Here is a 71,223-nt window from a genome sequence, read left to right on the forward strand (position 1 = left end):
TGCATCCCCAGTGGTGCTAGTGCACTCTCTGGACTCACTGCACTGCATCCCCAGTGGTACCAGTGCACTCTCTGGACTCACTGAAGTGCATTCTCAGTGGTGCCAGTGCACTCTCTGGACTCACTGCACCGCATCCCCAGTGGTGCCAGTGCACTCTCTGGACTCCCGGCACCGCATCCCCAGTGGTGCCAGTGCACTCTCTGGGCTCACTGCTGTGCATCCCCACTGGTGCCAGTGCACTCTCTTGACTCACTGCACTGCATCCCCAGTGGTGCCAGTGCACTCTCTGGACTCACTGCACTGCATCCCCAGTGGTGCCAGTGCACTCTCTGGACTCCTGGCAACACATCCCCGGTGGTGCCAGTGCACTCTCTGGACTCACTGCACTGCATCCCCAGTGGTGCCAGAGCACTCTCTGGACTCACTGCAGTGCATCCCCAGTGGTGCTAGTGCACTCTCTGGACTCACTGCACTGCATCCCCAGTGGTGCCAGTGCACTCTCTGGACTCACTGCACTGCATCCCCAGTGGTGCCAGTGCACTCTCTGGACTCCCGGCACCGCATCCCCAGTGGTGCCAGTGCACTCTCTGGGCTCACTGCAGTGCATCCCCAGTGGTGCCAGTGCACTCTCTTGACTCACTGCACTGCATCCCCATTGGTGCCAGTGTACTCACTGGACTCACTGCACTGCATTCCCCAGTGGTGCTAGTGCACTCTGTGGACTCACTGCAGTGCATCCCCAGTGGTGCCAGTGCACTCTCTGGACTCACTGAAGTGCATTCTCAGTGGTTCCAGTGCAGTCTGTGGACTCACTGCACTGCATCCCCAGTGGTGCCAGTGCACTCTCTGGACTCCCGGCAACACATCCCCGGTGGTGCCAGTGCACTCTCTGGACTCACTGCACTGCATCCCCAGTGGTGCCAGAGCACTCTCTGGACTCACTGCAGTGCATCCCCAGTGGTGCTAGTGCACTCTCTGGACTCACTGCACTGCATCCCCAGTGGTGCCAGTGCACTCTCTGGACTCACTGCACTGCATCCCCAGTGGTGCCAGTGCACTCTCTGGACTCCCGGCACCGCATCCCCAGTGGTGCCAGTGCACTCTCTGGGCTCACTGCAGTGCATCCCCAGTGGTGCCAGTGCACTCTCTTGACTCACTGCACTGCATCCCCATTGGTGCCAGTGTACTCACTGGACTCACTGCACTGCATTCCCCAGTGGTGCTAGTGCACTCTCTGGACTTGTTGTCGACGGAGGGAAGACACAAACGCTCAATATGAGTGTTAAGTATGCTTCAGCTTTAATGGATAGCTCAATTGTCTTTTATCGTGTACAGGATAATTAGCTCATACATATTGCAAAAGCCAAGCTCCTTATTGGTAAGCGTCATCTACTGCCCTATCTGTTAGTTCCGCATTCTTCTATCCGCTAGTTCCCCTTTCTAATCTAACTATAACTCCCAGGGCAGTATGCCCTCTACTATCATTGTTTCTAATTGCCTGGGATTTCTCACAAGAGTTCCCAGACAAGCTGCCTGGGATTTCTCACAAGAGTTCCCAGACAAGCCTTGCGTACGTGCCTTTGCTCTTGTTTTTCTAGACCAGCTGGGTGCGGTAATCCGCCATTTCCTTATCTTGCAGCTGCATGATATCAATGTGATTACGCGCAGCGAGCCAGTCCTCAACAATTCCCCCGTTTTTATTTTGAACCAAAAGCTTTCTATAGATTTTTCTATCAATCACCGCACACACTGCAATAAGCAAGGTACAATAAGCAACAGGGTCAAAAATCTCATGCAGAACTACGATTGTAAAGTAGTGTGCCTACTAGAATCTACATCAGTCAACAAGCCACTAAGCGCTAGGAATGTTGCTTCGCAGCGATACTGCTTCTTACTCGCACAGCACAATCACACAATCACACAATCACGCAGAGAGGCCTCTTGCACTTCTCATTCATACCACAAGACAATATCACTGAAAATAATTTGTGTGCAGCTTCAGGAGGTCCTTGTCTGCTCCCGTGGTGAGCGGCTGAGAGTGGAGACCCCTCCGAGGAAAAAATGCTCGGGGTGCACCTAGGGGCGTCCGTTCCACAGTCGATCCCACAGCCGAGCAGAGCGGCTCCTGGCGCAAGGAAGGATGCTATTATAGTTTGTATAATGACAGCAAAGAGATGCATTGCAATAAGGAGCACGTGTGGCATTGACCCCTTTTTTTTTTTTTTTTTTTTTTTTTTTTTTTTTTTTTTTTTTCTTTTTCGAGCAATTACACCTTACACATGCTATTACTGTTGCTAGAAAAACCCTACTAGTTAACTGCTCGAGCCTTTTTATTAGGCAACTAAATACTACTCGCGCCGCTACTATAATTAGGACAATTATTAGCAGTAAGCGTAGCCCTTCTTTTATCAGACCCAATATCCAACCCCCCATGTTCCCAAACCAATTTGCAAACAGTCTATCAAGCCAATTATCTTGGACCACTATCTTCTTGGTGTGGTCTCTCAGCCATTTCAGTTGCTCGTGGATTGACTCGCCATGGTCCGAGAGATTAAAACAGCACATTCCTTCGAGCTCTTCACACCCGTGGCCCTGTGCCAGCAGTAGAAAATCAATCGCCGCTCTGTTCTGTAACACAGCGTGTCGCAAGCTGTCCAGGTCCTGGGCCATTTCTGTGAGCATCTGCGTAGTCACATTTAATGTTTTCACCACTGTACTTCAAATCTACATTTTACAAAGTGACCAGCAAGTGTGCCACATTAACTGACCAACCTCTGAGATTTTACCTTTCATACCAGTGTCTTCTTGGGCTCTTTTAATTAAACACGTTTCTCATTCAAGTGAATTGAAATGCTTCAGTTGGTTTTATTCTCAGGAGCCTCATAAAAAACAAAGATATTGCACCCTCTTTGTTCAGTCATTCAATGTTCGTCTCTTTCACAGCAAATAATTACTTCATTGAAGTTAAAACTTCCAAACATAACTTACTAATAGTCTCCAATTTCAGCTCAGATCACTCGTTGAAAATACTCTGCTAAATACAGATAACTTACAATAACTTTAACAGTTAATTGTCCATAACAAACACCATGGTTTTTCTCCAGACCAATGTTCAAATTTTAAGACCACCCTTTAATATTTCTATGTACAGGTGAAAAACAGTCTTCAATTTTCTAGTCTTGTTTTAAATATAAAAGTTGGAAGGGACATTCAAGTTTCAAGTCTCCACACTGAACTTAAAAAAAAAAAAAAATCATGTGGAGGTAAACAAACCAAGTTGTATACTCCAGGAGGTAGAGGCCTTCAATTTGTGTTCATATATACATATGCACAGAATTCAGTGTTCCAACAGAAAAAGAATTAGCCAAAAAGTAATAAAAGTTATTTACTACTGTGACATTTCAAGACTTCCACAGCTTTGCCTAAAGACACAAACACAATTAACATAATTCCCTATGTGCTTTTTTTTTTTTTTTTTTTTTTTTTTTTTTTTTCTTTCCTTTTTTTTTTTTTTCTCTCAACTGTCCAGTGCAGGAAAAAATTCTCACAAAATTTCACAGACCTAAAATGTGCAAGCTAGTTTCTCTCTCTCCCTTTTTTTTTTTTTTTTTTTTTTTTTTTTTTTTTTTTTTCAAATGTCACATTTGCTTGTTTTACAGCCCAACAAGCTAGTTTCCCTAGACTAGCCATAGCATGAGCCACAGCCACTCCAGGCACAAGTGCCGCTGAAAAGAACCTTTCAGCAGGACCCCAGAGTTCGACCTGGTTATCGCAGTCACTCCCCAAAGTTTTTGAGACTGCGTCTCGTCCGTCGTTTCCATTGTTGAGTAATGTTTCGCAATTCTTGACTGTGTAGGTCAGGGGCAAACAAAGTCAAGCGTCCCAAATAGCATGGCCCCCCGTGCGCATTTGCTGGGATTCCCTGCCAGGCTCGATCTCCACAGATCAGGAATATACCAGGTGGTAAGGCCTTAGCAGTTTGCCTTGGCCATGTGCTTGACTTGTTCCCGTATGCCCCCATGGTGGTGTTGGTGGTGTCGTTGTACCCGCAATAGCTGCTATTAGCTTCGAACCCCCTTGTGTGAGAGGTCACATTAGTCCATTGAGTCATATTTTGTTTTCCTTTATTCCACATAAAGCACGTCTGTGTCCAGTTATTACTGGTGTTCCCTACCGCCACTGATCCCAACAAATCCAGTTCCTGGGGATCCCATGGCAAGCTCGTGTTCAGAGCCACTAGCGCCGCCACAACGGCGTCGGAGAGGTTGGACGAAAGATCGAACAAATCAGTACTTGCGGAATATGGTGCTAACAGTTGTTTCAGCTCCTCCTTGTTCCCTATTGGGACCCCGAACAAACAGGTGCGGAAGGGATCAGTCGCTTTGGCAAGAGACAGGCAGAATTGAGCCAATCGAGTTCCCTTCGGTATATGTAGCGGAGGGAACATGGCTGATACCATAATTTGTATCTCCCCAGTAAAGTCCTTATCAATAAGTCCTGTTAACACTAAAGCCCCATTTAATGTCGCCGATGACCTTCCAATCAGAAGTGCTCCAACAGGCTCATTATTAATTTTTACAGGTCCCATAACGCCTGTTTTCACCCCAACAGGCTTATTGTCCATCAAAGTCACATTTACTGCGGTTGCCAAGTCCAATCCCCAGGCTCCCTCTGGTGGCTGGTTGGAGGTGAAAGGATTCGTCTCGGTTGGAGTCTCCGCAGCTGCCGCCGCTGTTGAGGGGAAAGCCGCTTTTTGTGTCATCGCGGGGCGGCGGTTCCCGCTGGTCTTCCCGTTTCCCTGGGTCTTCCGCCGGCAAGCGGTTTCATTATGCGTATCAGATCGGCAAGAGGGACACCACACATTAGCCGTCCCACATTGCCTCTTTATATGACCCGCGATGCCACACCGATAGCAGCGTAGTGCAGGTCTTCTCGACGAGTGAGGTCCTTTTCCACTTTGCAGGGGGGCAAGGGCGGCGAATACCTGCGACTGACTAGCCTGCAGTCCCTGAGTAATACTTTCCCCTACCTTTCGAATAGCGTCAACCAATAGCGCTTGCGAGCCTATCGGTATCCGCGACAATCGATCAAGAGCCTCTTCTATAGTCCAGGTACTGGGCAGCGTATTTAGAACATTTCGAGAGGTTTGATTACAATTTTGAAGGGCGCATTGTTTAAGAATAGGGCCTTTGAGATATTCGGGTAACCCAGCTACCTGTATAGCTGCGGCAACCCTATCAATAAATGTTCCAAACGCTTCGTCTCGCCCTTGCTTGATGGACATATAGGAGGGCATTCCTCCAGGCTCCCTAATTTGGTCCAGTGCTCTCCTAGCTAGCGTCATGGTCGCTTTTGCCTTATCCGGCCCCATTAGGGCCTGGGCCTCCAAGCGATTGTATGCACCGACCCCCAAAAGCTCCTCCAGCGTGACCCCGTATAATGGATCTCCGGGCTGACGCTGCACCGCGACTGCCTCCTGACAAGCTGAATGCCAATGGGCATTAAACAGCAGGATCTGATGCTGCGTCAGTATTAGTTTCATGATATTACGAATATCGCCGGGGAGCAACACGTTAGTGGACCACAGATAGTCTAACATCTGTTTCGTTGGCTCCCCACGTATTCCTGACTCATTTACCGTGGCACGCAATTGGGTCAGTATTTTCCAGTCCAGATTTGTCATAGTAACAGTTATCTGGCCCTGGGCGTCTGGTGGAGAGTACACCACGGGGAAGGCGCCTACAAGCTCTGTCGCTGCCCCCACATCACCTTCACGTAACGCCTCCCCTGCTATTTTCGCCCAGAGTCCTGCTCTCTCCGACCCCCCTGATTCGAGTCGCATATCTTTCAAAAATGGATTCTTATTTCTCCCCTCGCCTGCCGCCTCTCCCTCGGGAGTTTCCAGGGGTAGAGGAGGTGCACTGGGTCGTGCCCCCTCTCCCCATCCCCCGGGTGCCTTCATGGTGAATTGTTGGACCGACGGAGGGAGGGGGTACGGATTGGCCTCTTCATCCGCCCTCAACGTTTTGCCCAGCCGCTCTGTTGCAGCGGCTGCTACTTTCTGTTCTACCCGATGTATTGTTAAAGCATTCGTAACAGCCCGCCACGGTTTTGCCAGCTTCTTAGCCGTCTTATTCTCACTAATCATTTCCTCAAACAATATATCACCAAACTTACGCCACTCATCCTCCTCAAACAATGTGTCAGGGTTAATAAAGCAGCCCTTCGCCACCCCATAGGCCACTAACCCCTGTAATTCTTTATGACAATCTATATCTGGCGTCTTACGCTTTTCTAAAAAGCACTTAAGTAAATTAATTGCCGCTTGTTTCTCCATGCTTACTCACGGTGCCGTTGCCCCCGTGCAAAGCGTGTCTTACGCTTTTCTAAAAAGCACTTAAGTAAATCTATTGCCGCTTGTTTCTCCATGCTTACTCACGGTGCCGTTGCCCCCGTACAAAGCTTCCGTTCGCGGCGTTCCGGCGGGACCCGCTATGGGTTCGTCCCGGGCGCTCTTCCCGAGTCGTCTTCTGCTCGCCCCAATCTTATGTTCCGCGGATTCCGGGTTACGTAGTCAGAACCGGCTTTCCCCTTGTACTCCGTCGCCTAATACCGGCTTACTCGTTTCGGGTCCTCGTCCAGCAAGGGTCCCTGTTCGGGCGCCATTTGTTGTCGACGGAGGGAAGACACAAACGCTCAATATGAGTGTTAAGTATGCTTCAGCTTTAATGGATAGCTCAATTGTCTTTTATCGTGTACAGGATAATTAGCTCATACATATTGCAAAAGCCAAGCTCCTTATTGGTAAGCGTCATCTACTGCCCTATCTGTTAGTTCCGCATTCTTCTATCCGCTAGTTCCCCTTTCTAATCTAACTATAACTCCCAGGGCAGTATGCCCTCTACTATCATTGTTTCTAATTGCCTGGGATTTCTCACAAGAGTTCCCAGACAAGCTGCCTGGGATTTCTCACAAGAGTTCCCAGACAAGCCTTGCGTACGTGCCTTTGCTCTTGTTTTTCTAGACCAGCTGGGTGCGGTAATCCGCCATTTCCTTATCTTGCAGCTGCATGATATCAATGTGATTACGCGCAGCGAGCCAGTCCTCAACATGGACTCACTGCAGTGCATCCCCAGTGGTGCCAGTGCACTCTCTGGACTCACTGAAGTGCATTCTCAGTGGTTCCAGTGCACTCTGTGGACTCACTGCAGTGCATCCCCAGTGGTGCCAGTGCGCTCTCTGGACTCACTGCAGTGCATCCCCAGTGGTGCCAGTGCACTCTCTCGAGTCACTGCACTGCATCCCCAGTGCTGCCAGTGCACTCTCTGGACTCACTGCACTGCATCCCCAGTGGTGCCAGTGCACTCTCTGGACTCACAGCAGTGCATCCCCAGTGGTGCCAGTGCACTCTCTGGACTCACTGCACTGCATCCCCAGTGGTGCCACTGCACTCTCTGGACTCACTGCAGTGCATCCCCAGTGGTGCCAGTGCACTCTCTGGACTCACTGCAGTGCATCTCCACTGCTGCCAGTGCACTCTCTGGACTCACAGCAGTGCATCCCCAGTGGTGCCAGTGCACTCTCTGGACTCACTGCACTGCATCCCCAGTGGTGCCAATGCACTCTCTGGACTCACTGCACTGCATCCCCAGTGGTGCCAGTGCACTCTCTGGACTCACTGCACTGCATCCCAAGTGGTGCCAGTGCACTCTCTGGACTCACTGCAGTGCATCCCCAGTGGTGCCAGTGCACTCTCTCGAATCACTGCACTACATCCCCAGTGGTGCCAGTGCGCTCACTGGACTCACTGTACTGCATCATCAGTGGTGCCAGTGCACTCTCTGGAGTGACTGCAGTGCATCCCCAGTGGTGCCAGTGCACTCTCTGGACTCACTGTACTGCATTCCCAGTGGTGCTAGTGCACTCTCTGGACTCACTGCAGTGCATCCCCAGTGGTGCCAGTGCACTCTTTGGACTCACTGAAGTGCATTCTCAGTGGTGCCAGTGCACTCTCTGGACTCACTGCACTGCATCCCCAGTGGTGGCAGTGCACTCTCTGGACTCACTGAAGTGCATTCTCAGTGGTGCCAGTGCACTCTCTGGACTCACTGCACTGCATCCCCAGTGGTGCCAGTACACTCACTGGACTCACTGCACTGCATCCCCAGTGGTGCCAGTGCACTCTCTGGACTCACTGCACTGCATCCCCAGTGGTGCCAGTGCACTCTCTGGACTCACTGCAGTGCATCCCCAGTGGTGCCAGTGCAATCTCTGGACTCACTGCACTGCATCCCCAGTGGTGCCAGTGCAATCTCTGGACTCACTGCACTGCATCCCCAGTGGTGCCAGTGCACACTCTGGACTCACTGCACTGCATCCCCAGTGGTGCCAGTTCACTCTCTGGACTCACTGCACTGCAACCCCAGTGTTGCCAGTGCACTCTCTGGACTCACTGCACTGCATCCCCAGTATTGCCAGTGCACTCTCTGGACTCACTGCACTGCATCCCCAGTGGTGCCAGTGCACTCTCTGGACTCACTTCAGTGCATCCCCAGTGGTGCCAGAGCACTCTCTGGACTCACTGCACTGCATCCCCAGTGGTGCCAGTGCACTCTCTGGACTCACTGCACTGCAGCCCCAGTGGTGCCAGTGCACTCTCTGGACTCACTGCACTGCATCCCCAGTATTGCCAGTGCACTCTCTGGACTCACTGCACTGCATCCCCAGTGCTGCCAGTGCACTCTCTGGACTCACTGCACTGCATCCCCAGTGGTGCCACTGCACTCTCTGGACTCACTGAACTGCATGTCCAGTGCTGCCAGTGCACTCTCTGGACTCACTGCACTGCATCCCCAGTGGTGCCAATGCACTCACTGGACTCACTGCAGTGCATTCCCTCTGGTGCCAGTGCACTCTCTGGACTCACTGCACTGCATCCCCAGTGGTGCCAGTGCACTCTCTGGACTCACTGCAGTGCATCCCCAGTGGTGCCAGTGCACTCTCTGGACTCACTGCAGTGCATCACCAGTGGTGCCAGTGCACTCTCTGGACTCACTGCAGTGCATCCCCAGTGGTGCCAGTGCACTCTCTGGACTCACTGCACTGCATCCCCAGTGGTGCCAGTGCACTCTCTGGACTCACTGCACTGCATCCCCAGTGGTGCCAGAGCACTCTCTGGACTCACTGCACTGCATCCTCTGTGCTGCCAGTGCACTCTCTGGACTCACTGCACTGCATCCCCAGTGGTGCCAATGCACTCTCTGGACTCACTGTACTGCATCCCCAGTGGAGCGCGTGCACTCTCTGGACTCACTGAAGTGCATCCCCAGTGGTGCCAGTGCACTCTCTGGACTCACTGCACTGCATCCCCAGTGGTGCTAGTGCACTCTGTGGACTCACTGCAGTGCATCCCCAGTGGTGCCAGTGCACTCTCTGGACTCACTGAAGGGCATCCTCAGTGGTGGCAGTGCACTCTCTGGACTCACTGCAGTGCATCCCCAATGGTGCCAGTACACTCTCTGGACTCACTGCACTGCATCCCCAGTGGTGCCAGTGCACTCTCTGGACTCACTGCACTGCATCCCCAGTGGTGCCAGTGCACTCTCTGGACTCACTGCACTGCATCCCCAGTGGTGCCAGAGCACTCTCTGGACTCACTGCAGTGCATCCCCAGTGGTGCCAGTGCACTCTCTGGACTCACTGCACTGCATCCCCAGTGGTGACAGTGCACTCTCTGGACTCACTGCAGTGCATCCCCAGTGGTGCCAGTGCACTCTCTGGACTCACTGCAGTGCATCCCCAGTGGTGCCACTGCACTCTCTGGACTCACTGCAGTGCATCCCCAGTGGTGCCAGTGCACTCTCTGGACTCCCGGTACCGCATCCCCAGTGGTGCCAGTGCACTCTCTGGACTCACTGCAGTGCATCCCCTTGGTGCCAGTGTGTTGAGGACTGGCTCGCTGCGCGTGGTCACATTGATCTCGTGCAGCTGCAGGGTGGGGAGGTGGCGGATTGCCGCACCCAGCTGGTCTAGAGGAGCAAGAGCAAAGGCACGTACGCAAGGCTTGTCCGGGAACTCTTGCGAGAAATCCCAGGCAGTTAGAACCAATGACAGTAGAGGGCATACTGCCCTTGGAGTTATAGTTAGACTAGAAAAGGGAACTAGCGGCTAAAAGAATGCGGAACTAACCGGTAGGGCAGGAGATTACGCTAACCAATAAGGAGCTTGGCTTTTGCAATATGTATGAGCTAATTATCCTGTACACGATAAAAGAAAATTGAGCTATCCATTAAAGCTGAAGCATACTTAACACTCATATTGAGCGTTTGTGTCTTCCCTCCGTCGACAACAAATGGCGCCCGAACAGGGACCCTTGCTGGACGAGGACCCGAAACGAGTAAGCCGGTCTTAGGTGACGGAGAAAAAGGGAAAGCCGGTTCTGACTACGTAACCCGGATTCCGCGGAACACAAGATTGGGGCGAGCAGAAGGCGACTCGGGAAGAGCGCCCGGGACGAACCCATAGTGGGTCCCGCCGGAACGCCGCGAACAGAAGCTTTACACGGGGGCAACGGCACCGTAAGTAAGAATGGAGAAACAAGCGGCAGTTGATTTACTTAAGTGCTTTTTAGAAAAGCGTAAGACACCAGATATAGATTGTTATAAAGAGTTACCGGGGTTTCAAGAGTTGTGAAACATTACTCAACAATGGAGACGCCGGACGAGACGCAGTCTAAAAACTTTGGGGAGTGACTGTGATGACCAGGTCGAACTCTGGGGTCCTGCCGAAAGATTCTTTTCGGCGGCACTTGTGCCTGGAGTGGCGGTAGCCCATGCTATGGCTAGCCTTGGGAAACTAGCTTGTTGGACTGTAAAACAAGCAAATGTGACTACGCAGATACTCACAGAAATGGCCCAGGACCTGGATAGCCTGCGACACGCTGTATTACAGAACAGAGCGGCGATTGATTTTCTACTGCTGGCACAGGGCCACGGGTGTGAAGAGCTCGAAGGAATGTGCTGTTTTAATCTCTCGGACCATGGCGAGTCAATCCACGAGCAGCTGAAATGGCTGAGAGACCACACCAAGAAGATAGTGGTCCAGAATAATTGGCTTGATGAACTATTTGCGAGTTGGTTTGGGAACATGGGAGGCTGGATATTGGGTCTCATAAAAGAAGGGCTACGCTTACTGCTAATAATCGCACTAATCATAGTAGCGGCGCGAGTAATATTTAGTTGTCTAACAAAAAGGCTCGAGCAACTAACTAATAAGGTTTTTCTAGCACAAAATAAAAACGGGGGAATTGTTGAGGACTGGCTCGCTGCGCGTGGTCACATTGATCTCGTGCAGCTGCAGGGTGGGGAGGTGGCGGATTGCCGCACCCAGCTGGTCTAGAGGAGCAAGAGCAAAGGCACGTACGCAAGGCTTGTCCGGGAACTCTTGCGAGAAATCCCAGGCAGTTAGAACCAATGACAGTAGAGGGCATACTGCCCTTGGAGTTATAGTTAGACTAGAAAAGGGAACTAGCGGCTAAAAGAATGCGGAACTAACCGGTAGGGCAGGAGATTACGCTAACCAATAAGGAGCTTGGCTTTTGCAATATGTATGAGCTAATTATCCTGTACACGATAAAAGACAATTGAGCTATCCATTAAAGCTGAAGCATACTTAACACTCATATTGAGCGTTTGTGTCTTCCCTCCGTCGACAACACCAGTGCACTCTCTGGACTCACTGCACTGCATCCCCAGTGGTGCCAGTGCACTCTCTGGACTCACTGCACTGCATCCCCAGTGGTGCCAGCGCACTCTCTGGACTCACTGCACTGCATCCCCAGTGGTGCCAGTGCACTCTCTGGACTCACTGCAGTGCATCCCCAGTGGTGCCAGTGCACTCTCTGGACTCACTGCACTGCATCCCCAGTGGTACCAGTGCACTCTGTGGACTCACTGCAGTGCATCCCCAGTGGTGCCAGTGCACTCTCTGGACTCACTGCACTGCATCCCCAGTGGTGCCAATGCACTCTCTGGACTCACTGCACTGCATCCCCAGTGGTGCCAGTGCACTCTCTGGACTCACTGAAGTGCATCCCCAGTGGTGCCAGTGCACTCTCTAGAGTCACTGCACTGCATCCCCAGTGGTGCTAGTGCCTTCTGTGGACTCACTGCAGTGCATCCCCAGTGGTGCCAGTGCACTCTCTGGACTCACTGAAGGGCATTCTCAGTGGTGCCAGTGCACTCTCTGGACTCACTGCAGTGCATCCCCAGTGGTGCCAGTACACTCACTGGACTGACTGCACTGCATCCCCAGTGGTGCCAGTGCACTCTCTGGACTCACCGCACCGCATCCCCAGTGGTGCCAGTGCACTCTCTGGAGTAACTGCAGTGCATCACCAGTGGTGCCAGTGCACTCTCTGGACTCACTGCACTGCATCCCAGTGGTGCCAGTGCACTCTCTGGACTCACTGCACTGCATCCCCAGTGGTGCCAGAGAACTCTCTGGACTCACTGCACTGCATCCCCAGTGGTGCCAGTGCACTCTCTGGACTCACTGCACTGCATCCCCAGTGGTGCCAGTGCACTCTCTGGACTCCCGGCAACGCATCCCCAGTGGTGCCAGTGCACTCTCTGGGCTCACTGCAGTGCATCCCCAGTGGTGCCAGTGCACTCTCTGGACTCACTGCACTGCATCCCCAGTGGTGCCAGTGCACTCTCTGGATTCACTGCACTGCATTCCCAGTGGTGCTAGTTCACTCTCTGGACTCACTGCAGTGCATCCCCAGTGGTGCCAGTGCACTCTCTGGACTCACTGAAGTGCATTCTCAGTGGTGCCAGTGCACTCTGTGGACTCACTGCAGTGCATCCCCAGTGGTGCCAGTGCGCTCTCTGGACTCACTGCAGTGCATCCCCAGTGGTGCCAGTGCACTCTCTGGACTCACTGCAGTGCATCCCCACTGGTGCCAGTGCACTCACTGGATTCACTGCACTACATTCCCAGTGGTGCTAGTTCACTCTCTGGACTCACTGCAGTGCATCCCCAGTGGTGCTAGTGCACTCTTTGGACTCACTGAAGTGCATTCTCAGTGGTGACAGTGCACTCTCTGGACTCACTGCAGTGCATCCCCAGTGGTGCCAGTACACTCTCTGGACTCACTGCACTGCATCCCCAGTGGTGCTAGTGCACTCTGTGGACTCAATGCAGTGCATCCCCAGTGGTGCCAGTGCACTCTCTGGACTCACTGAAGGGCATTCTCAGTGGTGCCAGTGCACTCTCTGGACTCACTGCAGTGCATCACCAGTGGTGCCAGTGCACTCTCTGGACTCACTGCACCGCATCCCCAGTGGTGCCAGTGCACTCTCTGGAGTAACTGCAGTGCATCACCAGTGGTGCCAGTGCACTCTCTGGACTCACTGCAGTGCATCCCCAGTGGTGCCAGTGCACTCTCTGGACTCACTGCACTGCATCCCCAGTGGTGCCAGAGTACTCTCTGGACTCACTGCACTGCATCCCCAGTGCTGCCTGTGCACTCTCTGGACTCACTGCACTGCATCCCCAGTGGTGCCACTGCACTCTCTGGACTCACTGCACTGCATCCCCAGTGGTGCCAGTGCACTCCCTGCACTCACTGCACTGCATCCCCAGTGGTGCCAGTGCACTCACTGGACTCACTGCAGTGCATTCCCTCTGGTGCCAGTGCACTCTCTGGACTCACTGCAGTGCATCCCCAGTGGTGCCAGTGCACTCTCTTGACTCACTGCAGTGCATCGCCAGTGGTGCCAGTGCACTCTCTGGACTCACTGCACTGCATCCCCAGTGGTGCCAGTGCACTCTCTGGACTCACTGAAGTGCATCCCCCGTGGTGCCAGTGCGATCTCTGGACTCACTGCACTGCATTCCCAGTGGTGCCAGTGCACACTCTGGACTCACTGCACTGCATACCCAGTGGTGCCAGAGCACTCTCTGGACTCACTGCACTGCATCCCCAGTGGAGCCAGTGCACTCTCTGGACTCACTGCACTGCATCCCCAGTGGTGCCAGTGCACTCTGTGGACTCACTGCAGTGCATCCCCAGTGGAGCCCGTGCACTCTCTGGACTCACTGAAGTGCATCCCCAGTGGTGCCAGTGCACTCTCTGGACTCACTGCACTGCATCCCCAGTGGTGCCAGTGCACTCTCTGGACTCACTGCAGTGCATCCCCAGTGGTGCCAGTGCACTCTCTGGACTCACTGAAGTTCATTCTCAGTGGTGCCAGTGCACTCTCTGGACTCACTGCAGTGCATCCCCAGTGGTGCCAGTACACTCACTGGACTGACTGCACTGCATCCCCAGTGGTGCTAGTGCAGTCTCTGCACTCACTGCACTGCATCGCCAGTGGTGCCAGAGCACTCTCTGGACTCACTGCAGTGCATCCCCAGTGGTGCCAGTGCACTCTCTGGACTCACTGTACTGCATCCCCAGTGGTGCCAGTGCACTCTGTGGACTCACTGCTGTGCATCCCCATTGGTGCCAGTGCACTCTCTGGACTCACTGCACTGCATCCCCAGTGGTGCCAGTGCACTCTCTGGACTCACTGCACTGCATCCCCAGTGGTGCAAGTGCACTCTCTGGACTCACTGCAGTGCATCCCAAGTGGTGCCAATGCACTCTCTGGACTCACTGCAGTGCATCCCCAGTGGTGCCAGTACACTCACTGGACTTACTGCACTGCATCCCCAGTGGTGCCAGTGCAGTCTCTGCACTCACTGAAGTGCATCCCCAGTGGTGCCAGTGAACTCTCTGGACTCACTGCAGTGCGTCCCCAGTGGTGCCAGTGCACTCTCTGGACTCACTGCACTGCATCCCCAGTGGTGCCAGTGCACTCTCTGGAGTAACTGCACTGCATCCCCAGTGGTGCCAGTGCACTTTCTGGACTCACTGCACTGCATCTCCAATGGTGCCAGTGCACTCTCTGGACTCACTGCACTGCATCCCCAGTGGAGCCAGTGCACTCTCTGGACTCACTGAAGTGCATCCCCATTGGTGCCAGTGCACTCTCTGGACTCACTGCACTGCATCCCCAGTGGTGCCAGAGTACTCTCTGGACTCACTGCACTGCATCCCCAGTGCTGCCTGTGCACTCTCTGGACTCACTGCACTGCATCCCCAGTGGTGCCACTGCACTCTCTGGACTCACTGCACTGCATCCCCAGTGGTGCCAGTGCACTCCCTGCACTCACTGCACTGCATCCCCAGTGGTGCCAGTGCACTCACTGGACTCACTGCAGTGCATTCCCTCTGGTGCCAGTGCACTCTCTGGACTCACTGCAGTGCATCCCCAGTGGTGCCAGTGCACTCTCTTGACTCACTGCAGTGCATCGCCAGTGGTGCCAGTGCACTCTCTGGACTCACTGCACTGCATCCCCAGTGGTGCCAGTGCACTCTCTGGACTCACTGAAGTGCATCCCCCGTGGTGCCAGTGCGATCTCTGGACTCACTGCACTGCATTCCCAGTGGTGCCAGTGCACACTCTGGACTCACTGCACTGCATACCCAGTGGTGCCAGAGCACTCTCTGGACTCACTGCACTGCATCCCCAGTGGAGCCAGTGCACTCTCTGGACTCACTGCACTGCATCCCCAGTGGTGCCAGTGCACTCTGTGGACTCACTGCAGTGCATCCCCAGTGGAGCCCGTGCACTCTCTGGACTCACTGAAGTGCATCCCCAGTGGTGCCAGTGCACTCTCTGGACTCACTGCACTGCATCCCCAGTGGTGCCAGTGCACTCTCTGGACTCACTGCAGTGCATCCCCAGTGGTGCCAGTGCACTCTCTGGACTCACTGAAGTGCATTCTCAGTGGTGCCAGTGCACTCTCTGGACTCACTGCAGTGCATCCCCAGTGGTGCCAGTACACTCACTGGACTGACTGCACTGCATCCCCAGTGGTGCTAGTGCAGTCTCTGCACTCACTGCACTGCATCGCCAGTGGTGCCAGAGCACTCTCTGGACTCACTGCAGTGCATCCCCAGTGGTGCCAGTGCACTCTCTGGACTCACTGTACTGCATCCCCAGTGGTGCCAGTGCACTCTGTGGACTCACTGCTGTGCATCCCCATTGGTGCCAGTGCACTCTCTGGACTCACTGCACTGCATCCCCAGTGGTGCCAGTGCACTCTCTGGACTCACTGCACTGCATCCCCAGTGGTGCAAGTGCACTCTCTGGACTCACTGCAGTGCATCCCAAGTGGTGCCAATGCACTCTCTGGACTCACTGCAGTGCATCCCCAGTGGTGCCAGTACACTCACTGGACTTACTGCACTGCATCCCCAGTGGTGCCAGTGCAGTCTCTGCACTCACTGAAGTGCATCCCCAGTGGTGCCAGTGAACTCTCTGGACTCACTGCAGTGCGTCCCCAGTGGTGCCAGTGCACTCTCTGGACTCACTGCACTGCATCCCCAGTGGTGCCAGTGCACTCTCTGGACTCACTGCACTGCATCCCCAGTGGTGCCAGTGCACTTTCTGGACTCACTGCACTGCATCTCCAATGGTGCCAGTGCACTCTCTGGACTCACTGCACTGCATCCCCAGTGGTGCCAGTGCACTCACTGGACTCACTATACTGCATCACCAGTGGTGCCAGTGCACTCTCTGGACTCACTGCACTGCATCCCCAGTGTTGCCAGTGCATTCACTGGACTCACTGTACTGCATCTCCAGTGGTGCCAGTGCACTCTCTGGACTCACTGCAGTGCATCCCCAGTGGTGCCAGTGCACTCTCTGGACTCACTGAAGTGCATTCTCAGTGGTGCCAGTGCACTCTGTGGACTCACTGCAGTGCATCCCCAGTGGTGCCAATGCGCTCTCTGGACTCACTGCAGTGCATCCCCAGTGGTGCCAGTGCACTCTCTGGACTCACTGCACTGCATCCCCAGTGCTGCCAGTGCACTCTGTGGACTCACTGCACTGCATCCCCAGTGGTGCCAGTGCACTCTCTGGACTCACTGCACTGCATCCCCAGTGGTGCCAGTGCACTCTCTGGACTCACTGCACTGCATCCCCAGTGGTGACAGTGCACTCTCTGGACTCACTGCACTGCATCCCCAGTGGTACCAGTGCACACTGTGGACTCACTGCAGTGCATCCCCAGTGCTGCCAGTGCACTCTCTGGACTCACTGCACTGCATCCCCAGTGGTGCCAATGCACTCTCTGGACTCACTGCACTGCATCCCCAGTGGTGCCAGTGCACTCTCTGGACTCACTGCACTGCATCCCAAGTGGTGCCAGTGCACTCTCTGGACTCACTGCACTGCATCCCCAGTGGTGCCAGTGCACTCTCTGGACGCACTGCACTGCATCCCCAGTGGTGCCAGTGCACTCTCTGGACTCACTGCACTGCATCCCAAGTGGTGCCAGTGCACTCTCTGGAGTCACTGCACTGCATCCCCAGTGGTGCCAGTGCACTCTCTGGAGTCACTGCACTACATCCCCAGTGGTGCCAGTGCACTCACTGGACTCACTGTACTGCATCATCAGTGGTGCCAGTGCACTCTCTGGACTCACTGCAGTGCATCCCCAGTGGTGCCAGTGCACTCTCTGGACTCACTGCACTGCATCCCCAGTGGTGCCAGTGCACTCTCTGGACTCACTGCACTGCATCCCCAGTGGTGCAAGTGCACTCTCTGGACTCACTGCAGTGCATCCCAAGTGGTGCCAATGCACTCTCTGGACTCACTGCAGTGCATCCCCAGTGGTGCCAGTACACTCACTGGACTCACTGCAGTGCATCCCCAGTGGTGCCAGTACACTCACTGGACTTACTGCACTGCATCCCCAGTGGTGCCAGTGCAGTCTCTGCACTCACTGAAGTGCATCCCCAGTGGTGCCAGTGAACTCTCTGGACTCACTGCACTGCATCCCCAGTGGTGCCAGTGCACTCTCTGGACTCACTGCACTGCATCCCCAGTGGTGCCAGTGCACTCACTGGACTCACTATACTGCATCACCAGTGGTGCCAGTGCACTCTCTGGACTCACTGCACTGCATCCCCAGTGTTGCCAGTGCATTCACTGGACTCACTGTACTGCATCTCCAGTGGTGCCAGTGCACTCTCTGGACTCACTGCAGTGCATCCCCAGTGGTGCCAGTGCACTCTCTGGACTCACTGCAGTGCATCCCCACTGGTGCCAGTGCACTCACTGGATTCACTGCACTACATTCCCAGTGGTGCTAGTTCACTCTCTGGACTCACTGCAGTGCATCCCCAGTGGTGCCAGTGCACTCTTTGGACTCACTGAAGTGCATTCTCAGTGGTGCCAGTCCACTCTCTGGACTCACTGCACTGCATCCCCAGTGGTGCCAGTGCGCTCTCTGGCCTCACTGAAGTGCATTCTCAGTGGTGCCAGTGCACTCTCTGGACTCACTGCAGTGCATCCCCAGTGGTGCCAGTGCACTCTCTGGACTCACTGAAGTGCATTCTCAGTGGTGCCAGTGCACTCTCTGGACTCACTGCACTGCATCCCCAGTGGTGCCAGTACACTCACTGGACTGACTGCACTGCATCCCCAGTGGTGCTAGTGCAGTCTCTGCACTCACTGCACTGCATCGCCAGTGGTGCCAGAGCACTCTCTGGACTCACTACAGTGCATCCCCAGTGGTGCCAGTGCACTCTCTGGACTCACGGTACTGCATCCACAGTGGTGCCAGTGCACTCTGTGGACTCACTGCTGTGCATCCCCATTGGTGCCAGTGCACTCTCTGGACTCACTGCACTGCATCCCCAGTGGTGCCAGTGCACTCTCTGGACTCACTGCACTGCATCCCCAGTGGTGCAAGTGCACTCTCTGGACTCACTGCAGTGCATCCCAAGTGGTGCCAATGCACTCTCTGGACTCACTGCAGTGCATCCCCAGTGGTGCCAGTACACTCACTGGACTTACTGCACTGCATCCCCAGTGGTGCCAGTGCAGTCTCTGCACTCACTGAAGTGCATCCCCAGTGGTGCCAGTGAACTCTCTGGACTCACTGCTGTGCGTCCCCAGTGGTGCCAGTGCACTCTCTGGACTCACTGCACTGCATCCCCAGTGGTGCCAGTGCACTCTCTGGACTCACTGCACTGCATCCCCAGTGGTGCCAGTGCACTCTCTGGACTCACTGCACTGCATCTCCAATGGTGCCAGTGCACTCTCTGGACTCACTGCACTGCATCCCCAGTGGAGCCAGTGCACTCTCTGGACTCACTGAAGTGCATCCCCATTGGTGCCAGTGCACTCTCTGGACTCACTGCACTGCATCCCCAGTGGTGCCAGTGCACTCTCTGGACTCACTGCACTGCATCCCCAGTGCTGCAAGTGCACTCTCTGGACTCACTGCAGTGCATCCCAAGTGGTGCCAATGCACTCTCTGGACTCACTGCACTGCATCCCCATTGGTGCCAGTACACTCACTGGACTCACTGCACTGCATCCCCAGTGCTGCCAGTGCAGTCTCTGCACTCACTGAAGTGCATCTCCAGTGGTGCCAGTGAACTCTCTGGACTCACTGCAGTGCATCCCCAGTGGTGCCAGTGCACTCTCTGGACTCACTGCACTGCATCCCCAGTGGTGCCAGTGCACTCTCTGGACTCACTGCACTGCATCCCCAGTGGTGCCAGTGCACTCTCTGGACTCACTGCAGTGCATCTCCAATGGTGCCAGTGCACTCTCTTCACTCACTGCACTGCATCCCCAGTGGTGCCAATGCACTCTCTGGACTCACTGCTGTGCATCCCCAGTGGTGCCAGTGCACTCTCTGGACTCACTGCACTGCATCTCCAATGGTGCCAATGCACTCTCTGGACTCACTGTACTGCATCCCCAGTGGTGCCAGTGCACTCTCTTGACTCACTGCACTGCATCCCCAGTGGTGCCAGTGCACTCACTGGATTCACTGCACTGCATCCCCAGTGGTGCTAGTGCACTCTCTGGACTCACTGCAGTGCATCCCCAGTGGTACCAGTGCACTCTCTGGACTCACTGAAGTGCATTCTCAGTGGTGCCAGTGCACTCTGTGGACTCACTGCACTGCATCCCCAGTGGTGCCAGTGCGCTCTCTGGACTCACTGCAGTGCATCCCCAGTGGTGCCAGTGCACTCTCTGGACTCACTGCACTGCATCCCCAGTGCTGCCAGTGCACTCTCTGGACTCACTGCACTGCATCCCCAGTGGTGCCAGTGCACTCTCTGGACTCACTGCACTGCATCCCCAGTGGTGCCAGTGCACTCTCTGGACTCACTGCACTGCATCCCCAGTGGTGCCAGTGCACTCTCTGGACTCACTGCACTGCATCCCCAGTGGTACCAGTGCACTCTGTGGACTCAATGCACTGTATCCCCAGTGGTGCCAGAGCACTCTCTGGACTCACTGCACTGCATCCCCAGTGGTGCCAATGCACGCTCTGGACTCACTGCACTGCATCCCCAGTGGTGCCAGTGCACTCTCTGGACTCACTGCACTGCATCCCAAGTGGTGCCAGTGCACTCTCTGGAGTCACTGCACTGCATCCCCAGTGGTGCCAGTGCACTCTCTCGAGTCACTGCACTACATCCCCAGTGGTGCCAGTGCACTCACTGGACTCACTGTACTGCATCATCAGTGGTGCCAGTGCACTCTCTGGACTCACTGCAGTGCATCCCCAGTGGTGCCAGTGCACTCTCTGGACTCACTGCACTGCATCCCCAGTGGTGCCAGTGCACTCTCTGGACTCACTGCACTGCATCCCCAGTGGTGCCAGTGCACTCTCTGGACTCACTGCACTGCATCCCAAGTGGTGCCAGTGCACTCTCTGGAGTCACTGCACTGCATCCCCAGTGGTGCCAGTGCACTCTCTCGAGTCACTGCGCTACATCCCCAGTGGTGCCAGTGCACTCACTGGACTCACTGTACTGCATCATCAGTGGTGCCAGTGCACTCTCTGGACTCACTGCAGTGCATCCCCAGTGGTGCCAGTGCACTCTCTGGACTCACTGCACTGCATCCCCAGTGGTGCCAGTGCACTCTCTGGACTCACTGTACTGCATCCCCAGTGGTGCCAGTGCACTCTGTGGACTCACTGCTGTGCATCCCCATTGGTGCCAGTGCACTCTCTGGACTCACTGCACTGCATCCCCAGTGGTGCCAGTGCACTCTCTGGACTCACTGCACTGCATCCCCAGTGGTGCAAGTGCACTCTCTGGACTCACTGCAGTGCATCCCAAGTGGTGCCAATGCACTCTCTGGACTCACTGCAGTGCATCCCCAGTGGTGCCAGTACACTCACTGGACTTACTGCACTGCATCCCCAGTGGTGCCAGTGCAGTCTCTGCACTCACTGAAGTGCATCCCCAGTGGTGCCAGTGAACTCTCTGGACTCACTGCAGTGCGTCCCCAGTGGTGCCAGTGCACTCTCTGGACTCACTGCACTGCATCCCCAGTGGTGCCAGTGCACTCTCTGGACTCACTGCACTGCATCCCCAGTGGTGCCAGTGCACTTTCTGGACTCACTGCACTGCATCTCCAATGGTGCCAGTGCACTCTCTGGACTCACTGCACTGCATCCCCAGTGGAGCCAGTGCACTCTCTGGACTCACTGAAGTGCATCCCCATTGGTGCCAGTGCACTCTCTGGACTCACTGCACTGCATCCCCAGTGGTGCCAGTGCACTCTCTGGACTCACTGCACTGCATCCCCAGTGGTGCAAGTGCACTCTCTGGACTCACTGCAGTGCATCCCAAGTGGTGCCAATGCACTCTCTGGACTCACTGCAGTGCATTCTCAGTGGTGCCAGTACACTCACTGGACTCACTGCACTGCATCCCCAGTGCTGCCAGTGCAGTCTCTGCACTCACTGAAGTCCATCTCCAGTGGTGCCAGTGAACTCTTTGGACTCACTGCAGTGCATCCCCAGTGGTGCCAGTGCACTCTCTGGACTCACTGCACTGCATCCCCAGTGGTGCCAGTGCACTCTCTGGACTCACTGCACTGCATCCCCAGTGGTGCCAGTGCACTCTCTGGACTCACTGTACTGCATCCCCAGTGGTGCCAGTGCACTCTCTTGACTCACTGCACTGCATCCCCAGTGGTGCCAGTGCACTCACTGGATTCACTGCACTGCATCCCCAGTGGTGCTAGTGCACTCTCTGGACTCACTGCAGTGCATCCCCAGTGGTACCAGTGCACTCTCTGGACTCACTGAAGTGCATTCTCAGTGGTGCCAGTGCACTCTGTGGACTCACTGCAGTGCATCCCCAGTGGTGCCAATGCGCTCTCTGGACTCACTGCAGTGCATCCCCAGTGGTGCCAGTGCACTCTCTGGACTCACTGCACTGCATCCCCAGTGCTGCCAGTGCACTCTGTGGACTCACTGCACTGCATCCCCAGTGGTGCCAGTGCACTCTCTGGACTCACTGCACTGCATCCCCAGTGGTGCCAGTGCACTCTCTGGACTCACTGCACTGCATCCCCAGTGGTGACAGTGCACTCTCTGGACTCACTGCACTGCATCCCCAGTGGTACCAGTGCACACTGTGGACTCACTGCAGTGCATCCCCAGTGCTGCCAGTGCACTCTCTGGACTCACTGCACTGCATCCCCAGTGGTGCCAATGCACTCTCTGGACTCACTGCACTGCATCCCCAGTGGTGCCAGTGCACTCTCTGGACTCACTGCACTGCATCCCAAGTGGTGCCAGTGCACTCTCTGGACTCACTGCACTGCATCCCCAGTGGTGCCAGTGCACTCTCTGGACGCACTGCACTGCATCCCCAGTGGTGCCAGTGCACTCTCTGGACTCACTGCACTGCATCCCAAGTGGTGCCAGTGCACTCTCTGGAGTCACTGCACTGCATCCCCAGTGGTGCCAGTGCACTCTCTGGAGTCACTGCACTACATCCCCAGTGGTGCCAGTGCACTCACTGGACTCACTGTACTGCATCATCAGTGGTGCCAGTGCACTCTCTGGACTCACTGCAGTGCATCCCCAGTGGTGCCAGTGCACTCTCTGGACTCACTGCACTGCATCCCCAGTGGTGCCAGTGCACTCTCTGGACTCACTGCACTGCATCCCCAGTGGTGCAAGTGCACTCTCTGGACTCACTGCAGTGCATCCCAAGTGGTGCCAATGCACTCTCTGGACTCACTGCAGTGCATCCCCAGTGGTGCCAGTACACTCACTGGACTCACTGCAGTGCATCCCCAGTGGTGCCAGTACACTCACTGGACTTACTGCACTGCATCCCCAGTGGTGCCAGTGCAGTCTCTGCACTCACTGAAGTGCATCCCCAGTGGTGCCAGTGAACTCTCTGGACTCACTGCAGTGCGTCCCCAGTGGTGCCAGTGCACTCTCTGGACTCACTGCACTGCATCCCCAGTGGTGCCAGTGCACTCTCTGGACTCACTGCACTGCATCCCCAGTGGTGCCAGTGCACTTTCTGGACTCACTGCACTGCATCTCCAATGGTGCCAGTGCACTCTCTGGACTCACTGCACTGCATCCCCAGTGGTGCCAGTGCACTCTCTGGACTCACTGCACTGCATCCCCAGTGGTGCAAGTGCACTCTCTGGACTCACTGCAGTGCATCCCAAGTGGTGCCAATGCACTCTCTGGACTCACTGCAGTGCATCCCCAGTGGTGCCAGTACACTCACTGGACTCACTGCACTGCATCCCCAGTGCTGCCAGTGCAGTCTCTGCACTCACTGAAGTGCATCCCCAGTGGTGCCAGTGAACTCTCTGGACTCACTGCAGTGCATCCCCAGTGGTGCCAGTGCACTCTCTGGACTCACTGCACTGCATCCCCAGTGGTGCCAGTGCACTCTCTGGACTCACTGCACTGCATCCCCAGTGGTGCCAGTGCACTCTCTGGACTCACTGTACTGCATCCCCAGTGGTGCCAGTGCACTCTCTTGACTCACTGCACTGCATCCCCAGTGGTGCCAGTGCACTCACTGGATTCACTGCACTGCATCCCCAGTGGTGCTAGTGCACTCTCTGGACTCACTGCAGTGCATCCCCAGTGGTACCAGTGCACTCTCTGGACTCACTGAAGTGCATTCTCAGTGGTGCCAGTGCACTCTGTGGACTCACTGCAGTGCATCCCCAGTGGTGCCAATGCGCTCTCTGGACTCACTGCAGTGCATCCCCAGTGGTGCCAGTGCACTCTCTGGACTCACTGCACTGCATCCCCAGTGCTGCCAGTGCACTCTCTGGACTCACTGCACTGCATCCCCAGTGGTGCCAGTGCACTCTCTGGACTCACTGCACTGCATCCCCAGTGGTGCCAGTGCACTCTCTGGACTCACTGCAGTGCATCCCCAGTGGTGCCAGTGCACTCTCTGGACTCACTGCACTGCATCCCCAGTGGTACCAGTGCACACTGTGGACTCACTGCAGTGCATCCCCAGTGCTGCCAGTGCACTCTCTGGACTCACTGCACTGCATCCCCAGTGGTGCCAATGCACTCTCTGGACTCACTGCACTGCATCCCCAGTGGTGCCAGTGCACTCTCTGGACTCACTGCACTGCATCCCAAGTGGTGCCAGTGCACTCTCTGGACTCACTGCACTGCATCCCCAGTGGTGCCAGTGCACTCTCTCGAGTCACTGCACTACATCCCCAGTGGTGCCAGTGCACTCACTGGACTCACTGTACTGCATCATCAGTGGTGCCAGTGCACTCTCTGGACTCACTGCAGTGCATCCCCAGTGGTGCCAGTGCACTCTCTGGACTCACTGCACTGCATCCCCAGTGGTGCCAGTGCACTCTCTGGACTCACTGCACTGCATCCCCAGTGGTGCCAGTGCACTCTCTGGACTCACTGCACTGCATCCCAAGTGGTGCCAGTGCACTCTCTGGAGTCACTGCACTGCATCCCCAGTGGTGCCAGTGCACTCTCTCGAGTCACTGCACTACATCCCCAGTGGTGCCAGTGCACTCACTGGACTCACTGTACTGCATCATCAGTGGTGCCAGTGCACTCTCTGGACTCACTGCAGTGCATCCCCAGTGGTGCCAGTGCACTCTCTGGACTCACTGCACTGCATCCCCAGTGGTGCCAGTGCACTCTCTGGACTCACTGCACTGCATCCCCAGTGGTGCAAGTGCACTCTCTGGACTCACTGCAGTGCATCCCAAGTGGTGCCAATGCACTCTCTGGACTCACTGCAGTGCATCCCCAGTGGTGCCAGTACACTCACTGGACTCACTGCACTGCATCCCCAGTGGTGCCAGTGCAGTCTCTGCACTCACTGAAGTGCATCCCCAATGGTGCCAGTGAACTCTCTGGACTCACTGCAGTGCATCCCCAGTGGTGCCAGTGCACTCTCTGGACTCACTGCACTGCATCCCCAGTGGTGCCAGTGCACTCTCTGGACTCACTGCACTGCATCTCCAATGGTGCCAGTGCACTCTCTGGACTCACTGCACTGCATCCCCAGTGGTGCCAGTGCACTTTCTGGACTCACTGCACTGCATCTCCAATGGTGCCAGTGCACTCTCTGGACTCACTGCACTGCATCCCCAGTGGAGCCAGTGCACTCTCTGGACTCACTGAAGTGCATCCCCATTGGTGCCAGTGCACTCTCTGGACTCACTGCACTGCATCCCCAGTGGTGCCAGTGCACTCTCTGGACTCACTGCACTGCATCCCCAGTGGTGCAAGTGCACTCTCTGGACTCACTGCAGTGCATCCCAAGTGGTGCCAATGCACTCTCTGGACTCACTGCAGTGCATCCCCAGTGGTGCCAGTACACTCACTGGACTCACTGCACTGCATCCCCAGTGCTGCCAGTGCAGTCTCTGCACTCACTGAAGTGCATCTCCAGTGGTGCCAGTGAACTCTTTGGACTCACTGCAGTGCATCCCCAGTGGTGCCAGTGCACTCTCTGGACTCACTGCACTGCATCCCCAGTGGTGCCAGTGCACTCTCTGGACTCACTGCACTGCATCCCCAGTGGTGCCAGTGCACTCTCTGGACTCACTGTACTGCATCCCCAGTGGTGCCAGTGCACTCTCTTGACTCACTGCACTGCATCCCCAGTGGTGCCAGTGCACTCACTGGATTCACTGCACTGCATCCCCAGTGGTGCTAGTGCACTCTCTGGACTCACTGCAGTGCATCCCCAGTGGTACCAGTGCACTCTCTGGACTCACTGAAGTGCATTCTCAGTGGTGCCAGTGCACTCTGTGGACTCACTGCAGTGCATCCCCAGTGGTGCCAATGCGCTCTCTGGACTCACTGCAGTGCATCCCCAGTGGTGCCAGTGCACTCTCTGGACTCACTGCACTGCATCCCCAGTGCTGCCAGTGCACTCTGTGGACTCACTGCACTGCATCCCCAGTGGTGCCAGTGCACTCTCTGGACTCACTGCACTGCATCCCCAGTGGTGCCAGTGCACTCTCTGGACTCACTGCACTGCATCCCCAGTGGTGACAGTGCACTCTCTGGACTCACTGCACTGCATCCCCAGTGGTACCAGTGCACACTGTGGACTCACTGCAGTGCATCCCCAGTGCTGCCAGTGCACTCTCTGGACTCACTGCACTGCATCCCCAGTGGTGCCAATGCACTCTCTGGACTCACTGCACTGCATCCCCAGTGGTGCCAGTGCACTCTCTGGACTCACTGCACTGCATCCCAAGTGGTGCCAGTGCACTCTCTGGACTCACTGCACTGCATCCCCAGTGGTGCCAGTGCACTCTCTGGACGCACTGCACTGCATCCCCAGTGGTGCCAGTGCACTCTCTGGACTCACTGCACTGCATCCCAAGTGGTGCCAGTGCACTCTCTGGAGTCACTGCACTGCATCCCCAGTGGTGCCAGTGCACTCTCTGGAGTCACTGCACTACATCCCCAGTGGTGCCAGTGCACTCACTGGACTCACTGTACTGCATCATCAGTGGTGCCAGTGCACTCTCTGGACTCACTGCAGTGCATCCCCAGTGGTGCCAGTGCACTCTCTGGACTCACTGCACTGCATCCCCAGTGGTGCAAGTGCACTCTCTGGACTCACTGCAGTGCATCCCAAGTGGTGCCAATGCACTCTCTGGACTCACTGCAGTGCATCCCCAGTGGTGCCAGTACACTCACTGGACTCACTGCAGTGCATCCCCAGTGGTGCCAGTACACTCACTGGACTTACTGCACTGCATCCCCAGTGGTGCCAGTGCAGTCTCTGCACTCACTGAAGTGCATCCCCAGTGGTGCCAGTGAACTCTCTGGACTCACTGCAGTGCGTCCCCAGTGGTGCCAGTGCACTCTCTGGACTCACTGCACTGCATCCCCAGTGGTGCCAGTGCACTCTCTGGACTCACTGCACTGCATCCCCAGTGGTGCCAGTGCACTTTCTGGACTCACTGCACTGCATCTCCAATGGTGCCAGTGCACTCTCTGGACTCACTGCACTGCATCCCCAGTGGTGCCAGTGCACTCTCTGGACTCACTGCACTGCATCCCCAGTGGTGCAAGTGCACTCTCTGGACTCACTGCAGTGCATCCCAAGTGGTGCCAATGCACTCTCTGGACTCACTGCAGTGCATCCCCAGTGGTGCCAGTACACTCACTGGACTCACTGCACTGCATCCCCAGTGCTGCCAGTGCAGTCTCTGCACTCACTGAAGTGCATCCCCAGTGGTGCCAGTGAACTCTCTGGACTCACTGCAGTGCATCCCCAGTGGTGCCAGTGCACTCTCTGGACTCACTGCACTGCATCCCCAGTGGTGCCAGTGCACTCTCTGGACTCACTGCACTGCATCCCCAGTGGTGCCAGTGCACTCTCTGGACTCACTGTACTGCATCCCCAGTGGTGCCAGTGCACTCTCTTGACTCACTGCACTGCATCCCCAGTGGTGCCAGTGCACTCACTGGATTCACTGCACTGCATCCCCAGTGGTGCTAGTGCACTCTCTGGACTCACTGCAGTGCATCCCCAGTGGTACCAGTGCACTCTCTGGACTCACTGAAGTGCATTCTCAGTGGTGCCAGTGCACTCTGTGGACTCACTGCAGTGCATCCCCAGTGGTGCCAATGCGCTCTCTGGACTCACTGCAGTGCATCCCCAGTGGTGCCAGTGCACTCTCTGGACTCACTGCACTGCATCCCCAGTGCTGCCAGTGCACTCTCTGGACTCACTGCACTGCATCCCCAGTGGTGCCAGTGCACTCTCTGGACTCACTGCACTGCATCCCCAGTGGTGCCAGTGCACTCTCTGGACTCACTGCAGTGCATCCCCAGTGGTGCCAGTGCACTCTCTGGACTCACTGCACTGCATCCCCAGTGGTACCAGTGCACACTGTGGACTCACTGCAGTGCATCCCCAGTGCTGCCAGTGCACTCTCTGGACTCACTGCACTGCATCCCCAGTGGTGCCAATGCACTCTCTGGACTCACTGCACTGCATCCCCAGTGGTGCCAGTGCACTCTCTGGACTCACTGCACTGCATCCCAAGTGGTGCCAGTGCACTCTCTGGACTCACTGCACTGCATCCCCAGTGGTGCCAGTGCACTCTCTCGAGTCACTGCACTACATCCCCAGTGGTGCCAGTGCACTCACTGGACTCACTGTACTGCATCATCAGTGGTGCCAGTGCACTCTCTGGACTCACTGCAGTGCATCCCCAGTGGTGCCAGTGCACTCTCTGGACTCACTGCACTGCATCCCCAGTGGTGCCAGTGCACTCTCTGGACTCACTGCACTGCATCCCCAGTGGTGCCAGTGCACTCTCTGGACTCACTGCACTGCATCCCAAGTGGTGCCAGTGCACTCTCTGGAGTCACTGCACTGCATCCCCAGTGGTGCCAGTGCACTCTCTCGAGTCACTGCACTACATCCCCAGTGGTGCCAGTGCACTCACTGGACTCACTGTACTGCATCATCAGTGGTGCCAGTGCACTCTCTGGACTCACTGCAGTGCATCCCCAGTGGTGCCAGTGCACTCTCTGGACTCACTGCACTGCATCCCCAGTGGTGCCAGTGCACTCTCTGGACTCACTGCACTGCATCCCCAGTGGTGCAAGTGCACTCTCTGGACTCACTGCAGTGCATCCCAAGTGGTGCCAATGCACTCTCTGGACTCACTGCAGTGCATCCCCAGTGGTGCCAGTACACTCACTGGACTCACTGCACTGCATCCCCAGTGGTGCCAGTGCAGTCTCTGCACTCACTGAAGTGCATCCCCAATGGTGCCAGTGAACTCTCTGGACTCACTGCAGTGCATCCCCAGTGGTGCCAGTGCACTCTCTGGACTCACTGCACTGCATCCCCAGTGGTGCCAGTGCACTCTCTGGACTCACTGCACTGCATCTCCAATGGTGCCAGTGCACTCTCTGGACTCACTGCACTGCATCCCCAGTGGAGCCAGTGCACTCTCTGGACTCACTGAAGTGCATCCCCATTGGTGCCAGTGCACTCTCTGGACTCACTGCACTGCATCCCCAGTGGTGCCAGTGCACTCTCTGGACTCACTGCAGTGCATCCCCAGTGGTGCAAGTGCACTCTCTGGACTCACTGCAGTGCATCCCAAGTGGTGCCAATGCACTCTCTGGACTCACTGTACTGCATCATCAGTGGTGCCAGTACACTCACTGGACTCACTGCACTGCATCCCCAGTGGTGCCAGTGCAGTCTCTGCACTCACTGAAGTGCATCTCCAGTGGTGCCAGTGAACTCTCTGGACTCACTGCAGTGCATCCCCAGTGGTGCCAGTGCACTCTCTGGACTCACTGCACTGCATCCCCAGTGGTGCCAGTGCACTCTCTGGACTCACTGCACTGCATCCCCAGTGGTGCCAGTGCACTCTCTGGACTCACTGCAGTGCATCTCCAATGGTGCCAGTGCACTCTCTGGACTCACTGCACTGCATCCCCAGTGGTGCCAATGAACTCTCTGGACTCACTGCTGTGCATCCCCAGTGGTGCCAGTGCACTCTCTGGACTCACTGCACTGCATCTCCAATGGTGCCAATGCACTCTCTGGACTCACTGTACTGCATCCCCAGTGGTGCCAGTGCACTCTCTTGACTCACTGCACTGCATCCCCAGTGGTGCCAGTGCACTCACTGGATTCACTGCACTGCATCCCCAGTGGTGCTAGTGCACTCTCTGGACTCACTGCAGTGCATCCCCAGTGGTACCAGTGCACTCTCTGGACTCACTGAAGTGCATTCTCAGTGGTGCCAGTGCACTCTGTGGACTCACTGCAGTGCATCCCCAGTGGTGCCAGTGCGCTCTCTGGACTCACTGCAGTGCATCCCCAGTGGTGCCAGTGCACTCTCTGGACTCACTGCAGTGCATCCCCAGTGCTGCCAGTGCACTCTCTGGACTCACTGCACTGCATCCCCAGTGGTGCCAGTGCACTCTCTGGACTCACTGCACTGCATCCCCAGTGGTTCCAGTGCACTCTCTGGACTCACTGCACTGCATCCCCAGTGGTGCCAGTGCACTCTCTGGACTCACTGCACTGCATCCCCAGTGGTGCCAGTGCACTCTCTGGACTTACTGCAGTGCATCCCCAGTGGTGCCAGTGCACTCTCTGGAGTCACTGCACTGCATCCCCAGTGGTGCCAGTGCACTCTCTCGAGTCACTGCACTACATCCCCAGTGGTGCCAGTGCACTCACTGGACTCACTGTACTGCATCATCAGTGGTGCCAGTGCACTCTCTGGACTCACTGCAGTGCATCCCCAGTGGTGCCAGTGCACTCTCTGGACTCACTGCACTGCATCCCCAGTGGTGCCAGTGCACTCACTGGACTCACTATACTGCATCACCAGTGGTGCCAGTGCACTCTCTGGACTCACTGCACTGCATCCCCAGTGTTGCCAGTGCATTCACTGGACTCACTGTACTGCATCTCCAGTGGTGCCAGTGCACTCTCTGGACTCACTGCACTGCATCCCCAGTGGTGCCAGTGCACTCTCTGGACTCACTGCAGTGCATCCCCACTGGTGCCAGTGCACTCACTGGATTCACTGCACTACATTCCCAGTGGTGCTAGTTCACTCTCTGGACTCACTGCAGTGCATCCCCAGTGGTGCCAGTGCACTCTTTGGACTCACTGAAGTGCATTCTCAGTGGTGCCAGTCCACTCTCTGGACTCACTGCACTGCATCCCCAGTGGTGCCAGTGCGCTCTCTGGCCTCACTGAAGTGCATTCTCAGTGGTGCCAGTGCACTCTCTGGACTCACTGCAGTGCATCCCCAGTGGTGCCAGTGCACTCTCTGGACTCACTGAAGTGCATTCTCAGTGGTGCCAGTGCACTCTCTGGACTCACTGCACTGCATCCCCAGTGGTGCCAGTACACTCACTGGACTGACTGCACTGCATCCCCAGTGGTGCTAGTGCAGTCTCTGCACTCACTGCACTGCATCGCCAGTGGTGCCAGAGCACTCTCTGGACTCACTGCAGTGCATCCCCAGTGGTGCCAGTGCACTCTCTGGACTCACGGTACTGCATCCCCAGTGGTGCCAGTGCACTCTGTGGACTCACTGCTGTGCATCCCCATTGGTGCCAGTGCACTCTCTGGACTCACTGCACTGCATCCCCAGTGGTGCCAGTGCACTCTCTGGACTCACTGCACTGCATCCCCAGTGGTGCAAGTGCACTCTCTGGACTCACTGCAGTGCATCCCAAGTGGTGCCAATGCACTCTCTGGACTCACTGCAGTGCATCCCCAGTGGTGCCAGTACACTCACTGGACTTACTGCACTGCATCCCCAGTGGTGCCAGTGCAGTCTCTGCACTCACTGAAGTGCATCCCCAGTGGTGCCAGTGAACTCTCTGGACTCACTGCTGTGCGTCCCCAGTGGTGCCAGTGCACTCTCTGGACTCACTGCACTGCATCCCCAGTGGTGCCAGTGCACTCTCTGGACTCACTGCACTGCATCCCCAGTGGTGCCAGTGCACTCTCTGGACTCACTGCACTGCATCTCCAATGGTGCCAGTGCACTCTCTGGACTCACTGCACTACATCCCCAGTGGAGCCAGTGCACTCTCTGGACTCACTGAAGTGCATCCCCATTGGTGCCAGTGCACTCTCTGGACTCACTGCACTGCATCCCCAGTGGTGCCAGTGCACTCTCTGGACTCACTGCACTGCATCCCCAGTGGTGCAAGTGCACTCTCTGGACTCACTGCAGTGCATCCCAAGTGGTGCCAATGCACTCTCTGGACTCACTGCAGTGCATCCCCAGTGGTGCCAGTACACTCACTGGACTCACTGCACTGCATCCCCAGTGCTGCCAGTGCAGTCTCTGCACTCACTGAAGTGCATCTCCAGTGGTGCCAGTGAACTCTCTGGACTCACTGCACTGCATCCCCAGTGCTGCCAGTGCACTCTCTGGACTCACTGCACTGCATCCCCAGTGGTGCCAGTGCACTCTCTGGACTCACTGCACTGCATCCCCAGTGGTGCCAGTGCACTCTCTGGACTCACTGCACTGCATCCCCAGTGGTGCCAGTGCACTCTCTGGACTCACTGCACTGCATCCCCAGTGGTGCCAGTGCACTCTCTGGACTCACTGCAGTGCATCCCCAGTGGTGCCAGTGCACTCTCTGGAGTCACTGCACTGCATCCCCAGTGGTGCCAGTGCACTCTCTCGAGTCACTGCACTACATCCCCAGTGGTGCCAGTGCACTCACTGGACTCACTGTACTGCATCATCAGTGGTGCCAGTGCACTCTCTGGACTCACTGCAGTGCATCCCCAGTGGTGCCAGTGCACTCTCTGGACTCACTGCACTGCATCCCCAGTGGTGCCAGTGCACTCACTGGACTCACTATACTGCATCACCAGTGGTGCCAGTGCACTCTCTGGACTCACTGCACTGCATCCCCAGTGTTGCCAGTGCATTCACTGGACTCACTGTACTGCATCTCCAGTGGTGCCAGTGCACTCTCTGGACTCACTGCAGTGCATCCCCAGTGGTGCCAGTGCACTCTCTGGACTCACTGCAGTGCATCCCCACTGGTGCCAGTGCACTCACTGGATTCACTGCACTACATTCCCAGTGGTGCTAGTTCACTCTCTGGACTCACTGCAGTGCATCCCCAGTGGTGCCAGTGCACTCTTTGGACTCACTGAAGTGCATTCTCAGTGGTGCCAGTCCACTCTCTGGACTCACTGCACTGCATCCCCAGTGGTGCCAGTGCGCTCTCTGGCCTCACTGAAGTGCATCCCCATTGGTGCCAGTGCACTCTCTGGACTCACTGCAGTGCATCCCCAGTGGTGCCAGTGCACTCTCTGGACTCACTGAAGTGCATTCTCAGTGGTGCCAGTGCACTCTCTGGACTCACTGCACTGCATCCCCAGTGGTGCCAGTACACTCACTGGACTGACTCCACTGCATCCCCAGTGGTGCTAGTGCAGTCTCTGCACTCACTGCACTGCATCGCCAGTGGTGCCAGAGCACTCTCTGGACTCACTGCAGTGCATCCCCAGTGGTGCCAGTGCACTCTCTGGACTCACGGTACTGCATCCACAGTGGTGCCAGTGCACTCTGTGGACTCACTGCTGAGCATCCCCATTGGTGCCAGTGCACTCTCTGGACTCACTGCACTGCATCCCCAGTGGTGCCAGTGCACTCTCTGGACTCACTGCACTGCATCCCCAGTGGTGCAAGTGCACTCTCTGGACTCACTGCAGTGCATCCCAAGTGGTGCCAATGCACTCTCTGGACTCACTGCAGTGCATCCCCAGTGGTGCCAGTACACTCACTGGACTTACTGCACTGCATCCCCAGTGGTGCCAGTGCAGTCTCTGCACTCACTGAAGTGCATCCCCAGTGGTGCCAGTGAACTCTCTGGACTCACTGCTGTGCGTCCCCAGTGGTGCCAGTGCACTCTCTGGACTCACTGCACTGCATCCCCAGTGGTGCCAGTGCACTCTCTGGACTCACTGCACTGCATCCCCAGTGGTGCCAGTGCACTCTCTGGACTCACTGCACTGCATCTCCAATGGTGCCAGTGCACTCTCTGGACTCACTGCACTGCATCCCCAGTGGAGCCAGTGCACTCTCTGGACTCACTGAAGTGCATCCCCATTGGTGCCAGTGCACTCTCTGGACTCACTGCACTGCATCCCCAGTGGTGCCAGTGCACTCTCTGGACTCACTGCACTGCATCCCCAGTGGTGCAAGTGCACTCTCTGGACTCACTGCAGTGCATCCCAAGTGGTGCCAATGCACTCTCTGGACTCACTGCAGTGCATCCCCATTGGTGCCAGTACACTCACTGGACTCACTGCACTGCATCCCCAGTGCTGCCAGTGCAGTCTCTGCACTCACTGAAGTGCATCTCCAGTGGTGCCAGTGAACTCTCTGGACTCACTGCAGTGCATCCCCAGTGGTGCCAGTGCACTCTCTGGACTCACTGCACTGCATCCCCAGTGGTGCCAGTGCACTCTCTGGACTCACTGCACTGCATCCCCAGTGGTGCCAGTGCACTCTCTGGACTCACTGCAGTGCATCTCCAATGGTGCCAGTGCACTCTCTTCACTCACTGCACTGCATCCCCAGTGGTGCCAATGCACTCTCTGGACTCACTGCTGTGCATCCCCAGTGGTGCCAGTGCACTCTCTGGACTCACTGCACTGCATCTCCAATGGTGCCAATGCACTCTCTGGACTCACTGTACTGCATCCCCAGTGGTGCCAGTGCACTCTCTTGACTCACTGCACTGCATCCCCAGTGGTGCCAGTGCACTCACTGGATTCACTGCACTGCATCCCCAGTGGTGCTAGTGCACTCTCTGGACTCACTGCAGTGCATCCCCAGTGGTACCAGTGCACTCTCTGGACTCACTGAAGTGCATTCTCAGTGGTGCCAGTGCACTCTGTGGACTCACTGCACTGCATCCCCAGTGGTGCCAGTGCGCTCTCTGGACTCACTGCAGTGCATCCCCAGTGGTGCCAGTGCACTCTCTGGACTCACTGCACTGCATCCCCAGTGCTGCCAGTGCACTCTCTGGACTCACTGCACTGCATCCCCAGTGGTGCCAGTGCACTCTCTGGACTCACTGCACTGCATCCCCAGTGGTGCCAGTGCACTCTCTGGACTCACTGCACTGCATCCCCAGTGGTGCCAGTGCACTCTCTGGACTCACTGCACTGCATCCCCAGTGGTACCAGTGCACTCTGTGGACTCACTGCACTGTATCCCCAGTGGTGCCAGAGCACTCTCTGGACTCACTGCACTGCATCCCCAGTGGTGCCAATGCACGCTCTGGACTCACTGCACTGCATCCCCAGTGGTGCCAGTGCACTCTCTGGACTCACTGCACTGCATCCCAAGTGGTGCCAGTGCACTCTCTGGAGTCACTGCACTGCATCCCCAGTGGTGCCAGTGCACTCTCTCGAGTCACTGCACTACATCCCCAGTGGTGCCAGTGCACTCACTGGACTCACTGTACTGCATCATCAGTGGTGCCAGTGCACTCTCTGGACTCACTGCAGTGCATCCCCAGTGGTGCCAGTGCACTCTCTGGACTCACTGCACTGCATCCCCAGTGGTGCCAGTGCACTCTCTGGACTCACTGCACTGCATCCCCAGTGGTGCCAGTGCACTCTCTGGACTCACTGCACTGCATCCCAAGTGGTGCCAGTGCACTCTCTGGAGTCACTGCACTGCATCCCCAGTGGTGCCAGTGCACTCTCTCGAGTCACTGCGCTACATCCCCAGTGGTGCCAGTGCACTCACTGGACTCACTGTACTGCATCATCAGTGGTGCCAGTGCACTCTCTGGACTCACTGCAGTGCATCCCCAGTGGTGCCAGTGCACTCTCTGGACTCACTGCACTGCATCCCCAGTGGTGCCAGTGCACTCTCTGGACTCACTGCACTGCATCCCCAGTGGTGCAAGTGCACTCTCTGGACTCACTGCAGTGCATCCAAGTGGTGCCAATGCACTCTCTGGACTCACTGCAGTGCATCCCCAGTGGTGCCAGTACACTCACTGGACTCACTGCACTGCATCCCCAGTGGTGCCAGTGCAGTCTCTGCACTCACTGAAGTGCATCCCCAGTGGTGCCAGTGAACTCTCTGGACTCACTGCAGTGCATCCCCAGTGGTGCCAGTGCACTCTCTGGACTCACTGCACTGCATCCCCAGTGGTGCCAGTGCACTCTCTGGACTCACTGCACTGCATCCCCAGTGGTGCCAGTGCACTCTCTGGACTCACTGCACTGCATCTCCAATGGTGCCAGTGCACTCTCTGGACTCACTGCACTGCATCCCCAGTGGAGCCAGTGCACTCTCTGGACTCACTGAAGTGCATCCCCATTGGTGCCAGTGCACTCTCTGGACTCACTGCACTGCATCCCCAGTGGTGCCAGTGCACTCTCTGGACTCACTGTACTGCATCCCCAGTGGTGCAAGTGCACTCTCTGGACTCACTGCAGTGCATCCCAAGTGGTGCCAGTGCACTCTCTGGACTCACTGCAGTGCATCCCCAGTGGTGCCAGTACACTCACTGGACTCACTGCACTGCATCTCCAGTGGTGCCAGTGCAGTCTCTGCACTCACTGAAGTGCATCTCCAGTGGTGCCAGTGAACTCTCTGGACTCACTGCAGTGCATCCCCAGTGGTGCCAGTGCACTCTCTGGACTCACTGCACTGCATCCCCAGTGGTGCCAGTGCACTCTCTGGACTCACTGCACTGCATCCCCAGTGGTGCCAGTGCACTCTCTGGACTCACTGCAGTGCATCTCCAATGGTGCCAGTGCACTCTCTGGACTCACTGCACTGCATCCCCAGTGGTGCCAATGCACTCTCTGGACTCACTGCTGTGCATCCCCAGTGGTGCCAGTGCACTCTCTGGACTCACTGCACTGCATCTCCAATGGTGCCAATGCACTCTCTGGACTCACTGTACTGCATCCCCAGTGGTGCCAGTGCACTCTCTTGACTCACTGCACTGCATCCCCAGTGGTGCCAGTGCACTCACTGGATTCACTGCACTGCATCCCCAGTGGTGCTAGTGCACTCTCTGGACTCACTGCAGTGCATCCCCAGTGGTACCAGTGCACTCTCTGGACTCACTGAAGTGCATTCTCAGTGGTGCCAGTGCACTCTGTGGACTCACTGCAGTGCATCCCCAGTGGTGCCAGTGCGCTCTCTGGACTCACTGCAGTGCATCCCCAGTGGTGCCAGTGCACTCTCTGGACTCACTGCACTGCATCCCCAGTGCTGCCAGTGCACTCTCTGGACTCACTGCACTGCATCCCCAGTGGTGCCAGTGCACTCTCTGGACTCACTGCACTGCATCCCCAGTGGTGCCAGTGCACTCTCTGGACTCACTGCACTGCATCCCCAGTGGTGCCAGTGCACTCTCTGGACTCACTGCACTGCATCCCCAGTGGTACCAGTGCACTCTGTGGACTCACTGCAGTGCATCCCCAGTGCTGCCAGTGCACTCTCTGGACTCACTGCACTGCATCCCCAGTGGTGCCAATGCACTCTCTGGACTCACTGCACTGCATCCCCAGTGGTGCCAGTGCACTCTCTGGACTCACTGCACTGCATCCCAAGTGGTGCCAGTGCACTCTCTGGAGTCACTGCACTGCATCCCCTGTGGTGCCAGTGCACTCTCTCGAGTCACTGCACTACATTCCCAGTGGTGCCAGTGCACTCACTGGACTCACTGTACTGCATCATCAGTGGTGCCAGTGCACTCTCTGGACTCACTGCAGTGCATCCCCAGTGGTGCCAGTGCACTCTCTGGACTCACTGCACTGCATCCCCAGTGGTGCCAGTGCGCTCTCTGGCCTCACTGAAGTGCATTCTCAGTGGTGCCAGTGCACTCTCTGGACTCACTGCAGTGCATCCCCAGTGGTGCCAGTACGCTCTCTGGACTCACTGCACTGCATCCCCAGTGGTGCTAGTGCACTCTGTGGACTCACTGCAGTGCATCCCCAGTGGTGCCAGTGCACTCTCTGGACTCACTGCAGTGAATCCCCAGTGGTGCCAGTGCACTCTCTGGACTCACTGTACTGCATCACCAGTGGTGCCAGTGCACTCTCTGGAGTAACTGCAGTGCATCACCAGAGGTGCCAGTGCACTCTCTGGACTCACTGCACTGCATCCCCAGTGGTGCCAGTGCACTCTCTGGACTCACTGCACTGTAACCCCAGTGGTGCCAGAGCACTCTCTGGACTCACTGCACTGCATCCCCAGTGGTGCCTGTGCACTCTCTGGACTCACTGCACTGCATCCCCAGTGGTGCCACTGCACTCTCTGGACTCACTGCACTGCATCCACAGTGGTGCCAGTGCACTCCCTGCACTCACTGCACTGCATCCCCAGTGGTGCCAGTGCACTCACTGGACTCACTGCAGTGCATTCCCTCTGGTGCCAGTGCACTCTCTGGACTCACTGCACTGCATCCCCAGTGGTGCCAGTGCACTCTCTGGACTCACTGCAGTGCATCCCCAGTGGTGCCAGTGCACTCTCTGGACTCACTGCAGTGCATCCCCAGTGGTGCCAGTGCACTCTCTGGACTCACTGAAGTGCATCCCCCGTGGTGCCAGTGCGATCTCTGGACTCACTGCACTGCATTCCCAGTGGTGCCAGTGCACACTCTGGACTCACTGCACTGCATCCCCAGTGGTGCCAGTGCACTGTCTGGACTCACTGCAGTGCGTCCCCAGTTTTGCCTGTGCACTCTCTGGACTCACTGCACTGCATACCCAGTGGTGCCAGTGCACTCTCTGGACTAACTGCACTGCATCCCCATTGGAGCCAGTGCACTCTCTGGCCTCACTGCACTGCATCCCCAGTGGTGCCAGTGCACTCTGTGGACTCACTGCAGTGCATCCCCAGTGGAGCCCGTGCACTCTCTGGACTCACTGAAGTGCATCCCCAGTGGTGCCAGTGCACTCTCTGGACTCACTGCACTGCATCCCCAGTGGTGCCAGTGCACTCTGTGGACTCACTGCAGTGCATCAACAGTGGTGCCAGTGCACTCTCTGGACTCACTGAAGTGCATTCTCAGTGGTGCCAGTGCACTCTCTGGACTCACTGCAGTGCATCCCCAGTGGTGCCAGTACACTCACTGGACTGACTGCACTGCATCCCCAGTGGTGCTAGTGCACTCTCTGGACTCACTGCACTGCATCCCCAGTGGTGCCAATGCACTCTCTGGACTCACTGCTGTGCATCCCCAGTGGTGCCAGTGCACTCTCTGGACTCACAGTACTGCATCCCCAGTGGTGCCAGTGCACTCTGTGGACTCACTGCTTTGCATCCCCATTGGTGCCAGTGCATTCTCTGGACTCACTGCACTGCATCCCCAGTGGTGCCAGTGCACTCTCTGGACTCACTGCAGTGCATCCCCAGTGGTGCAAGAGCACTCTCTGGACTTACTGCAGTGCATCCCAAGTGGTGCCAATGCACTCTCTGGACTCACTGCAGTGCATCCCCAGTGGTGCCAGTACACTCTGTGGACTCACTGCACTGCATCCCCAGTGGTGCCAGTGCAGTCTCTGCACTCACTGAAGTGCATCCCCAGTGGTGCCAGTGAACTCTCTGGACTCACTGCAGTGCATCCCCAGTGGTGCCAGTGCACTCTCTGGACTCACTGCACTGCATCCCCAGTGGTGCCAGTGCACTCTCTGGACTCACTGCACTGCATCCCCAGTGGTGCCAGTGCACTCTCTGGACTCACTGCACTGCATGCCCAGTGGTGCCAGTGCACTCTCTGGACTCACTGCACTGCATCCCCAGTGGAGCCAGTGCACTCTGTGGACTCACTGAAGTGCATCCCCATTGGTGCCAGTGCACTCTCTGGACTCACTGCAGTGCATCCCCAGTGGTGCCAGCGCACTCTCTGGACTCACTGCACTGCATCCCCAGTGGTGCCAGTGCACTCTCTGGACTCACTGCAGTGCATCCCAAGTGGTGCCAATGCACTCTCTGGACTCACTGCAGTGCATCCCCAGTGGTGCCAGTGCACTCTCTGGACTCACTGCAGTGCATCCCAAGTGGTGCCAATGCACGCTCTGGACTCACTGCACTGCATCCCCAGTGGTGCCAGTGCAGTCTCTGGACTCACTGAAGTACATCTCCAGTGGTGCCAGTGAACTCTCTGGACTCACTGCAGTGCATCCCCAGTGGTGCCAGTGCACTCTCTGGACTCACTGCACTGCATCCCCACTGGTGCCAGTGCACTCTCTGGACTCACTGTACTGCATCACCAGTGGTGCCAGTGCACTCTCTGGACTCACTGCACTGCATCCCCAGTGGTGCCAGTGCACTCTGTGGACTCACTGCAGTGCATCCCCATTGGTGCCAGTGCACTCTCTGGACTCACTGCACTGCATCCCCAGTGGTGCAAGTGCACTCTCTGGACTCACTGCAGTGCATCCCAAGTGGTGCCAATGCACTCTCTGGACTCACTGCAGTGCATCCCCAGTGGTGCCAGTACACTCTCTGGACTCACTGCACTGCATCCCCAGTGGTGCCAGTGCAGTCTCTGCACTCACTGAAGTGCATCTCCAGTGGTGCCAGTGAACTCTCTGGACTCACTGCAGTGCATACCCAGTGGTGCCAGTGCACTCTCTGGACTCACTGCACTGCATCCCCAGTGGTGCCAGTGCACTCTCTGGACTCACTGCACTGCATCTCCAATGGTGCCAGTGCACTCTCTGGACTCACTGCACTGCATCCCCAGTGGTGTCAGTGCACTCTCTGGACTCACTGCACTGCATCCCCAGGGGTGCAAGTGCACTCTCTGGACTCACTGCAGTGCATCCCAAGTGGTGCCAATGCACTCTCTGGACTCACTGCAGTGCATCCCCAGTGGTGCCAGTACACTCTCTGGACTCACTGCACTGCATCCCCAGTGGTGCCAGTGCACTCTCTGGACTCACTGCAGTGCATCCCCAGTGTTGCCAGTACACTCTCTGGACTCACTGCACTGCATCCCCAGTGGTGCCAGTGCAGTCTCTGCACTCACTGAAGTGCATCTCCAGTGGTGCCAGTGAACTCTCTGGACTCACTGCAGTGCATCCCCAGTGTTGCCAGTACACTCTCTGGACTCACTGCACTGCATCCCCAGTGGTGCCAGTGCAGTCTCTGCACTCACTGAAGTGCATCTCCAGTGGTGCCAGTGAACTCTCTGGACTCACTGCAGTGCATCCCCAGTGGTGCCAGTGCACTCTCTGGACTCACTGCACTGCATCCCCAGTGGTGCCAGTGCACTCTCTGGACTCACTGCACTGCACCCCCAGTGGTGCCAGTGCACTCTCTGGACTCACTGCACTGCATCTCCAATGGTGCCAGTGCACTCTCTGGACTCACTGCACTGCATCCCAAGTGGTGCCAATGCACTCTCTGGACACACTGAAGTGCATCCCCAGTGGTGCCAGTGCACTCTCTGGACTCACTGCACTACTCCAGCCGCGGCAGTCGCTCCAGCCGCGGTAGCCCTCCAGCCTCGGCAGCCGCGGCAGCCGCGGCAGCCGCTCCGTCCGCGGCATACGCGGCAGACTGTCCAACCGCGGCAGCCGCTCCAGCCGCGGAAGCCGCGGCAGCCGCTCCAAACACGGCAGGCGCTCCAACCGCGGCAACCGCTCCAGCCGTGGCAGCCGCTCCACTCGGTAGCGGCTGGAGCGGCTGCCCCGGCTGGAGCTCCTGCCGCGTTTGGAGCGGTTACCGCGGCTGGGGCGGCTGCCGCGGCTGGAGCGGCTGCCGCGGCTGGAGGGGCTAACGCGGCTGGAGAGGCTGACGCGGTTGGAGCGTCTAGAGCGTCTGCCTCGGCTGGAGGGGCTACCGCGGCTGGAGCGGTTGACGCGGCTGGAGCGGAAAACGAGGCTGGAGCGCCACTCTCTGGACTCACTGCACTGCATCACCTGTGGTGCCAGTGCACTCTCTGGACTCACTGCAGTGCATCCCCAGTGGTGCCAATGCACTCTCTGGACTCACTGCACTGCATCCCCTGTGGTGCCAGTACACTCTCTGGACTCACTGCACTGCATCCCCAGTGGCGCTAGTGCACTCTCTGGACTCACTGCAGTGCATCCCCAGTGGTGCCAGTGCACTCTCTGGACACACTGAAGTGCATTTTCAGTGGTGCCAGTGCACTCTCTGGACTCACTGCACTACATCCCCAGTGGTGCCAGTGCACTCTCTGGACTCACTGCACTGAAGCTCCATTGGTGCCAGTGCACTCTCTGGACTCACTGCAGTGCATCCCCAGTGGTGCCAGTGCACTCTCTGGACTCACTGCACTGCATCCCCAGTGGTGCCATTGCACTCTGTGGACTCACTGCAGTGCATCCCCAGTGGTGCCAGTGCGCTCTCTGGACTCACTGCACTGCATCCCCCGTGGTGCAAGTGCACTCTCTGGACTCACTGCAGTGCATCACCTGTGGTGCCAGTGCACTCTCTGGACTCACTGCACTGCATCCCCAGTGCTGCCAGTGCACTCTCTGGACTCACTGCACTGCATCCCCAGTGGTGCCAGTGCACTCTCTGGACTCACTGAAGTGCATTCTCAGTGGAGCCTGTGCACTCTCTGGACTCACTGCACTGCATCCCCAGTGGTGCCAGTGCACTCTCTGGACTCACTGCACTGCATCCCCAGTGGTGCCAGTGCACTCTCTGGACTCACTGCAGTGCATCCCCAGTGGTGCCAGTGCACTCTCTGGGCTCACTGCAGGGCATCCCCAGTGGTGCCAGTGCACTCTCTGGACTCACTGCACTGCATCCCCAGTGGTGCCAGTGCTATCCCTGGACTCACTGTAGTGCATCCCCAGTGGTGCCAGTGCACTCTCTGGACTCACTGCAGGGCATCCCCAGTGGTGCCAGTGCACTCTCTGGACTCACTGCACTGCATCCCCAGTGGTGACAGTGAAGTCTTTGGACTCACTGCACTCCATCCCCACTGGTGCCTTTGCACTCCCTGGACTCACTGCACTGCTCCAGCCGCGGCAGCCGCTCCAGCCGCGGTAGCCCTCCAGCCGTGGCAGCCGCTCCACTCGGTAGCGGCTGGAGCGGCTGCCGCGGCTGGAGCGGCTGGAGCGGCTGCCGCGACTGGAGCGGCTGCCGCGGTTGGAGCGGCTGCCGCGGCTGGAGCGGCTGGAGCGGATGCCGCGGCTGGAGCGGCTGGAGCGGCTGCCGCGGCTGGAGCGGCTGGCGCGGCTGGAGGAGCTACCGCGGCTGGAGCGGTTAACGCGGCTGGAGCGGATGCCGAGGCTGGAGCGGATGCCGCGGCTGGTGCGCCTGGAGAGGCTGCCGCGGCTGGAGCAGTGCAGTGAGTCCAGAGAGTGCACTGGCACCATTGGGGATGCAGTGCAGTGAGTCCAGAGAGTGCACTGGCAGGACTGGGGATGCAGTGCAGTGAGTCCAGAGAGTGCACTGGCACCACTGAGGATGCAATGCAGTGAGTCCAGAGAGTGCACTGGCACCACTGGGCATGCAGTGCTGTGAGTCCAGAGAGTGCACTGGCACCACTGGGGATGCACTTCAGTCAGTCCAGTGAGTGTACTGGCACCACTGGGGATGCACTGCAGTGAGTCAAGAGAGTGCACTGGCAGGACTGGGGATGCAGTGCAGTGAGTCCAGAGAGTGCACTGGCACCACTGGGGATGCCCTGCAGTGAGTCCTGAGAGCGCACTGGCACCACTGGGGATGCAGTGCAGTGAGTCCAGAGAGCGCACTGGCACCAGTGGGAATGCGGTGCAGTGAGTCCAGAGAGTGCAATGGCACCACTGGGGATGCACTGCAGTGAGTCCAGAGAGTGCACTAGCACCACTGGGGATGCAGAGCAGTGAGTCCAGAGAGTGCACTGGCACCACTGAGAATGCATTTCAGTGAGTCCAGAGAGTGCCGTTCCAGCCTCGGCATCCGCTCCAGCCGAGTCAACCCCGCGGTAGCCCCTCCAGCCGCGGCAGACGCTCCAGCCGCGGCAGCCGCTCCAGCCGCTCCAGCCGCGGCAGCCGCTCCAGCCCCTCCAGCCGCGCCAGCCTCTCCATCCGCGGCAGCCGCTCCAGCCGCGGCAGCCGCTCCAGCCGCTCCAGCCGCGGCAGCCGCTCCAGCCGCTACCGAGTGGAGCGGCTGCCACGGCTGGAGGGCTACCGCGGCTGGAGCGGCTGCCGCGGCTGGAGCAGTGCAGTGAGTCCAGGGAGTGCAAAGGCACCAGTGGGGATGGAGTGCAGTGAGTCCAAAGACTTCAATGTCACCACTGGGAATGCACTTCAGTCAGTCCAGTGAGTGTACTGGCACCACTGGGGATGCACAGCAGTGAGTCCAGAGAGTGCACTGGCACCACTGGGGATGCAGTGCAGTGAGTCCAGAGAGTGCACTGGCACCATTGGAGATGCAGTGCAGTGAGTCCAGAGAGTGCACTGGCACCACTGGGGATGCAGTGCAGTGAGTCCAGAGAGTGCACTGGCACCAGTGGGGATGCAGTGCAGAGTGTCCAGAGAGTGCACTGGCACCACTGGGATGCACTGCAGTGAGTCCAGAGAGTGCTCTGGCACCACTGGAGATGCACTTCAGTGAGTGCAGAGACTGCACTGGCACCACTGGGGATGCAGTGCAGTGAGTCCAGTGAGTGTACTGGCACCACTGGGGATGCACTGCAGTGAGTCCAGAGAGTGCATTGGCACCACTTGGGATGCACTGCAGTGAGTCCAGAGAGTGCACTGACACCACTGGGGATGCAGTGCAGTGAGTCCACAGAGTGCACTGACACCAGTGGGAATGCGGTGCAGTGAGTCCAGAGAGTGCACTGGCACCACTGGGGATGCACTGCAGTGAGTCCAGAGTGCACTAGCACCACTGGGGATGCAGAGCAGTGAGTCCAGAGAGTGCACTGGCACCACTGAGAATGCATTTCAGTGAGTCCAGAGAGTGCCGTTCCAGCCTCGGTATCCGCTCCAGCCGAGTCAACCCCGCGGTAGGCCCTCCAGCCGCGGCAGACGCTCCAGCCGCGGTAGCCGCTCCAGCCGCTCCAGCCGCGGCAGCCGCTCCAGCCCCTCCAGCCTCGCCAGCCTCTCCATCCGCGGCAGCCGCTCCAGCCGCGGCAGCCGCTCCAGCCGCTCCAACCGCGGCAGCCGCTCCAGCCGCTACCGAGTGGAGCGGCTGCCACGGCTGGAGGGCTACCGCGGCTGGAGCGGCTGCCGCGGCTGGAGCAGTGCAGTGAGTCCAGGGAGTGCAAAGGCACCAGTGGGGATGGAGTGCAGTGAGTCCAAAGACTTCACTGTCACCACTGGGAATGCAGTGCAGTGAGTCCAGGGAGTGCACTTGCACCACTGGGGATGCAGTGCAGTGACTCCAGTGAGTGCACTGACACCACTGGGGATGCACTTCAGTCAGTCCAGTGAGTGTACTGGCACCACTGGGGATGCACTGCAGTGAGTCAAGAGAGTGCACTGGCAGGACTGGGGATGCAGTGCAGTGAGTCCAGAGAGTGCACTGGCACCACTGGGGATGCCCTGCAGTGAGTCCTGAGAGCGCACTGGCACCACTGGGGATGCAGTGCAGTGAGTCCAGAGAGCACACTGGCACCAGTGGGAATGCGGTGCAGTGAGTCCAGAGAGTGCAATGGCACCACTGGGGATGCACTGCAGTGAGTCCAGAGAGTGCACTAGCACCACTGGCGATGCAGAGCAGTGAGTCCAGAGAGTGCACTGGCACCACTGAGAATGCATTTCAGTGACTCCAGAGAGTGCCGTTCCAGCCTCGGCATCCGCTCCAGCCGAGTCAACCCCGCGGTAGCCCCTCCAGCCGCGGCAGACGCTCCAGCCGCGGCAGCCGCTCCAGCCGCTCCAGCCGCGGCAGCCGCTCCAGCCCCTCCAGCCGCGCCAGCCTCTCCATCCGCGGCAGCCGCTCCAGCCGCGGCAGCCGCTCCAACCGCTCCAACCGCGGCAGCCGCTCCAGCCGCGGCAGCCGCTCCAGCCGCTCCAGCCGCGGCAGCCGCTCCAGCCGCTACCGAGTGGAGCGGCTGCCACGGCTGGAGGGCTACCGCGGCTGGAGCGGCTGCCGCGGCTGGAGCAGTGCAGTGAGTCCAGGGAGTGCAAAGGCACCAGTGGGGATGGAGTGCAGTGAGTCCAAAGACTTCAATGTCACCACTGGGAATGCACTTCAGTCAGTCCAGTGAGTGTACTGGCACCACTGGGGATGCACAGCAGTGAGTCCAGAGAGTGCATTGGCACCACTGGGGATGCAGTGCAGTGAGTCCAGAGAGTGCACTGGCACCATTGGAGATGCAGTGCAGTGAGTCCAGAGAGTGCACTGGCACCACTGGGGATGCAGTGCAGTGAGTCCAGAGAGTGCACTGGCACCAGTGGGGATGCAGTGCAGAGTGTCCAGAGAGTGCACTGGCACCACTGGGATGCACTGCAGTGAGTCCAGAGAGTGCTCTGGCACCACTGGAGATGCACTTCAGTGAGTGCAGAGACTGCACTGGCACCACTGGGGATGCAGTGCAGTGAGTCCAGTGAGTGTACTGGCACCACTGGGGATGCACTGCAGTGAGTCCAGAGAGTGCATTGGCACCACTTGGGATGCACTGCAGTGAGTCCAGAGAGTGCACTGGCACCACTGGGGATGCAGTGCAGTGAGTCCAGAGAGTGCACTGGCTCCACTGAGAATGCACTTCAGTGAGTCCAGAGAGTGCACTGGCACCACTGTGGATGCAGTGCCGTGAGTCCAGCGAATGCACTGGCACCACTGGGGATACGGTGCCGGGAGTCCAGAGAGTGCACTGACACCACTGGGGATGCAGTGCAGTGAGTCCACAGAGTGCACTGACACCAGTGGGAATGCGGTGCAGTGAGTCCAGAGAGTGCACTGGCACCACTGGGGATGCACTGCAGTGAGTCCAGAGTGCACTAGCACCACTGGGGATGCAGAGCAGTGAGTCCAGAGAGTGCACTGGCACCACTGAGAATGCATTTCAGTGAGTCCAGAGAGTGCCGTTCCAGCCTCGGTATCCGCTCCAGCCGAGTCAACCCCGCGGTAGGCCCTCCAGCCGCGGCAGACGCTCCAGCCGCGGCAGCCGCTCCAGCCGCTCCAGCCGCGGCAGCCGCTCCAGCCCCTCCAGCCTCGCCAGCCTCTCCATCCGCGGCAGCCGCTCCAGCCGCGGCAGCCGCTCCAGCCGCTCCAACCGCGGCAGCCGCTCCAGCCGCTACCGAGTGGAGCGGCTGCCACGGCTGGAGGGCTACCGCGGCTGGAGCGGCTGCCGCGGCTGGAGCAGTGCAGTGAGTCCAGGGAGTGCAAAGGCACCAGTGGGGATGGAGTGCAGTGAGTCCAAAGACTTCACTGTCACCACTGGGAATGCAGTGCAGTGAGTCCAGGGAGTGCACTTGCACCACTGGGGATGCAGTGCAGTGACTCCAGTGAGTGCACTGACACCACTGGGGATGCACTTCAGTCAGTCCAGTGAGTGTACTGGCACCACTGGGGATGCACTGCAGTGAGTCAAGAGAGTGCACTGGCAGGACTGGGGATGCAGTGCAGTGAGTCCAGAGAGTGCACTGGCACCACTGGGGATGCCCTGCAGTGAGTCCTGAGAGCGCACTGGCACCACTGGGGATGCAGTGCAGTGAGTCCAGAGAGCGCACTGGCACCAGTGGGAATGCGGTGCAGTGAGTCCAGAGAGTGCAATGGCACCACTGGGGATGCACTGCAGTGAGTCCAGAGAGTGCACTAGCACCACTGGGGATGCAGAGCACTGAGTCCAGAGAGTGCACTGGCACCACTGAGAATGCATTTCAGTGAGTCCAGAGAGTGCCGTTCCAGCCTCGGCATCCGCTCCAGCCGAGTCAACCCCGCGGTAGCCCCTCCAGCCGCGGCAGACGCTCCAGCCGCGGCAGCCGCTCCAGCCGCTCCAGCCGCGGCAGCCGCTCCAGCCCCTCCAGCCGCGCCAGCCTCTCCATCCGCGGCAGCCGCTCCAGCCGCGGCAGCCGCTCCAGCCGCTCCAGCCGCGGCAGCCGCTCCAGCCGCTACCGAGTGGAGCGGCTGCCACGGCTGGAGGGCTACCGCGGCTGGAGCGGCTGCCGCGGCTGGAGCAGTGCAGTGAGTCCAGGGAGTGCAAAGGCACCAGTGGGGATGGAGTGCAGTGAGTCCAAAGACTTCAATGTCACCACTGGGAATGCACTTCAGTCAGTCCAGTGAGTGTACTGGCACCACTGGGGATGCACAGCAGTGAGTCCAGAGAGTGCATTGGCACCACTGGGGATGCAGTGCAGTGAGTCCAGAGAGTGCACTGGCACCATTGGAGATGCAGTGCAGTGAGTCCAGAGAGTGCATTGGCACCACTGGGGATGCAGTGCAGTGAGTCCAGAGAGTGCACTGGCACCAGTGGGGATGCAGTGCAGAGTGTCCAGAGAGTGCACTGGCACCACTGGGATGCACTGCAGTGAGTCCAGAGAGTGCTCTGGCACCACTGGAGATGCACTTCAGTGAGTGCAGAGACTGCACTGGCACCACTGGGGATGCAGTGCAGTGAGTCCAGTGAGTGTACTGGCACCACTGGGGATGCACTGCAGTGAGTCCAGAGAGTGCATTGGCACCACTTGGGATGCACTGCAGTGAGTCCAGAGAGTGCACTGGCACCACTGGGGATGCAGTGCCGTGAGTCCAGCGAATGCACTGGCACCACTGGGGATACGGTGCCGGGAGTCCAGAGAGTGCACTGACACCACTGGGGATGCAGTGCAGTGAGTCCACAGAGTGCACTGACACCAGTGGGAATGCGGTGCAGTGAGTCCAGAGAGTGCACTGGCACCACTGGGGATGCACTGCAGTGAGTCCAGAGTGCACTAGCACCACTGGGGATGCAGAGCAGTGAGTCCAGAGAGTGCACTGGCACCACTGAGAATGCATTTCAGTGAGTCCAGAGAGTGCCGTTCCAGCCTCGGTATCCGCTCCAGCCGAGTCAACCCCGCGGTAGGCCCTCCAGCCGCGGCAGACGCTCCAGCCGCGGCAGCCGCTCCAGCCGCTCCAGCCGCGGCAGCCGCTCCAGCCCCTCCAGCCTCGCCAGCCTCTCCATCCGCGGCAGCCGCTCCAGCCGCGGCAGCCGCTCCAGCCGCTCCAACCGCGGCAGCCGCTCCAGCCGCTACCGAGTGGAGCGGCTGCCACGGCTGGAGGGCTACCGCGGCTGGAGCGGCTGCCGCGGCTGGAGCAGTGCAGTGAGTCCAGGGAGTGCAAAGGCACCAGTGGGGATGGAGTGCAGTGAGTCCAAAGACTTCACTGTCACCACTGGGAATGCAGTGCAGTGAGTCCAGGGAGTGCACTTGCACCACTGGGGATGCAGTGCAGTGACTCCAGTGAGTGCACTGACACCACTGGGGATGCACTTCAGTCAGTCCAGTGAGTGTACTGGCACCACTGGGGATGCACTGCAGTGAGTCAAGAGAGTGCACTGGCAGGACTGGGGATGCAGTGCAGTGAGTCCAGAGAGTGCACTGGCACCACTGGGGATGCCCTGCAGTGAGTCCTGAGAGCGCACTGGCACCACTGGGGATGCAGTGCAGTGAGTCCAGAGAGCGCACTGGCACCAGTGGGAATGCGGTGCAGTGAGTCCAGAGAGTGCAATGGCACCACTGGGGATGCACTGCAGTGAGTCCAGAGAGTGCACTAGCACCACTGGGGATGCAGAGCAGTGAGTCCAGAGAGTGCACTGGCACCACTGAGAATGCATTTCAGTGAGTCCAGAGAGTGCCGTTCCAGCCTCGGCATCCGCTCCAGCCGAGTCAACCCCGCGGTAGCCCCTCCAGCCGCGGCAGACGCTCCAGCCGCGGCAGCCGCTCCAGCCGCTCCAGCCGCGGCAGCCGCTCCAGCCCCTCCAGCCGCGCCAGCCTCTCCATCCGCGGCAGCCGCTCCAGCCGCGGCAGCCGCTCCAGCCGCTCCAGCCGCGGCAGCCGCTCCAGCCGCTACCGAGTGGAGCGGCTGCCACGGCTGGAGGGCTACCGCGGCTGGAGCGGCTGCCGCGGCTGGAGCAGTGCAGTGAGTCCAGGGAGTGCAAAGGCACCAGTGGGGATGGAGTGCAGTGAGTCCAAAGACTTCACTGTCACCACTGGGAATGCAGTGCAGTGAGTCCAGGGAGTGCACTTGCACCACTGGGGATGCACTTCAGTCAGTCCAGTGAGTGTACTGGCACCACTGGGGATGCACTGCAGTGAGTCAAGAGAGTGCACTGGCAGGACTGGGGATGCAGTGCAGTGAGTCCAGAGAGTGCACTGGCACCACTGGGGATGCCCTGCAGTGAGTCCTGAGAGCGCACTGGCACCACTGGGGATGCAGTGCAGTGAGTCCAGAGAGCGCACTGGCACCAGTGGGAATGCGGTGCAGTGAGTCCAGAGAGTGCAATGGCACCACTGGGGATGCACTGCAGTGAGTCCAGAGAGTGCACTAGCACCACTGGGGATGCAGAGCAGTGAGTCCAGAGAGTGCACTGGCACCACTGAGAATGCATTTCAGTGAGTCCAGAGAGTGCCGTTCCAGCCTCGGCATCCGCTCCAGCCGAGTCAACCCCGCGGTAGCCCCTCCAGCCGCGGCAGACGCTCCAGCCGCGGCAGCCGCTCCAGCCGCTCCAGCCGCGGCAGCCGCTCCAGCCCCTCCAGCCGCGCCAGCCTCTCCAGCCGCGGCAGCCGCTCCAGCCGCGGTAGCCCTCCAGCCGTGGCAGCCGCTCCACTCGGTAGCGGCTGGAGCGGCTGCCGCGGCTGGAGCGGCTGGAGCGGCTGCCGCGACTGGAGCGGCTGCCGCGGTTGGAGCGGCTGCCGCGGCTGGAGCGGCTGGAGCGGATGCCGCGGCTGGAGCGGCTGGAGCGGCTGCCGCGGATGGAGCGGCTGGCGCGGCTGGAGGAGCTACCGCGGCTGGAGCGGTTAACGCGGCTGGAGCGGATGCCGAGGCTGGAGCGGATGCCGCGGCTGGTGCGCCTGGAGAGGCTGCCGCGGCTGGAGCAGTGCAGTGAGTCCAGAGAGTGCACTGGCACCATTGGGGATGCAGTGCAGTGAGTCCAGAGAGTGCACTGGCAGGACTGGGGATGCAGTGCAGTGAGTCCAGAGAGTGCACTGGCACCACTGAGGATGCAATGCAGTGAGTCCAGAGAGTGCACTGGCACCACTGGGCATGCAGTGCTGTGAGTCCAGAGAGTGCACTGGCACCACTGGGGATGCACTTCAGTCAGTCCAGTGAGTGTACTGGCACCACTGGGGATGCACTGCAGTGAGTCAAGAGAGTGCACTGGCAGGACTGGGGATGCAGTGCAGTGAGTCCAGAGAGTGCACTGGCACCACTGGGGATGCCCTGCAGTGAGTCCTGAGAGCGCACTGGCACCACTGGGGATGCAGTGCAGTGAGTCCAGAGAGAGCACTGGCACCAGTGGGAATGCGGTGCAGTGAGTCCAGAGAGTGCAATGGCACCACTGGGGATGCACTGCAGTGAGTCCAGAGAGTGCACTAGCACCACTGGGGATGCAGAGCAGTGAGTCCAGAGAGTGCACTGGCACCACTGAGAATGCATTTCAGTGAGTCCAGAGAGTGCCGTTCCAGCCTCGGCATCCGCTCCAGCCGAGTCAACCCCGCGGTAGCCCCTCCAGCCGCGGCAGACGCTCCAGCCGCGGCAGCCGCTCCAGCCGCTCCAGCCGCGGCAGCCGCTCCAGCCCCTCCAGCCGCGCCAGCCTCTCCATCCGCGGCAGCCGCTCCAGCCGCGGCAGCCGCTCCAGCCGCGGCAGCCGCTCCAGCCGCTACCGAGTGGAGCGGCTGCCACGGCTGGAGGGCTACCGCGGCTGTAGCGGCTGCCGCGGCTGGAGCAGTGCAGTGAGTCCAGGGAGTGCAAAGGCACCAGTGGGGATGGAGTGCAGTGAGTCCAAAGACTTCAATGTCACCACTGGGAATGCACTTCAGTCAGTCCAGTGAGTGTACTGGCACCACTGGGGATGCACAGCAGTGAGTCCAGAGAGTGCATTGGCACCACTGGGGATGCAGTGCAGTGAGTCCAGAGAGTGCACTGGCACCATTGGAGATGCAGTGCAGTGAGTCCAGAGAGTGCACTGGCACCACTGGGGATGCAGTGCAGTGAGTCCAGAGAGTGCACTGGCACCAGTGGGGATGCAGTGCAGAGTGTCCAGAGAGTGCACTGGCACCACAGGTGATGCACTGCAGTGAGTCCAGAGAGTGCTCTGGCACCACTGGAGATGCACTTCAGTGAGTGCAGAGACTGCACTGGCACCACTGGGGATGCAGTGCAGTGAGTCCAGTGAGTGTACTGGCACCACTGGGGATGCACTGCAGTGAGTCCAGAGAGTGCATTGGCACCACTTGGGATGCACTGCAGTGAGTCCAGAGAGTGCACTGGCACCACTGGGGATGCAGTGCAGTGAGTCCAGAGAGTGCACTGGCTCCACTGAGAATGCACTTCAGTGAGTCCAGAGAGTGCACTGGCACCACTGTGGATGCAGTGCCGTGAGTCCAGCGAATGCACTGGCACCACTGGGGATACGGTGCCGGGAGTCCAGAGAGTGCACTGACACCACTGGGGATGCAGTGCAGTGAGTCCACAGAGTGCACTGACACCAGTGGGAATGCGGTGCAGTGAGTCCAGAGAGTGCACTGGCACCACTGGGGATGCACTGCAGTGAGTCCAGAGTGCACTAGCACCACTGGGGATGCAGAGCAGTGAGTCCAGAGAGTGCACTGGCACCACTGAGAATGCATTTCAGTGAGTCCAGAGAGTGCCGTTCCAGCCTCGGTATCCGCTCCAGCCGAGTCAACCCCGCGGTAGGCCCTCCAGCCGCGGCAGACGCTCCAGCCGCGGCAGCCGCTCCAGCCGCTCCAGCCGCGGCAGCCGCTCCAGCCCCTCCAGCCTCGCCAGCCTCTCCATCCGCGGCAGCCGCTCCAGCCGCGGCAGCCGCTCCAGCCGCTCCAACCGCGGCAGCCTCTCCAGCCGCTACCGAGTGGAGCGGCTGCCACGGCTGGAGGGCTACCGCGGCTGGAGCGGCTGCCGCGGCTGGAGCAGTGCAGTGAGTCCAGGGAGTGCAAAGGCACCAGTGGGGATGGAGTGCAGTGAGTCCAAAGACTTCACTGTCACCACTGGGAATGCAGTGCAGTGAGTCCAGGGAGTGCACTTGCACCACTGGGGATGCAGTGCAGTGACTCCAGTGAGTGCACTGACACCACTGGGGATGCAGTGCAGTGAGTCCAGAGAGCGCACTGGCACCAGTGGGAATGCGGTGCAGTGAGTCCAGAGAGTGCAATGGCACCACTGGGGATGCACTGCAGTGAGTCCAGAGAGTGCACTAGCACCACTGGGGATGCAGAGCAGTGAGTCCAGAGAGTGCACTGGCACCACTGAGAATGCATTTCAGTGAGTCCAGAGAGTGCCGTTCCAGCCTCGGCATCCGCTCCAGCCGAGTCAACCCCGCGGTAGCCCCTCCAGCCGCGGCAGACGCTCCAGCCGCGGCAGCCGCTCCAGCCGCTCCAGCCGCGGCAGCCGCTCCAGCCCCTCCAGCCGCGCCAGCCTCTCCATCCGCGGCAGCCGCTCCAGCCGCGGCAGCCGCTCCAGCCGCTCCAGCCGCGGCAGCCGCTCCAGCCGCTACCGAGTGGAGCGGCTGCCACGGCTGGAGGGCTACCGCGGCTGGAGCGGCTGCCGCGGCTGGAGCAGTGCAGTGAGTCCAGGGAGTGCAAAGGCACCAGTGGGGATGGAGTGCAGTGAGTCCAAAGACTTCAATGTCACCACTGGGAATGCACTTCAGTCAGTCCAGTGAGTGTACTGGCACCACTGGGGATGCACAGCAGTGAGTCCAGAGAGTGCATTGGCACCACTGGGGATGCAGTGCAGTGAGTCCAGAGAGTGCACTGGCACCATTGGAGATGCAGTGCAGTGAGTCCAGAGAGTGCACTGGCACCACTGGGGATGCAGTGCAGTGAGTCCAGAGAGTGCACTGGCACCAGTGGGGATGCAGTGCAGAGTGTCCAGAGAGTGCACTGGCACCACTGGGATGCACTGCAGTGAGTCCAGAGAGTGCTCTGGCACCACTGGAGATGCACTTCAGTGAGTGCAGAGACTGCACTGGCACCACTGGGGATGCAGTGCAGTGAGTCCAGTGAGTGTACTGGCACCACTGGGGATGCACTGCAGTGAGTCCAGAGAGTGCATTGGCACCACTTGGGATGCACTGCAGTGAGTCCAGAGAGTGCACTGGCACCACTGGGGATGCAGTGCAGTGAGTCCAGAGAGTGCACTGGCTCCACTGAGAATGCACTTCAGTGAGTCCAGAGAGTGCACTGGCACCACTGTGGATGCAGTGCCGTGAGTCCAGCGAATGCACTGGCACCACTGGGGATACGGTGCCGGGAGTCCAGAGAGTGCACTGACACCACTGGGGATGCAGTGCAGTGAGTCCACAGAGTGCACTGACACCAGTGGGAATGCGGTGCAGTGAGTCCAGAGAGTGCACTGGCACCACTGGGGATGCACTGCAGTGAGTCCAGAGTGCACTAGCACCACTGGGGATGCAGAGCAGTGAGTCCAGAGAGTGCACTGGCACCACTGAGAATGCATTTCAGTGAGTCCAGAGAGTGCCGTTCCAGCCTCGGTATCCGCTCCAGCCGAGTCAACCCCGCGGTAGGCCCTCCAGCCGCGGCAGACGCTCCAGCCGCGGCAGCCGCTCCAGCCGCTCCAGCCGCGGCAGCCGCTCCAGCCCCTCCAGCCTCGCCAGCCTCTCCATCCGCGGCAGCCGCTCCAGCCGCGGCAGCCGCTCCAGCCGCTCCAACCGCGGCAGCCGCTCCAGCCGCTACCGAGTGGAGCGGCTGCCACGGCTGGAGGGCTACCGCGGCTGGAGCGGCTGCCGCGGCTGGAGCAGTGCAGTGAGTCCAGGGAGTGCAAAGGCACCAGTGGGGATGGAGTGCAGTGAGTCCAAAGACTTCACTGTCACCACTGGGAATGCAGTGCAGTGAGTCCAGGGAGTGCACTTGCACCACTGGGGATGCAGTGCAGTGACTCCAGTGAGTGCACTGACACCACTGGGGATGCACTTCAGTCAGTCCAGTGAGTGTACTGGCACCACTGGGGATGCACTGCAGTGAGTCAAGAGAGTGCACTGGCAGGACTGGGGATGCAGTGCAGTGAGTCCAGAGAGTGCACTGGCACCACTGGGGATGCCCTGCAGTGAGTCCTGAGAGCGCACTGGCACCACTGGGGATGCAGTGCAGTGAGTCCAGAGAGCGCACTGGCACCAGTGGGAATGCGGTGCAGTGAGTCCAGAGAGTGCAATGGCACCACTGGGGATGCACTGCAGTGAGTCCAGAGAGTGCACTAGCACCACTGGGGATGCAGAGCAGTGAGTCCAGAGAGTGCTCTGGCACCACTGAGAATGCATTTCAGTGAGTCCAGAGAGTGCCGTTCCAGCCTCGGCATCCGCTCCAGCCGAGTCAACCCCGCGGTAGCCCCTCCAGCCGCGGCAGACGCTCCAGCCGCGGCAGCCGCTCCAGCCCCTCCAGCCGCGCCAGCCTCTCCATCCGCGGCAGCCGCTCCAGCCGCGGCAGCCGCTCCAGCCGCTCCAGCCGCGGCAGCCGCTCCAGCCGCTACCGAGTGGAGCGGCTGCCACGGCTGGAGGGCTACCGCGGCTGGAGCGGCTGCCGCGGCTGGAGCAGTGCAGTGAGTCCAGGGAGTGCAAAGGCACCAGTGGGGATGGAGTGCAGTGAGTCCAAAGACTTCAATGTCACCACTGGGAATGCACTTCAGTCAGTCCAGTGAGTGTACTGGCACCACTGGGGATGCACAGCAGTGAGTCCAGAGAGTGCATTGGCACCACTGGGGATGCAGTGCAGTGAGTCCAGAGAGTGCACTGGCACCATTGGAGATGCAGTGCAGTGAGTCCAGAGAGTGCACTGGCACCACTGGGGATGCAGTGCAGTGAGTCCAGAGAGTGCACTGGCACCACTGGGATGCACTGCAGTGAGTCCAGAGAGTGCTCTGGCACCACTGGAGATGCACTTCAGTGAGTGCAGAGACTGCACTGGCACCACTGGGGATGCAGTGCAGTGAGTCCAGTGAGTGTACTGGCACCACTGGGGATGCACTGCAGTGAGTCCAGAGAGTGCATTGGCACCACTTGGGATGCACTGCAGTGAGTCCAGAGAGTGCACTGGCACCACTGGGGATGCAGTGCAGTGAGTCCAGCGAATGCACTGGCACCACTGGGGATACGGTGCCGGGAGTCCAGAGAGTGCACTGACACCACTGGGGATGCAGTGCAGTGAGTCCACAGAGTGCACTGACACCAGTGGGAATGCGGTGCAGTGAGTCCAGAGAGTGCACTGGCACCACTGGGGATGCACTGCAGTGAGTCCAGAGTGCACTAGCACCACTGGGGATGCAGAGCAGTGAGTCCAGAGAGTGCACTGGCACCACTGAGAATGCATTTCAGTGAGTCCAGAGAGTGCCGTTCCAGCCTCGGTATCCGCTCCAGCCGAGTCAACCCCGCGGTAGGCCCTCCAGCCGCGGCAGACGCTCCAGCCGCGGCAGCCGCTCCAGCCGCTCCAGCCGCGGCAGCCGCTCCAGCCCCTCCAGCCTCGCCAGCCTCTCCATCCGCGGCAGCCGCTCCAGCCGCGGCAGCCGCTCCAGCCGCTCCAACCGCGGCAGCCGCTCCAGCCGCTACCGAGTGGAGCGGCTGCCACGGCTGGAGGGCTACCGCGGCTGGAGCGGCTGCCGCGGCTGGAGCAGTGCAGTGAGTCCAGGGAGTGCAAAGGCACCAGTGGGGATGGAGTGCAGTGAGTCCAAAGACTTCACTGTCACCACTGGGAATGCAGTGCAGTGAGTCCAGGGAGTGCACTTGCACCACTGGGGATGCAGTGCAGTGACTCCAGTGAGTGCACTGACACCACTGGGGATGCACTTCAGTCAGTCCAGTGAGTGTACTGGCACCACTGGGGATGCACTGCAGTGAGTCAAGAGAGTGCACTGGCAGGACTGGGGATGCAGTGCAGTGAGTCCAGAGAGTGCACTGGCACCACTGGGGATGCAGTGCAGTGAGTCCAGAGAGTGCACTGGCACCACTGAGAATGCATTTCAGTGAGTCCAGAGAGTGCCGTTCCAGCCTCGGCATCCGCTCCAGCCGAGTCAACCCCGCGGTAGCCCCTCCAGCCGCGGCAGACGCTCCAGCCGCGGCAGCCGCTCCAGCCGTCCAGCCGCGGCAGCCGCTCCAGCCGCGGTAGCCCTCCAGCCGCGGTAGCCCTCCAGCCGTGGCAGCCGCTCCACTCGGTAGCGGCTGGAGCGGCTGCCGCGGCTGGAGCGGCTGGAGCGGCTGCCGCGACTGGAGCGGCTGCCGCGGTTGGAGCGGCTGCCGCGGCTGGAGCGGCTGGAGCGGATGCCGCGGCTGGAGCGGCTGGAGCGGCTGCCGCGGCTGGAGCAGTGCAGTGAGTCCAGAGAGTGCACTGGCACCATTGGGGATGCAGTGCAGTGAGTCCAGAGAGTGCACTGGCAGGACTGGGGATGCAGTGCAGTGAGTCCAGAGAGTGCACTGGCACCACTGAGGATGCAATGCAGTGAGTCCAGAGAGTGCACTGGCACCACTGGGCATGCAGTGCTGTGAGTCCAGAGAGTGCACTGGCACCACTGGGGATGCACTTCAGTCAGTCCAGTGAGTGTACTGGCACCACTGGGGATGCACTGCAGTGAGTCAAGAGAGTGCACTGGCAGGACTGGGGATGCAGTGCAGTGAGTCCAGAGAGTGCACTGGCACCACTGGGGATGCCCTGCAGTGAGTCCTGAGAGCGCACTGGCACCACTGGGGATGCAGTGCAGTGAGTCCAGAGAGCGCACTGGCACCAGTGGGAATGCGGTGCAGTGAGTCCAGAGAGTGCAATGGCACCACTGGGGATGCACTGCAGTGAGTCCAGAGAGTGCACTAGCACCACTGGGGATGCAGAGCAGTGAGTCCAGAGAGTGCACTGGCACCACTGAGAATGCATTTCAGTGAGTCCAGAGAGTGCCGTTCCAGCCTCGGCATCCGCTCCAGCCGAGTCAACCCCGCGGTAGCCCCTCCAGCCGCGGCAGACGCTCCATCCGCGGCAGCCGCTCCAGCCGCGGCAGCCGCTCCAGCCCCTCCAGCCGCGCCAGCCTCTCCATCCGCGGCAGCCGCTCCAGCCGCGGCAGCCGCTCCAGCCGCGGCAGCCGCTCCAGCCGCTACCGAGTGGAGCGGCTGCCACGGCTGGAGGGCTACCGCGGCTGGAGCGGCTGCCGCGTCTGGAGCAGTGCAGTGAGTCCAGGGAGTGCAAAGGCACCAGTGGGGATGGAGTGCAGTGAGTCCAAAGACTTCAATGTCACCACTGGGAATGCACTTCAGTCAGTCCAGTGAGTGTACTGGCACCACTGGGGATGCACAGCAGTGAGTCCAGAGAGTGCATTGGCACCACTGGGGATGCAGTGCAGTGAGTCCAGAGAGTGCACTGGCACCATTGGAGATGCAGTGCAGTGAGTCCAGAGAGTGCACTGGCACCACTGGGGATGCAGTGCAGTGAGTCCAGAGAGTGCACTGGCACCAGTGGGGATGCAGTGCAGAGTGTCCAGAGAGTGCACTGGCACCACAGGTGATGCACTGCAGTGAGTCCAGAGAGTGCTCTGGCACCACTGGAGATGCACTTCAGTGAGTGCAGAGACTGCACTGGCACCACTGGGGATGCAGTGCAGTGAGTCCAGTGAGTGTACTGGCACCACTGGGGATGCACTGCAGTGAGTCCAGAGAGTGCATTGGCACCACTTGGGATGCACTGCAGTGAGTCCAGAGAGTGCACTGGTACCACTGGGGATGCAGTGCAGTGAGTCCAGAGAGTGCACTGGCTCCACTGAGAATGCACTTCAGTGAGTCCAGAGAGTGCACTGGCACCACTGTGGATGCAGTGCCGTGAGTCCAGCGAATGCACTGGCACCACTGGGGATACGGTGCCGGGAGTCCAGAGAGTGCACTGACACCACTGGGGATGCAGTGCAGTGAGTCCACAGAGTGCACTGACACCAGTGGGAATGCGGTGCAGTGAGTCCAGAGAGTGCACTGGCACCACTGGGGATGCACTGCAGTGAGTCCAGAGTGCACTAGCACCACTGGGGATGCAGAGCAGTGAGTCCAGAGAGTGCACTGGCACCACTGAGAATGCATTTCAGTGAGTCCAGAGAGTGCCGTTCCAGCCTCGGCATCCGCTCCAGCCGAGTCAACCCCGCGGTAGGCCCTCCAGCCGCGGCAGACGCTCCAGCCGCGGCAGCCGCTCCAGCCGCTCCAGCCGCGGCAGCCGCTCCAGCCCCTCCAGCCTCGCCAGCCTCTCCATCCGCGGCAGCCGCTCCAGCCGCGGCAGCCGCTCCAGCCGCTCCAACCGCGGCAGCCGCTCCAGCCGCTACCGAGTGGAGCGGCTGCCACGGCTGGAGGGCTACCGCGGCTGGAGCGGCTGCCGCGGCTGGAGCAGTGCAGTGAGTCCAGGGAGTGCAAAGGCACCAGTGGGGATGGAGTGCAGTGAGTCCAAAGACTTCACTGTCACCACTGGGAATGCAGTGCAGTGAGTCCAGGGAGTGCACTTGCACCACTGGGGATGCAGTGCAGTGACTCCAGTGAGTGCACTGACACCACTGGGGATGCACTTCAGTCAGTCCAGTGAGTGTACTGGCACCACTGGGGATGCACTGCAGTGAGTCAAGAGAGTGCACTGGCAGGACTGGGGATGCAGTGCAGTGAGTCCAGAGAGTGCACTGGCACCACTGGGGATGCCCTGCAGTGAGTCCTGAGAGTGCACTGGCACCACTGAGAATGCATTTCAGTGAGTCCAGAGAGTGCCGTTCCAGCCTCGGCATCCGCTCCAGCCGAGTCAACCCCGCGGTAGCCCCTCCAGCCGCGGCAGACGCTCCAGCCGCGGCAGCCGCTCCAGCCGCTCCAGCCGCGGCAGCCGCTCCAGCCCCTCCAGCCGCGCCAGCCTCTCCAGCCGCGGCAGCCGCTCCAGCCGCGGTAGCCCTCCAGCCGTGGCAGCCGCTCCACTCGGTAGCGGCTGGAGCGGCTGCCGCGGCTGGAGCGGCTGGAGCGGCTGCCGCGACTGGAGCGGCTGCCGCGGTTGGAGCGGCTGCCGCGGCTGGAGCGGCTGGAGCGGATGCCGCGGCTGGAGCGGCTGGAGCGGCTGCCGCGGCTGGAGCGGCTGGCGCGGCTGGAGGAGCTACCGCGGCTGGAGCGGTTAACGCGGCTGGAGCGGATGCCGAGGCTGGAGCGGATGCCGCGGCTGGTGCGCCTGGAGAGGCTGCCGCGGCTGGAGCAGTGCAGTGAGTCCAGAGAGTGCACTGGCACCATTGGGGATGCAGTGCAGTGAGTCCAGAGAGTGCACTGGCAGGACTGGGGATGCAGTGCAGTGAGTCCAGAGAGTGCACTGGCACCACTGAGGATGCAATGCAGTGAGTCCAGAGAGTGCACTGGCACCACTGGGCATGCAGTGCTGTGAGTCCAGAGAGTGCACTGGCACCACTGGGGATGCACTTCAGTCAGTCCAGTGAGTGTACTGGCACCACTGGGGATGCACTGCAGTGAGTCAAGAGAGTGCACTGGCAGGACTGGGGATGCAGTGCAGTGAGTCCAGAGAGTGCACTGGCACCACTGGGGATGCCCTGCAGTGAGTCCTGAGAGCGCACTGGCACCACTGGGGATGCAGTGCAGTGAGTCCAGAGAGCGCACTGGCACCAGTGGGAATGCGGTGCAGTGAGTCCAGAGAGTGCAATGGCACCACTGGGGATGCACTGCAGTGAGTCCAGAGAGTGCACTAGCACCACTGGGGATGCAGAGCAGTGAGTCCAGAGAGTGCACTGGCACCACTGAGAATGCATTTCAGTGAGTCCAGAGAGTGCCGTTCCAGCCTCGGCATCCGCTCCAGCCGAGTCAACCCCGCGGTAGCCCCTCCAGCCGCGGCAGACGCTCCAGCCGCGGCAGCCGCTCCAGCCGCTCCAGCCGCGGCAGCCGCTCCAGCCCCTCCAGCCGCGCCAGCCTCTCCATCCGCGGCAGCCGCTCCAGCCGCGGCAGCCGCTCCAGCCGCTACCGAGTGGAGCGGCTGCCACGGCTGGAGGGCTACCGCGGCTGGAGCGGCTGCCGCGGCTGGAGCAGTGCAGTGAGTCCAGGGAGTGCAAAGGCACCAGTGGGGATGGAGTGCAGTGAGTCCAAAGACTTCAATGTCACCACTGGGAATGCACTTCAGTCAGTCCAATGAGTGTACTGGCACCACTGGGGATGCACAGCAGTGAGTCCAGAGAGTGCATTGGCACCACTGGGGATGCAGTGCAGTGAGTCCAGAGAGTGCACTGGCACCATTGGAGATGCAGTGCAGTGAGTCCAGAGAGTGCACTGGCACCACTGGGGATGCAGTGCAGTGAGTCCAGAGAGTGCACTGGCACCAGTGGGGATGCAGTGCAGAGTGTCCAGAGAGTGCACTGGCACCACAGGTGATGCACTGCAGTGAGTCCAGAGAGTGCTCTGGCACCACTGGAGATGCACTTCAGTGAGTGCAGAGACTGCACTGGCACCACTGGGGATGCAGTGCAGTGAGTCCAGTGAGTGTACTGGCACCACTGGGGATGCACTGCAGTGAGTCCAGAGAGTGCATTGGCACCACTTGGGATGCACTGCAGTGAGTCCAGAGAGTGCACTGGCACCACTGGGGATGCAGTGCAGTGAGTCCAGAGAGTGCACTGGCTCCACTGAGAATGCACTTCAGTGAGTCCAGAGAGTGCACTGGCACCACTGTGGATGCAGTGCCGTGAGTCCAGCGAATGCACTGGCACCACTGGGGATACGGTGCCGGGAGTCCAGAGAGTGCACTGGCACCACTGGGGATGCACTGCAGTGAGTCCAGAGTGCACTAGCACCACTGGGGATGCAGAGCAGTGAGTCCAGAGAGTGCACTGGCACCACTGAGAATGCATTTCAGTGAGTCCAGAGAGTGCCGTTCCAGCCTCGGCATCCGCTCCAGGCGAGTCAACCCCGCGGTAGGCCCTCCAGCCGCGGCAGACGCTCCAGCCGCGGCAGCCGCTCCAGCCGCTCCAGCCGCGGCAGCCGCTCCAGCCCCTCCAGCCTCGCCAGCCTCTCCATCCGCGGCAGCCGCTCCAGCCGCGGCAGCCGCTCCAGCCGCTCCAACCGCGGCAGCCGCTCCAGCCGCTACCGAGTGGAGCGGCTGCCACGGCTGGAGGGCTACCGCGGCTGGAGCGGCTGCCGCGGCTGGAGCAGTGCAGTGAGTCCAGGGAGTGCAAAGGCACCAGTGGGGATGGAGTGCAGTGAGTCCAAAGACTTCACTGTCACCACTGGGAATGCAGTGCAGTGAGTCCAGGGAGTGCACTTGCACCACTGGGGATGCAGTGCAGTGACTCCAGTGAGTGCACTGACACCACTGGGGATGCACTTCAGTCAGTCCAGTGAGTGTACTGGCACCACTGGGGATGCACTGCAGTGAGTCAAGAGAGTGCACTGGCAGGACTGGGGATGCAGTGCAGTGAGTCCAGAGAGTGCACTGGCACCACTGGGGATGCCCTGCAGTGAGTCCTGAGAGTGCACTGGCACCACTGAGAATGCATTTCAGTGAGTCCAGAGAGTGCCGTTCCAGCCTCGGCATCCGCTCCAGCCGAGTCAACCCCGCGGTAGCCCCTCCAGCCGCGGCAGACGCTCCAGCCGCGGCAGCCGCTCCAGCCGCTCCAGCCGCGGCAGCCGCTCCAGCCCCTCCAGCCGCGCCAGCCTCTCCAGCCGCGGCAGCCGCTCCAGCCGCGGTAGCCCTCCAGCCGTGGCAGCCGCTCCACTCGGTAGCGGCTGGAGCGGCTGCCGCGGCTGGAGCGGCTGGAGCGGCTGCCGCGACTGGAGCGGCTGCCGCGGTTGGAGCGGCTGCCGCGGCTGGAGCGGCTGGAGCGGATGCCGCGGCTGGAGCGGCTGGAGCGGCTGCCGCGGCTGGAGCGGCTGGCGCGGCTGGAGGAGCTACCGCGGCTGGAGCGGTTAACGCGGCTGGAGCGGATGCCGAGGCTGGAGCGGATGCCGCGGCTGGTGCGCCTGGAGAGGCTGCCGCGGCTGGAGCAGTGCAGTGAGTCCAGAGAGTGCACTGGCACCATTGGGGATGCAGTGCAGTGAGTCCAGAGAGTGCACTGGCAGGACTGGGGATGCAGTGCAGTGAGTCCAGAGAGTGCACTGGCACCACTGAGGATGCAATGCAGTGAGTCCAGAGAGTGCACTGGCACCACTGGGCATGCAGTGCTGTGAGTCCAGAGAGTGCACTGGCACCACTGGGGATGCACTTCAGTCAGTCCAGTGAGTGTACTGGCACCACTGGGGATGCACTGCAGTGAGTCAAGAGAGTGCACTGGCAGGACTGGGGATGCAGTGCAGTGAGTCCAGAGAGTGCACTGGCACCACTGGGGATGCCCTGCAGTGAGTCCTGAGAGCGCACTGGCACCACTGGGGATGCAGTGCAGTGAGTCCAGAGAGCGCACTGGCACCAGTGGGAATGCGGTGCAGTGAGTCCAGAGAGTGCAATGGCACCACTGGGGATGCACTGCAGTGAGTCCAGAGAGTGCACTAGCACCACTGGGGATTCAGAGCAGTGAGTCCAGAGAGTGCACTGGCACCACTGAGAATGCATTTCAGTGAGTCCAGAGAGTGCCGTTCCAGCCTCGGCATCCGCTCCAGCCGAGTCAACCCCGCGGTAGCCCCTCCAGCCGCGGCAGACGCTCCAGCCGCGGCAGCCGCTCCAGCCGCTCCAGCCGCGGCAGCCGCTCCAGCCCCTCCAGCCGCGCCAGCCTCTCCATCCGCGGCAGCCGCTCCAGCCGCGGCAGCCGCTCCAGCCGCGGCAGCCGCTCCAGCCGCTACCGAGTGGAGCGGCTGCCACGGCTGGAGGGCTACCGCGGCTGGAGCGGCTGCCGCGGCTGGAGCAGTGCAGTGAGTCCAGGGAGTGCAAAGGCACCAGTGGGGATGGAGTGCAGTGAGTCCAAAGACTTCAATGTCACCACTGGGAATGCACTTCAGTCAGTCCAGTGAGTGTACTGGCACCACTGGGGATGCACAGCAGTGAGTCCAGAGAGTGCATTGGCACCACTGGGGATGCAGTGCAGTGAGTCCAGAGAGTGCACTGGCACCATTGGAGATGCAGTGCAGTGAGTCCAGAGAGTGCACTGGCACCACTGGGGATGCAGTGCAGTGAGTCCAGAGAGTGCACTGGCACCAGTGGGGATGCAGTGCAGAGTGTCCAGAGAGTGCACTGGCACCACAGGTGATGCACTGCAGTGAGTCCAGAGAGTGCTCTGGCACCACTGGAGATGCACTTCAGTGAGTGCAGAGACTGCACTGGCACCACTGGGGATGCAGTGCAGTGAGTCCAGTGAGTGTACTGGCACCACTGGGGATGCAGTGCAGTGAGTCCAGAGAGTGCATTGGCACCACTTGGGATGCACTGCAGTGAGTCCAGAGAGTGCACTGGCACCACTGGGGATGCAGTGCAGTGAGTCCAGAGAGTGCACTGGCTCCACTGAGAATGCACTTCAGTGAGTCCAGAGAGTGCACTGGCACCACTGTGGATGCAGTGCCGTGAGTCCAGCGAATGCACTGGCACCACTGGGGATACGGTGCCGGGAGTCCAGAGAGTGCACTGACACCACTGGGGATGCAGTGCAGTGAGTCCACAGAGTGCACTGACACCAGTGGGAATGCGGTGCAGTGAGTCCAGAGAGTGCACTGGCACCACTGGGGATGCACTGCAGTGAGTCCAGAGTGCACTAGCACCACTGGGGATGCAGAGCAGTGAGTCCAGAGAGTGCACTGGCACCACTGAGAATGCATTTCAGTGAGTCCAGAGAGTGCCGTTCCAGCCTCGGTATCCGCTCCAGCCGAGTCAACCCCGCGGTAGGCCCTCCAGCCGCGGCAGACGCTCCAGCCGCGGCAGCCGCTCCAGCCGCTCCAGCCGCGGCAGCCGCTCCAGCCCCTCCAGCCTCGCCAGCCTCTCCATCCGCGGCAGCCGCTCCAGCCGCGGCAGCCGCTCCAGCCGCTCCAACCGCGGCAGCCGCTCCAGCCGCTACCGAGTGGAGCGGCTGCCACGGCTGGAGGGCTACCGCGGCTGGAGCGGCTGCCGCGGCTGGAGCAGTGCAGTGAGTCCAGGGAGTGCAAAGGCACCAGTGGGGATGGAGTGCAGTGAGTCCAAAGACTTCACTGTCACCACTGGGAATGCAGTGCAGTGAGTCCAGGGAGTGCACTTGCACCACTGGGGATGCAGTGCAGTGACTCCAGTGAGTGCACTGACACCACTGGGGATGCACTTCAGTCAGTCCAGTGAGTGTACTGGCACCACTGGGGATGCACTGCAGTGAGTCAAGAGAGTGCACTGGCAGGACTGGGGATGCAGTGCAGTGAGTCCAGAGAGTGCACTGGCACCACTGGGGATGCCCTGCAGTGAGTCCTGAGAGCGCACTGGCACCACTGGGGATGCAGTGCAGTGAGTCCAGAGAGCGCACTGGCACCAGTGGGAATGCGGTGCAGTGAGTCCAGAGAGTGCAATGGCACCACTGGGGATGCACTGCAGTGAGTCCAGAGAGTGCACTAGCACCACTGGGGATGCAGAGCAGTGAGTCCAGAGAGTGCACTGGCACCACTGAGAATGCATTTCAGTGAGTCCAGAGAGTGCCGTTCCAGCCTCGGCATCCGCTCCAGCCGAGTCAACCCCGCGGTAGCCCCTCCAGCCGCGGCAGACGCTCCAGCCGCGGCAGCCGCTCCAGCCGCTCCAGCCGCGGCAGCCGCTCCAGCCCCTCCAGCCGCGCCAGCCTCTCCATCCGCGGCAGCCGCTCCAGCCGCGGCAGCCGCTCCAGCCGCTCCAGCCGCGGCAGCCGCTCCAGCCGCTACCGAGTGGAGCGGCTGCCACGGCTGGAGGGCTACCGCGGCTGGAGCGGCTGCCGCGGCTGGAGCAGTGCAGTGAGTCCAGGGAGTGCAAAGGCACCAGTGGGGATGGAGTGCAGTGAGTCCAAAGACTTCAATGTCACCACTGGGAATGCACTTCAGTCAGTCCAGTGAGTGTACTGGCACCACTGGGGATGCACAGCAGTGAGTCCAGAGAGTGCATTGGCACCACTGGGGATGCAGTGCAGTGAGTCCAGAGAGTGCACTGGCACCATTGGAGATGCAGTGCAGTGAGTCCAGAGAGTGCACTGGCACCACTGGGGATGCAGTGCAGTGAGTCCAGAGAGTGCACTGGCACCAGTGGGGATGCAGTGCAGAGTGTCCAGAGAGTGCACTGGCACCACTGGGATGCACTGCAGTGAGTCCAGAGAGTGCTCTGGCACCACTGGAGATGCACTTCAGTGAGTGCAGAGACTGCACTGGCACCACTGGGGATGCAGTGCAGTGAGTCCAGTGAGTGTACTGGCACCACTGGGGATGCAGTGCAGTGAGTCCAGAGAGTGCACTGGCTCCACTGAGAATGCACTTCAGTGAGTCCAGAGAGTGCACTGGCACCACTGTGGATGCAGTGCCGTGAGTCCAGCGAATGCACTGGCACCACTGGGGATACGGTGCCGGGAGTCCAGAGAGTGCACTGACACCACTGGGGATGCAGTGCAGTGAGTCCACAGAGTGCACTGACACCAGTGGGAATGCGGTGCAGTGAGTCCAGAGAGTGCACTGGCACCACTGGGGATGCACTGCAGTGAGTCCAGAGTGCACTAGCACCACTGGGGATGCAGAGCAGTGAGTCCAGAGAGTGCACTGGCACCACTGAGAATGCATTTCAGTGAGTCCAGAGAGTGCCGTTCCAGCCTCGGTATCCGCTCCAGCCGAGTCAACCCCGCGGTAGGCCCTCCAGCCGCGGCAGACGCTCCAGCCGCGGCAGCCGCTCCAGCCGCTCCAGCCGCGGCAGCCGCTCCAGCCCCTCCAGCCTCGCCAGCCTCTCCATCCGCGGCAGCCGCTCCAGCCGCGGCAGCCGCTCCAGCCGCTCCAACCGCGGCAGCCGCTCCAGCCGCTACCGAGTGGAGCGGCTGCCACGGCTGGAGGGCTACCGCGGCTGGAGCGGCTGCCGCGGCTGGAGCAGTGCAGTGAGTCCAGGGAGTGCAAAGGCACCAGTGGGGATGGAGTGCAGTGGGTCCAAAGACTTCACTGTCACCACTGGGAATGCAGTGCAGTGAGTCCAGGGAGTGCACTTGCACCACTGGGGATGCAGTGCAGTGACTCCAGTGAGTGCACTGACACCACTGGGGATGCACTTCAGTCAGTCCAGTGAGTGTACTGGCACCACTGGGGATGCACTGCAGTGAGTCAAGAGAGTGCACTGGCAGGACTGGGGATGCAGTGCAGTGAGTCCAGAGAGTGCACTGGCACCACTGGGGATGCCCTGCAGTGAGTCCTGAGAGCGCACTGGCACCACTGGGGATGCAGTGCAGTGAGTCCAGAGAGCGCACTGGCACCAGTGGGAATGCGGTGCAGTGAGTCCAGAGAGTGCAATGGTACCACTGGGGATGCACTGCAGTGAGTCCAGAGAGTGCACTAGCACCACTGGGGATGCAGAGCAGTGAGTCCAGAGAGTGCACTGGCACCACTGAGAATGCATTTCAGTGAGTCCAGAGAGTGCCGTTCCAGCCTCGGCATCCGCTCCAGCCGAGTCAACCCCGCGGTAGCCCCTCCAGCCGCGGCAGACGCTCCAGCCGCGGCAGCCGCTCCAGCCGCTCCAGCCGCGGCAGCCGCTCCAGCCCCTCCAGCCGCGCCAGCCTCTCCATCCGCGGCAGCCGCTCCAGCCGCGGCAGCCGCTCCAGCCGCTCCAGCCGCGGCAGCCGCTCCAGCCGCTACCGAGTGGAGCGGCTGCCACGGCTGGAGGGCTACCGCGGCTGGAGCGGCTGCCGCGGCTGGAGCAGTGCAGTGAGTCCAGGGAGTGCAAAGGCACCAGTGGGGATGGAGTGCAGTGAGTCCAAAGACTTCAATGTCACCACTGGGAATGCACTTCAGTCAGTCCAGTGAGTGTACTGGCACCACTGGGGATGCACAGCAGTGAGTCCAGAGAGTGCATTGGCACCACTGGGGATGCAGTGCAGTGAGTCCAGAGAGTGCACTGGCACCATTGGAGATGCAGTGCAGTGAGTCCAGAGAGTGCACTGGCACCACTGGGGATGCAGTGCAGTGAGTCCAGAGAGTGCACTGGCACCACTGGGATGCACTGCAGTGAGTCCAGAGAGTGCTCTGGCACCACTGGAGATGCACTTCAGTGAGTGCAGAGACTGCACTGGCACCACTGGGGATGCAGTGCAGTGAGTCCAGTGAGTGTACTGGCACCACTGGGGATGCACTGCAGTGAGTCCAGAGAGTGCATTGGCACCACTTGGGATGCACTGCAGTGAGTCCAGAGAGTGCACTGGCACCACTGGGGATGCAGTGCAGTGAGTCCAGAGAGTGCACTGGCACCACTGAGAATGCACTTCAGTGAGTCCAGAGAGTGCACTGGCACCACTGTGGATGCAGTGCCGTGAGTCCAGCGAATGCACTGGCACCACTGGGGATACGGTGCCGGGAGTCCAGAGAGTGCACTGACACCACTGGGGATGCAGTGCAGTGAGTCCACAGAGTGCACTGACACCAGTGGGAATGCGGTGCAGTGAGTCCAGAGAGTGCACTGGCACCACTGGGGATGCACTGCAGTGAGTCCAGAGTGCACTAGCACCACTGGGGATGCAGAGCAGTGAGTCCAGAGAGTGCACTGGCACCACTGAGAATGCATTTCAGTGAGTCCAGAGAGTGCCGTTCCAGCCTCGGTATCCGCTCCAGCCGAGTCAACCCCGCGGTAGGCCCTCCAGCCGCGGCAGACGCTCCAGCCGCGGCAGCCGCTCCAGCCGCTCCAGCCGCGGCAGCCGCTCCAGCCCCTCCAGCCTCGCCAGCCTCTCCATCCGCGGCAGCCGCTCCAGCCGCGGCAGCCGCTCCAGCCGCTCCAACCGCGGCAGCCGCTCCAGCCGCTACCGAGTGGAGCGGCTGCCACGGCTGGAGGGCTACCGCGGCTGGAGCGGCTGCCGCGGCTGGAGCAGTGCAGTGAGTCCAGGGAGTGCAAAGGCACCAGTGGGGATGGAGTGCAGTGAGTCCAAAGACTTCACTGTCACCACTGGGAATGCAGTGCAGTGAGTCCAGGGAGTGCACTTGCACCACTGGGGATGCAGTGCAGTGACTCCAGTGAGTGCACTGACACCACTGGGGATGCACTTCAGTCAGTCCAGTGAGTGTACTGGCACCACTGGGGATGCACTGCAGTGAGTCAAGAGAGTGCACTGGCAGGACTGGGGATGCAGTGCAGTGAGTCCAGAGAGTGCACTGGCACCACTGGGGATGCCCTGCAGTGAGTCCTGAGAGCGCACTGGCACCACTGGGGATGCAGTGCAGTGAGTCCAGAGAGCGCACTGGCACCAGTGGGAATGCGGTGCAGTGAGTCCAGAGAGTGCAATGGCACCACTGGGGATGCACTGCAGTGAGTCCAGAGAGTGCACTAGCACCACTGGGGATGCAGAGCAGTGAGTCCAGAGAGTGCACTGGCACCACTGAGAATGCATTTCAGTGAGTCCAGAGAGTGCCGTTCCAGCCTCGGCATCCGCTCCAGCCGAGTCAACCCCGCGGTAGCCCCTCCAGCCGCGGCAGACGCTCCAGCCGCGGCAGCCGCTCCAGCCGCTCCAGCCGCGGCAGCCGCTCCAGCCCCTCCAGCCGCGCCAGCCTCTCCATCCGCGGCAGCCGCTCCAGCCGCGGCAGCCGCTCCAGCCGCTCCAGCCGCGGCAGCCGCTCCAGCCGCTACCGAGTGGAGCGGCTGCCACGGCTGGAGGGCTACCGCGGCTGGAGCGGCTGCCGCGGCTGGAGCAGTGCAGTGAGTCCAGGGAGTGCAAAGGCACCAGTGGGGATGGAGTGCAGTGAGTCCAAAGACTTCAATGTCACCACTGGGAATGCACTTCAGTCAGTCCAGTGAGTGTACTGGCACCACTGGGGATGCACAGCAGTGAGTCCAGAGAGTGCATTGGCACCACTGGGGATGCAGTGCAGTGAGTCCAGAGAGTGCACTGGCACCATTGGAGATGCAGTGCAGTGAGTCCAGAGAGTGCACTGGCACCACTGGGGATGCAGTGCAGTGAGTCCAGAGAGTGCACTGGCACCAGTGGGGATGCAGTGCAGAGTGTCCAGAGAGTGCACTGGCACCACTGGGATGCACTGCAGTGAGTCCAGAGAGTGCTCTGGCACCACTGGAGATGCACTTCAGTGAGTGCAGAGACTGCACTGGCACCACTGGGGATGCAGTGCAGTGAGTCCAGTGAGTGTACTGGCACCACTGGGGATGCACTGCAGTGAGTCCAGAAGTGCATTGGCACCACTTGGGATGCACTGCAGTGAGTCCAGAGAGTGCACTGGCACCACTGGGGATGCAGTGCAGTGAGTCCAGAGAGTGCACTGGCTCCACTGAGAATGCACTTCAGTGAGTCCAGCGAATGCACTGGCACCACTGGGGATACGGTGCCGGGAGTCCAGAGAGTGCACTGACACCACTGGGGATGCAGTGCAGTGAGTCCACAGAGTGCACTGACACCAGTGGGAATGCGGTGCAGTGAGTCCAGAGAGTGCACTGGCACCACTGGGGATGCACTGCAGTGAGTCCAGAGTGCACTAGCACCACTGGGGATGCAGAGCAGTGAGTCCAGAGAGTGCACTGGCACCACTGAGAATGCATTTCAGTGAGTCCAGAGAGTGCCGTTCCAGCCTCGGTATCCGCTCCAGCCGAGTCAACCCCGCGGTAGGCCCTCCAGCCGCGGCAGACGCTCCAGCCGCGGCAGCCGCTCCAGCCGCTCCAGCCGCGGCAGCCGCTCCAGCCCCTCCAGCCTCGCCAGCCTCTCCATCCGCGGCAGCCGCTCCAGCCGCGGCAGCCGCTCCAGCCGCTCCAACCGCGGCAGCCGCTCCAGCCGCTACCGAGTGGAGCGGCTGCCACGGCTGGAGGGCTACCGCGGCTGGAGCGGCTGCCGCGGCTGGAGCAGTGCAGTGAGTCCAGGGAGTGCAAAGGCACCAGTGGGGATGGAGTGCAGTGAGTCCAAAGACTTCACTGTCACCACTGGGAATGCAGTGCAGTGAGTCCAGGGAGTGCACTTGCACCACTGGGGATGCAGTGCAGTGACTCCAGTGAGTGCACTGACACCACTGGGGATGCACTTCAGTCAGTCCAGTGAGTGTACTGGCACCACTGGGGATGCACTGCAGTGAGTCAAGAGAGTGCACTGGCAGGACTGGGGATGCAGTGCAGTGAGTCCAGAGAGTGCACTGGCACCA

The 71,223-nt window shown here is 59.6% G+C and overlaps 1 long non-coding RNA gene across 1 annotated transcript; it reads right to left on the minus strand.

Moving 5' to 3' along the window:
- Positions 1-1,276: 1,276 nt before the first annotated feature.
- Positions 1,277-4,318, minus strand: LOC308186452. The gene is made up of 2 exons (XR_013944065.1): positions 1,534-4,318; positions 1,277-1,498 (listed from the first exon to the last, which is right to left on the minus strand). It is a non-coding gene; the product is annotated as an uncharacterized lncRNA (long non-coding RNA).
- Between the last annotated feature and the right edge of the window lie 66,905 nt (positions 4,319-71,223).

The sequence above is a fragment of the Anser brachyrhynchus genome (assembly GCF_964034855.1).
Source record: "Anser brachyrhynchus genome assembly, contig: SCAFFOLD_208, whole genome shotgun sequence".
Classification (NCBI taxonomy): domain Eukaryota; kingdom Metazoa; phylum Chordata; class Aves; order Anseriformes; family Anatidae; genus Anser; species Anser brachyrhynchus.